At 39.6% G+C, this 72,089-nt stretch overlaps 5 protein-coding genes across 5 annotated transcripts; 3 read left to right on the top strand and 2 right to left on the bottom strand.

Annotated features, from left to right (window-relative positions):
- Positions 1-13,473: 13,473 nt before the first annotated feature.
- LOC132907894 (H/ACA ribonucleoprotein complex subunit 1-like) lies at positions 13,474-16,234 on the bottom strand. Its single transcript, XM_060961353.1, has 2 exons — positions 14,874-16,234; positions 13,474-14,369 (listed from the first exon to the last, which is right to left on the bottom strand). The coding sequence occupies exons 1-2, from the start codon at positions 14,886-14,888 to the stop codon at positions 13,584-13,586; spliced, it is 801 nt and encodes a 266-aa protein (XP_060817336.1). The 5' UTR covers positions 14,889-16,234; the 3' UTR covers positions 13,474-13,583.
- A 3,696-nt stretch (positions 16,235-19,930) lies between these two features.
- LOC132907890 (uncharacterized) lies at positions 19,931-21,600 on the top strand. Its single transcript, XM_060961349.1, has 2 exons — positions 19,931-20,276; positions 20,591-21,600. The coding sequence occupies exons 1-2, from the start codon at positions 20,253-20,255 to the stop codon at positions 21,308-21,310; spliced, it is 744 nt and encodes a 247-aa protein (XP_060817332.1). The 5' UTR covers positions 19,931-20,252; the 3' UTR covers positions 21,311-21,600.
- Positions 21,601-27,159: 5,559 nt separating this feature from the next.
- Positions 27,160-62,137, bottom strand: LOC132908320 (uncharacterized protein PF3D7_1120600). The gene is made up of 5 exons (XM_060962239.1): positions 62,128-62,137; positions 29,856-29,990; positions 29,557-29,730; positions 29,320-29,452; positions 27,160-29,247 (listed from the first exon to the last, which is right to left on the bottom strand). Exons 2-5 carry the CDS (start codon positions 29,889-29,891, stop codon positions 27,518-27,520), a joined length of 2,073 nt encoding a protein of 690 aa, XP_060818222.1. The 5' UTR covers positions 29,892-29,990; positions 62,128-62,137; the 3' UTR covers positions 27,160-27,517.
- LOC132908321 (protein phosphatase 1H) lies at positions 30,282-33,233 on the top strand. The gene is made up of 6 exons (XM_060962240.1): positions 30,282-30,925; positions 31,008-31,265; positions 31,335-31,552; positions 31,626-31,896; positions 31,967-32,226; positions 32,331-33,233. The coding sequence occupies exons 1-6, from the start codon at positions 30,740-30,742 to the stop codon at positions 32,584-32,586; spliced, it is 1,449 nt and encodes a 482-aa protein (XP_060818223.1). The 5' UTR covers positions 30,282-30,739; the 3' UTR covers positions 32,587-33,233.
- Positions 42,070-42,735, top strand: LOC132908459 (probable salivary secreted peptide). The gene has a single exon (XM_060962501.1). The coding sequence runs from the start codon at positions 42,156-42,158 to the stop codon at positions 42,558-42,560; it is 405 nt and encodes a 134-aa protein (XP_060818484.1). The 5' UTR covers positions 42,070-42,155; the 3' UTR covers positions 42,561-42,735.
- Positions 62,138-72,089: the final 9,952 nt, after the last annotated feature.

Genomic DNA, 72,089 nt, shown 5'->3' with positions numbered 1-72,089 from the left:
GACGTCAAGCGCTCTGATTCTAACATCCTTATTCTTTTTCGTAACAATACATATTATCTCTCGAATAACCTTATTCTTGATTTTATCGTAATTTACGTGGCGTCGTGGAATTCCGAGAGCTCGTTCTTCGCAAAACTATTACGTGAAAAACCGCTTAACGACAATGTACACGTTGGCTTCTATCTGAATCTTGATAAATTGGATAGAACCCGATGTCAAATGCACTGAATAAGTAATGTATCTTTAATGAAACCACATCGAGTTATTTCGCGCTCGGTGAAATCCACGACGAATCGCGATGCTTCGTATTGGCGTTACGTATTCCTAGACTACACGGTCTGTATCATAGAAGAACTAGAGGAAATGTGCACGCACCGGTCCAACCAATACACGTGAAAAGATTCACATGTCGCATGAGATTAAAAAGCCGTACGAACTACTTGAGCATAGCGGAGTACATGCTCCAGTAAGGCAGAATATTGCGTTTGTGCTGGCACGATATCGAAGCCCGGTAACTCCCAAAACTTCCTGAACGCAAATATAATCCGAACGTGAAAACAAGCGACCAAACGTGTGGCTCACAGAGCATTGTAGTATAGTTAATATTCGCGTGGGAGCACGGTTCTAGCCGCGAATAAGATTTCTCGGGAGATTCGACAGGGATGATTTTAATTAAATGGCCCGCGTGTCCCTGTCATTCTCTAGTGACCATGGAAATAGCGTTTAGGAGAAGTAAGAGGAACGATTCGTTTCTATTGCATCTGAAACATTCGCGACTCGTTACAGTAAGAGGTAATTTCTTGAAAACAGTGGTGAGATGAGCGAACGCGAAGGTAAAGATGGAAGGAAAGTAGAGGGGAGAAAAGAAGGAAACGTCGAGGATATCCACAAAGGGGCAGATTCGACTCACGAAAGAAACGGTATGGGCGATACAACGCATGGAAAAGGTATTGCGGAAACGAAAGAAACGGCACTGAAGTGGTGAATGTGTGTTCGAGGTATTCCGCGGTAATACGTTCGCCTGCAGCGGCCTTGCACTCTGTTTACCCCCGACAAATCCCACTAGACACGATATTATCCCTCTTATATACCCTCTCGTGCCATCCAGCGGGATTGTACGAGTAGAAGGCTGTGCAGCTTCCCGAATACCCAGGAAACGATTCGTAAAACGACCCGCATAAAGCTTGACATCATGGTTTGCGACCTTGTTGAGATCTATGCGATTTGAATCGTACGAAAGCGGAAAGCAAAGCAAAGAGGGTCTAAGAAGAGACCAAAACCTCTCTGTTTTCCAAGGGGGACATAAGAAAGAAAAATCGACTCTCTTATACGGTCCTAGAATTACCCGATAAGATAGTTTGTTTCTACCATCACCGGTGAAACAAAAACAAAAAAGGATAAAAATAGAACGTATCTATGATGACGCGTAACCTGCGATATTCGAGATAACCAGAGAAAAAAGTAACACAGCCATTTGTGATAAAAAAAACGCACGCTTATCTCGTCGAAATTGTGAAAATTGCTAGTATGGAGCGTGTGTCTCTGCTTGCTGGCTGCGCTATCATTGCTCTATCGTTAAAAAAGAGAGCAATGGAGGGGAAAAGGGGTGGGCGAGGACAGATGGAAAGAGGAGAAACGAACGATAACAACATGCGCAAAACAAACTGATAGCTGGTTACAACGGTCAGAAACTTAAGCACGGTCGAGCAATACCGGCCTGGGGAATACATTAAAACGCGCGGCGCGGTACGGAGCGCGATGAAACGGGACTCATTTGCGCGAGAGCGTGTAACGGCCCTTCCGGCAGACGCAGCGAGCGTCCAGTTAAGTTGGCGTGTTGGCCGCGCAGAGGCGAGCACTTTACAGGTGGTTTACATTGCGTTTAAAATGCCGGTGTACCCGGTCAGATTTATCGACGTGAAGTGGCGAGAGAAAAAGAGAGAGAGCGTGGTCCCTGGCAACGTGCCTCGGCCACAGTTTTACCGCCTTTGCCTTGTATATCGTGCGGAGATACGCGCCGGGTAAAACAATATGCAACAACTAGTTAAACTGGACGATTCACGGCTACCCTTAAACATGCGGCTAACGATTATGGCGACACGACTAAGAAAAAATTTGTAATTTCTTCTGCGGTTACGGACTTGGTTAAAATGACAAATCGGGCTATATTTAAAAGTACATAATTGGAAAGATAAAATATTACAGCTGTAGGAAGTGATATCATACTTTGAATAACAATTGTAAAACATTTGAACAGATACATCTAATTATTCGTGGGAGAATTGTAGATATATTACAGAGAGGTTGTCGAAGACGAAGGATAGTAGTATGCTTTACTGATGAAACCATCTCAATTAACTGATTGATTAATGACAAGGTACTTGACCTGGAATGCCTTTTCATTAGTAGGTTCCAAGTGTACGTTTAACATGCACACATTAGAAAGACATTATTACGCTCGAATTACGCAATAGTTGCTAGATTAATCTGCTCGTTATCGCGATAACGATCGATATAATTGATTTACATTCGTTGTAACGGCGTGTCTTAAGCATATTGATATTTTATAAAAGTAGTGTTCTAGATAGATATATCGTAAAATACAATATCAAAATGACGAACGAACGTTAAACATCAACATCGAAGTTTCTTAATGCACAAACGAGTGCATTCGTCAAGTCGGACGCTTCGTTCTGAATTACAACTAACAGAGAAAAACTTGTGAATACACCCTAAAGGGTCGTGTCGCCCGTAATTTCCGAAGGCCGGCCACCACCCTTTCAAAAGTTTTCACGCCCGTGGCGTACAGACGTGCTCGAGTTATCGCTAACGAACCTCCCAGCAGAGAGTTTAAAAAGTTGATTCACGAACTGGTCCCCGAGGAAATTTGTCTTCGGCTCAGATACCGACGTGGTTCAACTTCCGTTGACCAATTGTGACACACACACACACACACATACACGCGTTTGTGTGTTCTGTTCTGACAGAAATTGTACACAACACAGAATTACGTATATAGCGAGACACTAAATTAACATTTATGGTCATTGCACTCTTCGATTTTTATGAAAAATATATGAAGAAGAATAACCACGTTAATTCCGAATGTTATTTGGACAAGTAATTTATTGATCGCAGTAGTAATTTTACAGCCGTCTTTGTATCTCAGTCGACTTTGTCAACCAACTATCGACTTAAATCGATCGAACCATACTCTCTGGGCTTCTCATGATTGAATTTTATGAGCAGAGCTCGTTATCGTACCGATATTATTTAATAGGCTTTTGTAGAACGGACGACATCTAAAAGTATCAACACGTAATATTTCTGGGCCATTTGCGAAGGTTTTATCTTGTCACTTCGTGTTAAGACTTTTAATAGAATAACCGTTGATTGACCACTTTCGGATGCTACGCTATGAATTGCCTCAACGCAAGGGGTTGAAAAATTAATTCCGATCGATAAAAGCACAGAGTATTAGCTTTTAACGGATTTAATAAATCTAACCTTATAAAAATTGTAAGCGTTATATTCACCAGAAATATCGACTAAAAAATTCAAACAGTTTTATAAACAGAAATTTCTATTTTATGAAATAATACCTTCCTATTCTTCTCTGCACGATCAAATAAACATAGCGGGTCGTTTAATATAAACAGTATCAGAGAAAACGTTATTGCTTTTATGTATGCATGAGGTATAACGAAAAAGTATCAATAAAGTCGAGTACGGTAATACAATATTTTTTTAATTAACTTTCATTAATTTATCAAATTAAACGGGGCTGCTGCTTTAATAAACGCCCTATATGTCAAGTTCTTTTAGAAGGATTCAAACATTCAAATCGGAATTCTACAGAAGCGAAATCAGATCCGTAGAATACTAAGCAAGTTTCACTGCGTACACAAAATCTGATATTGGATTCAATGGTCCAAGATTCAGGATGCAGAAATTTAGATGTTTATAATATAGTTTTTGTATATTTATTATAGTGTTTATATGTTCTAATAATATTCGCACGGTCGATATCATATTCTACCGATTCAGAGTTGCATGTATAGATTTCAGATAATTCAATGCTGTCTGTATCAGTTTCTGCAGATCTAATGCTTTGTATCAACTTCTAACTAATCTACTATATAACGTTATCCAAGAGCTTGAAATAGTCTATAGCAGACTCCACCCAATCCAGTAGTTTCTGTATCGAATCGTTCGCATCTGTAGTTGTTTGTACCGCACCACACAAATACCAAACAACCGCAACACAGATATTGTTTTACCTCGATTGAACTTTCGCTAATCCATAAATGCTATGAATTTCAATTAATTTCCATTGTCATTACCTATGCTACACGTGTGTATAATACAAATATTTTTATATTTGAAGAGTGACAGAATTATAAAGTATAGCGTCTCATACAATTTTCAATTCCTTGTTCTACGATCAACTGAAAATTCTTGTTGAACTTCTAGCAGTGTTTGCGGAGCAAACCAAATTACTTTTCTCTGTCGACGATGTTCCACACACCATCGACTGCACCAACTTGTCAAATGTGACCGTGTGTGTTATATGTGACTTATAGCTGGAACCTTCCGAGCAAGTGAACAACCAAGAATCAAACTCCGCAGTACGACATTCGTAAAGAATGTTAAGCCGAGGAATTTGTTCGTAAAGGAAGTCTGGTCGTAAGAAAGTCGAGCCACGATCCAATAACTGTACCGTACCTTATAACCTCCTCTTTTGTTCGTTTACGAGTATCACGATAAGATTTCGATGCTTTTAAAGGAACCGTATGGAATCTCAAAGATCGTCGACAATGATAATACTTTTTTAAATGTTCAGCGATTACGGGCTTTAATCAGAATTTTTCATTTCTATCGTAAAACTGACACGGTTTCCCGAATATTGATTTCACTGCTCGCAAATACCGTGTTCTTTTCATTTAATATTAGGAAATTATTTATTAAGGAAATATGAAAACGGTTTCTCTCATCGATTTTGTTTTAAAAAGTGCGATTAAGTTACGAACATTGCGCGCTCTTAATTAACGTATTATTATAGTTGGAACTTCCGCCTCGCTAAAGATGCATCGTTATCTCGAACGCAATTAACTAATTATAACTTGGCCACCACCGAATCCGCGATTTCCAGCTCGTGTGCACAGCCCTATTTACGCTTTTGTAGATGACGTGCTTTTGCCAATAGGATTTTCCGTAATAATCCGACACTTTCGAATCGTGCAGATGGCGAAAATTAGGTTTGCATAATTGAAGCGACCCAATTGTTCCTGGGGTCGAACGATCGATTCACTGTCCCCCAGGCTGCCGCAGAATTCGAAACGTTTCCGATGAGACTTGAAACTAAGAGAAGGTGCCAGTGTACTCAAAACCATACGAAACACTTTCTTAACGATATGAGAAATGTCTGTATAAAAGATCATACTTGAAAGGATATATACGCGAACAAAAAGATAAAATAATTTCCAATACTCTCTCGTCGTTTTTATTAGCGTCTCACACATTCCACGCAAAAATTGAACGCTTCGCTGAATCGTACTGTTAATCAATTAAACCATATAAAAGTAATATTTCGTGCATATCGACGAAGATGTACGATCGATCGATCTAATGTAGAAGATGTATGTAATAATAAACAAACAAAAAAATGAAATATTCCTAATCGTAACGTGATTGTTGAAGCAAAAGATCAGATCGAAACGAAATAGTTCTCTTCGATATCGAATTCACGATTTACGTGGCATCTCGATATAAACGCATTTCTATCTATGGTGCGGCTATGGTACCCGTAGGGACTTGGAGGATAGAGGAATGCTCGCATATCTCTCGATATTCACCCATCCTAGCGTTACGATCGAGAGTCTAGGAGCTTCGGGAATTCGTCTAGACAAGGGCATGTGTATCATCGTGGTACAACCAGCTTCGATTCCCTATTGCTATAACATTTTCCTTCCTGTTATTGTTCATTTTCCAAGAAAAATATTCAACATATCGTAAATGAAAAATGATTCGGTATATTTTTAACGCGCTAAACTGAAATAATTTAATAGACAGAAAAATGCTATTTCGTAATACGAATCTAATTGGCACAACGAACGGCTGAAATTCATGAAATCGAATACAGAACAAGAATCAGATATGAAAAAGAAACATTACAGCAGAGGAACATTAGCCCGATTTGATTCGGTTCGTGAATAATACAACAAAGACTTTCGTTTGCCATAGTGACGGAACAATGGTAAATGTGTTAATAGAAGCAAAGTGATTTAAATTAAACGCAGGAATCAAAGTTCATGGATGGATATTCATCACAAAAGCATACATATTTCACTGTTTCATTTGATCAGTAAAAGTTATCAAGCGTATTGAAATCAATTAGACGGAATAAACCGTTATTACAGTGTGACGGTATCTAAAATTACGAGTAGAAAAATATCTATGGCGATATGGCAAATAATTATAGTAGAAGTGGGTTTGAACGCTATTGCGGAATTTAGATTTAGGTTAATCGATACGTTTGACGTATAATTACCGACACGTATTCATCGCGTCGGCTCGTGAAATTTAATTTAAAACTAAGAACACGAATACGAATGAGATGACTCTGAAAATGAAAAATATGTGAGCGATAAAGCGAGGTTAAAAATTGTTGAAGTGATCGCCACTTCTAAGAAAACTCATCTGGTCTTCGGTTTTCTCAAGCGCTAAGGTCATCGATAGCGCATAGACAAAAAAATGCGTCGATGACAGACCATAAGCGGTACACGTGCGACGTTGGCTTCAGGGTACTTTTAGTCTCAGGGTAACATTGCTAGCGTGAGGATCTGGACCAGCTTACATTGTAACCCACACTTTGTACTTTAATATTCACAGTATATATACTTACAATACCTTACAATTTACCCACGCGTTTCTTTAATTCCACATACACCGAATAACCTTAACAAAAATAAGTAAGCGACGAAGATAATGATCGTTTGATCAAATAGGAACTTTGTTTCAATCAGTCACCGGTTAAGGACATCAACTGCTTGCTACGGATGTTAACTCAGTCTTTGCACATGTATTATTCCATCTCACCTGAAAGCTTTTCGTTGTACAAAAGTGTGCAAAAATCTCGAAAGCTTTCGTACAAATCGTAAGTCACTGGCCCGACCACAAGCTCATCGATCGCTTTACCAAACGCGGGACATTTACTCAGTTTCGCTCTTGCGCAAAATTAAAGAACCAAAAAAATCCCATTATCGGTCTTCTAAAGAATTACAAAACGTTTGAAACGCAGGGTCGTAAGGGGCCATTGGAATTTCCGTGGAAATTCATAATTACACTTGGTCGATTCGTTTCGGTAGAATTTGAACAAAAGTTCCGTCGTTTTTCCTTCTTACGAAACGTAAAAGGAGACATTCTCGAAAGAAACGAAGCGACTCACGTGTATCCTTTCACGGTTGTAATTGAATATAAATGGTACCGTTACGGCGAGTACTGATTAATTCCCTTTTATTCTGCGAAGCAACCGAGCTAGAAAAGAAAGAGAGAATTCGAGGCAGGAAATGGAGCACTGAAAGGAAAAAATTAAGAAAATCACAAAGTTTTTCTGAAAATCAGGGGAAAGGCAAGGACTTTAATTGGGAATGAGAAAGAGGGAACAAAAGAATGAACGCAATGAAAGTGAGAAGGAGGAACGAAAGAATGAACGCAATGAAAATGAGAAAAAAAGTGAAAAGGAAAGAGAAGAAGGACAAAAAGAAAGGACGGAACTACCTGTTAAATTGAAAGAAAATTGAATTCTCCAACATACTTTCCATCGTGAATGAATAAAACATTCCATCGTAGAAAAAAAATGTCCTTGTTCACCCGAGAAGAATGGAATTTCACCTAAAAATGTTTCAACCTATTTTCTTTTTTTTTTTTTTCATCCACAGAGACTATTACCTTCTAACAATTCCCGACTCACGTCTCAAGTATCGAATATAGATATCTGCATGCTCCGGACGCCAAGTTTAACGAATCAGATAAAATCGGTGTAATAGTCGGAAGTAGTAGCTCTACCGGATAGGGTATGTGGAAGTCTGTAATCACGTGACGTCAACGTAAGTTCAATCTACGGAAGTAATTAATAGAAAGTCGATCCCATTCACCGTGCAACCGTGCTCCGTAAGAACGTGTACCGATATACAATGACAGACTTCCATTGATGCTAAGATCGTTCAAGATCTCAGACAAAGCGTTAAAGAAAATTGCTATATCATACAGACCACGTAGACTACCTTGAAACCTAATAAGAATCTACAGATGACGAAATCTTTCGAGATACGATAATTTCAGCAGTTACAATGAAATACGCTATTTTAATTGAATCTCGAAACAAAAGAATAAACATGATATTTACTGTTGGAACGACGAGTATGAAAATGATAAAAAACATTCGATTATAATGGCGTTCCGCGGAGTCTTTAAAGTGTCTGCCGTTGTTTTATCAAGATTTGCTTCCCTTTTGTGTGAAATAATGACTCGCGCCTTTGTCCGCGACTCGCGTTAACTTGGTATAATAAGCGAATCACATTTGGAAAACTATTTCGCATGCTGGCTCTTAACCGACCGCTGCATTATCACGTAAATCTTTTAATTAGCAACTCGGAATCACACATGTTATTAACGTTCCTAACGGCGTTAATTCCATTCACGGACAAATTATCTGTGCTCCAAACCTCTCGTTCTACCATTACAAGCGCTAAAAGCAAAGTGGTCTCTCACAAATTGTGGGCTTTATTTCGAACTCCTGAAACAATATCGTCGGAATACAAATGTTCTCGTGCCACCGTGGGATCCTGTTAGCCGCTAATATTACGCCACATATACGTATACATGATCCTGTAGTTTGGTTTAAGTGTAACGACTGTGGATACTCTTTGCAAAATTTCCAACTACGCGAAACTTTTTCTATCTTCCTTGTGAAAAAACACTTTCCACAGAACAATGGTATTCGAATAGAATATAATGTCGTAACCATGAAACCTTTCTTCGCCAACATTATTTTACTAAATACGAATCGATCGTACATACAATTATGTCGATATTTAACAGATACTATTAATATTGAAATCCATTTCGAAGATCCAAAATTCCCAGCAAATTATCGATCTGCGAGGACATCGTCTCGAGATATCAGCAACCGGTGCAGCAGCTGTACTCGAGCCACCTGAAATCGGGGCGATCGGACATTAGGCGTCCGTTAACACGGACTTCAGTATGAAGCGAGCTTAATATATGATTTACGTTTACACTATACCTGAAGCTCGTAGATCCTAGATACACAGATCCCAAACGGAACACCGTCTAACTACAAGCGACGTAGGAGAACCGGTGATCGCTCGTCGTCGTTATGAAAACTATTTCCGGAGAAATTGCATGGATTCCGGCCTAAACTAATCTTTTATTGCTCCTCGTGTAAAAGTTACGAGCTGGTCAGACAGAGAAAGGATAGAGATCGAAACATCATTCCCTGAACTCTTAATACGAGGCCACTTTAGAATCGCAAGAAGAAGAGGAAAAAGTAAAAGGAATATCCATTCGGAAGGGCAAAGGAATAGAAAGAAGCAAAAAAAGAGGATCAAACAGCATGACGTAGAAATATCGATTTTGCGATAATTGCTCTATTACGTTACATAAACAGACTCGTTTATGGTATCCCGGGCTTAAAGCAAGTTTTCGCCTTACTCACAAGGAAGAAGGAAGAATAGAAAGGGGGAAAAGGTGTGCGATCGAATGCGTGAGTTTCATTCCAAAACGATCGGTTCCCTTAACGTTCCTTTCGCCACTGTTCCTTTGTCTCTTCCACGCTTTTGCTCCTTTTTCCTGCCTTTCTCTTTCGCTGTGATTGCGAAACGAGAAAGGATGGAAATCGTTCGACATTCTTCCTCGAAATTTAGCGGCAAATGGTCGCGTGCCCGGAGAAAAGAGAAGAAGAACAAGTGCACGGTGACTTTCAGACGTACGTAGCCCAGCTGTGTAAACGTCTTCACTGACGAGGCGTTCGCGTTTGAACGAACTTTTGCTAATTCGAGAAGGTATCTCGTCGAAGAAAATCCTGATAGACGCGGACGAGGTCACGGTACTTTGAGAAAGTCCAGATTTTTATGTATCGTTAAGAGAATCCGCGTGAGAAACGGGGACGAATCGAATCTCGCGCGTACGACGTAAGATATTACGTGTATAATATAATCTCTGCGTTACATCTCTGCATAGCTGGTTGAGTTTCTCGCGTGCTATCCGTTTATGCACCGATGATTACCTGACTGTCCGGGAGTCGGGTAATTTTTCAGATTGCGGATAAAGGGGGGCTGTTACCGCGATGAAACACCGTCGTAAAAATAAAATTATTATGACGATAAGCAGCAACGCAACAGCAATTTCGCGTTAGTGTCGCGTAACGTTTCGAACGATCGTTACGATTTATTCGACTGACAATTTCTGCCCACCTATCGTAATTATTCCCGAGTTGGCCAATAAAAAAACGATATTCAAGCTTTCTTACGTCTCGCCGTGGATTACACGGCGAAACGTACATATGTACGTAGTTTCCACGATGTTTGCTGATATAAGAAGAGATACCGCTTCCGAGAACGCAAGAGCTACGAAATATAGAAAGTCAGAAGAAGCAGATACGGTATGAAACTTGATGGAGTTTTCAAGGATTCCGCCCCTTGATTTACGACTATGTTATATATAAGATACTAAGTGAAACGCGGAATTCGATCGAAAAAATTTCGATACGCGAGCGAACCTGTTATGGATAAAATTAAGATTGAACGAAACAAAGAATGTAATCCAGAGATACGATCTGACATTTCATAAATAAATGATTCGTTAATGTCGTGTAAAGTCACGATTATATAGGCAATTAAACCGCCATACCTATTTCGCATCATCGTGTCGATTAATTACCTTGTTCTTCGTTGAGACTTCAGAATAGAGAAATCAGGTCTGTGCTCGTGACCTCCAAAAGGCATTTCAGAGAAATTACACAACATAAAATAAGACGAGTATCAAAAGCAACCGTAGAACCACTTTAGCGAGCGTTCACGTTACCATCGAATACACTGCATTTCCTTTGCAGAAAAATGTCTTACTTAGACGTTCGTAAAAGAATAAAGTATCACGGACGCCATGCTAAATATACTCAATCGCTATTCCATTTTTAATGTAAGTTCACGATCGGCTACGGGATAAGGTAATCTCGTTTCGTGAGAGTCGCATTAAAATGGCTGTTATAACGAAACGTCATTGCAAGATCAAAAGGATTTCGAGTTTTATGGGATTAGACGAAGGACAGAGGACGAGCCAGCGTACTTTGACACAAAACACATCTCGGCCAGGGATCTCGTACAGCTTTGCCAAAGCGAGATTACAGCATCTGTTTCTTCGTTTATTTGTGCCACGACGCGACGCGGTGGCATGGAAAATTGTCGGGAGGTTGCACAAGCTTCAACGGAACGGTTAGTTTCGCGACAGAAAGAGAGACCTTACGATTTCTCTCCGCTCGAAACGATCGTAATTAGGCGCGAAACATCGATGATCGTCCCCCCGCGTCTCCAGCGCGAACAAATTTCTGTTAAACCATTACGAACGTACGCAAATCCTCGGGACAGGAGGGAAAAAGAAACGATGAAAGCCGATGCTAATGGCGCGTCCGAGTGACTCGATTTGCAGAAACATTTGCACGATGGATCGATTCAAATAAATGGGACTTTCACTTTGCGAAACATTCGACGCGGACAACGTAAATTACAAAACGATAACAATGTTTTTGCACCAATAGCAACCACATCGGAGTATTTGTATGTCTGAGAAACTGTTTCCACGAATATTGACCGATACATAAAAAAGAAGGTGGAAGAAAGAGAAAGAGGAGAAAGATGTACGAATGTGTGTACACACGACGTAGTTATATAGATTGCTCCGCAAATGTTAGAAATGAAATTACTCGCAAACATCGTTAAGGCGCCATCTAAACAACGGGATGTAGGAACTCGGATGCAGAAGAAAAATTGTCTGACCTTTACCTTGCTTCCGGTGCGCGTGGCTCAGGCTCGTTCATGTCGGACCACAGTTTCTCTGTTCATGTAAGACAGATTCTGGTTAACCGTGTATCGAGAAATCGGTGTTTCGCGCGGCAGAGAGAGCACAGCTTTAACGAACCGTAAGAGCAAATCGCGCCGTTTAAAGTGCCGGATGTTCATGGCGGCGACGATGTCTCTAAAGGGAAGAGACGTCGCGACGTTTATATGCCGCGATTGCGTGTTTCGTCTACAGCAAAAATGTTTCCCGAACTTTCCCTTTATCTCGTTTTAAAATATGACGCTTTAGATGTTCCGCGAAAAGTAAAAGCAACGTCATCGATGGGACGGAAATATGAAAAGGGCGAAAGAAACTCGAGTTCGGCGCGATGGAATATTTCCTACGTGATTTTCTATCCTGTTTGATTTAGTCATACATTGTCGCATTTTTCATTGTTCAATTTTAATGGATATCGTAATATGTTCGTAATTAATAAAACATTTTTCATGTACTTGCCATAACTAGCAGCCGACGTTGTTACAACAACCAGCGCGATGTAAACGCTCGTTCCCTGTAATATAATAGATTTTGTTAATAAATGTTATTTCGTGACGCAACTTGCTGTGTTTAAATGTAAACAACATGAAACCAGTGAAAATGAAATATGTGCGATAACAAATACTTCTTAGAAATTATAATAGTACACGTGGAATTAATTAAGAGATCGTTGTATCGTGGAATGGCTGTAACGAGATTTTCTAAAATTGGCAGCTCGCTGAAAAAGCCAAAAATTAATTAAATACTCCACGGAACAAGCCTTCAAAAAGCAGTTGGAGAGCTTTCAGAAGGTGTAACATAAGAGCTCGTGCGAAAATAGAGCGGCATTCGAATGAAATTTCAATCATTCTACCTCATGAAACGACGGAACCAAACAAGTACAAACGACGCAAAGGAGTCAAAAGGGAGATAAGCATAATAATTTAATTCATAATGCGCATTTCATCTCGGTCTTCCATGGAAACGTGCATTAAATTAAGAATAGCAAACGAGAACTGCTCGGTGCTCGTACGGTAACATCACAGGGATATAGTATTTAAACATCTTGATCGAACTATAATTCTAGAAAGATACATCGGCGTCTAAACGTGAAATTGGAAGGTAGGTAGAAGTTCGGGAAGATATGACCAAGCTCTTGACGGAGAGCGGAATAAACATAAATATACTTTCCGTTTTATACCTTCGTGGAAGATATCACCTAACCACGTTCATTTACTCGGCGCTATTAAAGAGGAAAGAAGGAAAGCCTATCGTCAAACCTCGAGATACATTTTCAATAGTCTAATCGCTTAATAGTTAAGAGATTTCAAGGTAATCGTTGTAACTAATCAAAACGATAGATACAAACACCGTTTAATAATTTAATATTTATTTTGCATAAAAAAATATAATCATTATATACAAATATATGAGTGTGAATGAAGATCCACGTCGATGAAGTTCATCCTTATCTAATGATGTAAGCCGAGGGACAGTTCGTGTCCTCCAAAACCACCTCCTCCGAATCCACCTCCGTGTCCACCTCCGTATCCACCTCCGTATCCACCTCCAAATCCACCTCCAAAACCGCCGCCGCCGCCACCGCCACCGCTAACCAAAACAGGGTAGGACTCCTTAACGACGACAGGAACCTTGACTGGATAAGGAACCTCCTTTTCGATCGCGACCGGAACCTTTACTGGCACGCTAACCGGGTAAGGCACCTTGACGGGCACTTTGACGGGCACGGAATACGGCACTGGGACCGGTTTCTCCACTGGCACCGGTACTGCTTTCTCTACTGGAACTGGGTAAGGTTTCGGTACGTGCACAGGGATTGGGTTATCCACGGGAATTTTAACTGGGACCGGGTACGGTACAGCTACGTTCCTTTCGACTGCGTACGGTTGTGGTACACGAACTTGATTCTCTCGGTGAATCGTGATACCAGTTATACGACCTCCGTCACCGCCTCCTCCTCCTCCTCCGCCTCCTCCCAATCCTCCACCTAGACCTCCGCCGAGACCTCCACCAAGGCCTCCACCGAGACTCAAACCTCCGTGGCCTCCCAGGCCTCCGCCGAGACTCAAACCTCCATGACCTCCCAGGCCTCCGTAGCTGCCTAGGCCACCACCGCCTCCAAGACTCAGTTCTAGTCCTCGCTTGCTCTTTTCTTTCGTCTCAATGGCGGGTTTAGTGCTCGACTCCTTAGCATCCCCGGCCAGGGCTGTCGCCACCAAGGCGAGTAATATAAGCTTCTGAAGGTATAAACATGGTTAAGTGAACGAACGATGTATTTCGACAGACGTGATGTATCGTGTGCGGTGTCTGTACGTTTCCTTACGTCGAATGTGATTTACGTTGTTGAAAATAGCTAACTTATATAATATCCTAACGGGAGAAAGTGTGTGGCGAAAGCAATATACGAAGCTCTAGCGATAAATGTAAGTTATCATGAACATGTTATCATAATATTGATAAGAACACGGCTCTTCTGACTTATGGCTACAAGTTTAACACTCTAGACGCGGTTAGATCGAGAAACGGTGTCGAGGGAATGCGCAATAAAGAACAATAGAAAATAGAAGCTTTCTTCAGTTTAGCTCCCTGTTTGAAAAATGTTCCGCAACAATGCAACCGCGTATCGCTGGCGAACTTTCTCCGTTTCTCACCTTACATAATCCCTATCCCTTTGTCCGTTTCGTGTACGAAAATCTATGATATGTATCGTGTATGAATATAGTGGGGAACCGCGAGCTCACCTGTGGAGTGCTCATGGTATCGTTCGAAGGTGCACACTGAAGTTACATCGCGCCAATCACTGGCATATATACCGGCACTTTCGCCGTGGCTACTGGCCCACTCCCCGGAAAATCCTACTCGTCCGCCAACATTAAAGTGGACCGATTGTGCTACCACACCGTGCAAAGGCGTTCGTTCGGCGTTAAGCCGTTTTCCCACGGGCTACCAACCAGCTGGTTGATTACTACCGGATCCCCGGATCTGCCGCACGCGTAACATACCCCCTGTACATTCGAACTGTTTCGAATCGCTCTCTTGTCCGTTCACTCGCCGAGGAGGAGCCAGCAATTTAGCGTGCAATGATCGCAGCGACCAGTCTTCTTCGGCGTTTCTTTTTCTTTCACTTCGGAAGGAGCGGCGCGATCGTTACTCGCCTCAGATTCCGTCGTTCTCGCTCGTGCCTCGTAAAAACGATTCCGGACGTAATTCCGATCGAACCTCCTCGGTCTCTTACGCAATGCCTCTCCGTTCTCGATACACGGTAATATTTTTCAGATCTCTCCGATCGAACAGAAGAACCGTAAGATCGCTAATTCTCCTTAAAGGGAATTTCTTTCCTTTTCCTCTTTTTTGGCCCTTGCATTGTCTGTATTTTAGCCACGTATTTGATATCGTTATTACGAAAGAGTTACGTCACGCGGTACTGTCTCTTGTGGCTCGATAAAGCGAATTTAATTGCAATAAATTGCAGCAATGAATTCTTCGATTACGTCGATCAACTAATAGATGTGATTAAACGTCTAACGAAATTTCGTGGCGTGTTAAAGCATTTGCTTATAGCAATTGTACAACGCATAAAGTAACGTTTATGTAATCAAATCGAGAGAAAATAAATGTAACGACAGAACCTGGAACAAGGTTTAATCGATGTGAAGTTATAAAAGGGGTATAATTAAGGGTTTAATATCGAGGATAAAATCGACCGATAACCATTTGTGAAGCCTTGAGTACTTTGTTTCTTTCACCGGGGCTGCTGAGTACGTAAATCTTTACTCGTATAATGTAGTTCAGAACCTCCAAGCCTCTCATTACGCGATCAAAAATACCTCGCACAAGAAAGTTTTTGGTAATATACGTAACACCGGTGAAAATCGCTAGATCGTTGTCCTCACAAAGGTAATGACACTTGCGTGCCATTGCACACGTTTCCAGATATCGAGCTAAACCGTAATTAATCACGGCACGCCGGTTTTTCGTCGATTTCCATCGGTAATGTAGTTGTAATTAAATAAGGAAAAAAATTGTAAATGCGCCACAACGAAACTCGCAAAGGGACGCGACTCGCTGCGAAACTTTCTCCTCTTGTCTCGGACACGCGCATGTTATGTACTTAATTGACTGATTCCCGGCATTATGCTCGATGCTTGGTTAATTAAAAAAGATAGATACACGATATGCGAAGGAAGTTGTTAGGCGTCACGGTGAACGACACCATTGTCGCTAACGTCAATGCTACTCCGGCTCCGATCTTTCGTGTTGCGCGTTTCTAGCGGCAGTCGTTTTCTTTTACCCGACACTTTCCTCGAATTCATGAGACAAAACAGGAAAATAAGTCAGTGTGTCGGATAGGTTTAAGCTTCCTTCGAGCAACAGGTGACTTAATTTTGCGAAAGAAAACAAATTACAATATTCTTATGCGTTACGGTAGCCGTGTGAAACGAATCGTTCGTTGGTTCGCCTTTGGCTGATTCATCGGATAGCAAATTGCAACGTTGCGCCGCATTTAAACACGCTAATAATTGGTTTCTATCGTACACATATCGTAGCAATTAACGAGCTGTGGACGTATTGTAATCTGATCGATAAACTGGCCGAAGAGAGGAGAAAACGTCTTGCGTTGATGTGAAACCTAATGATGGCAATTAATAACACAGATAGTAGGAGTGTGTCGATATTTCGTTTAGATGACAGGAACTTTTCACCAGGACCAGTTTTCTAACCATTTTACAGATACTTTGACATTATACGTGACTCTCACTCCTGACATGCTAGCCAATATTTTAACCAGGTTTACGAAATTAATGCAAAGTGATTTGACCAGAGACCACTTTCATTACAAGTATCACACTGTGCTAGAAAGGAGTCTTCCATCGTGAGCAGAAAAAGTTTCTACTTGGCTACAACTCCAATGTACCTTTAACATTAACTGGTCGGGCAAAGGGCAAAAAAATATATCTCGAGATATTCGTCATCATTTCCTAACGGGAAAGCGAGAAATCGTTAAATTAGATTCGATAGTATCTCTACCACAAATGTACTATGCTGAATATTTAAATGCTTAAAATCTTGTTCATTAATATTCACACAATATAATACTATTGATAAATATACCGGATAGAGACCGTAGACAAGTGGAATAAAGGAAGAAGACAAGACGAAGGTGAAAAGGTAAGAGAACGGGTAAAGGTAGACGACGAAACACCTTTTAGCATCCCTTTAGCGAAGGCATGCTAGAACGCGAATTATGTTTGCTTCTAGAGGAAGAGAGGAAGTCGCGAAAAGGGCGAAAAGGGGAGAGGGCGTAACTGGAAAACGGCTTGATAAACACCTTGAGCGAGAACATCCATCCATATATTCATGAGAGCTACGGTCTGGCCGACTCGAAAGCCTTTCCGATTATTGCATAAGGTTACGTTTGCGGTCGGTGAAGCAGAAATGCAGACTTCGCGAAAATTCCGCTCCTACCGTCTGCTTGTACGCTCGTCGACCACAGGGATTTACTTCGTACTCTTTAGGCTGCATTTCTGTAACCGTAGTGCACGAATGCAAAGTTCGAGGGCTTCGATTCCTTCGAATGTGATCTAAAATCACGTCTGACGATGATTCGAAGGTTCACGATACGATTGAATTAAAACGAGAAAGAAAAGAAAGATGGAAAAGAAACATGAGATCGGTCTGGGAAAATGAGAACCAAAGGCACCGATAAAAAATTCATGACGTATCGATAACAGGAAGTACAATATGCAGACGTTTATGTAATTGGTGTGTTACAAATAGCCGTGAATTACTAGAAAGCAAGAACTGTCGGCAGAAATATCGTAGACAAAAATCATACACGAGTATAATAGAATCCCCACGTAATACGATCTCGAGTACTTAACAAAGTTCCGTGTACGTAATATTACGTTGCAGAGTTGCACGGAATAAATTAAACGATTTTGGTCAAGCAGATCATAATTAAAAACAATTTCTTAACATGTGTCTTTTTATATAAATATTTATGAGGATATTCAAATCACCGATAGATAATCCGTCTGAAATACTTCAAATTGCTTAACAAATACCGATTCAGTAAAAAGAAAAAAAATTGGAGAAACTACATAATTGCGTATTCATCGACGTAAAACGAACGTACGAGCGTTCGCAAAAACCGAAGAAGTGGAAGGTATCGCAGATCGTATTTTATGGATCTTAACACCTTTCACGCGTTTTAATTCTTGTAGGGTAAATGCGACGTAATAGCAGCACGAAACATATCAGTGTCGGTATGGAAATTACAATTAATCGCAGGAAAATTGACCAGGTCGTAGCATCGATCCGTGTTATTAGCTTTAAATTCAATGAATGAAACTGCAACGTCGAACAAGCACATTCGCGTCACAGTGGCTTGCGCAATTACCAGGTTACCGGCGCGACGTTTCGTCTAATTAAAGTGCGTCGTTATGTCATTCAACGTACGTCTTAACATTTTCTCTTCGACATTTGAGACGATATCAAATCGATATGCCATAGCATAAATTTCCAAACTTCATATTCACCGATCGCTTTCACGTCACGATGACGCACAGACGGCTATCGAACTTCTATCGATAAACTTCGTTCTCATATGGAAATCACTTTCTAGTTCGAGGAGATTGCAACCGCAGCAAATCACTATAAATTCATCGAAAACAATTTAATCCAGGTTGAAGGTGAGACAGAAACTATCGACAAACATCTTCCTCTCACTTTTCATTCAGCCCGATCGGACTAACCCAATCGAACCGACGTCGCGATGGCTCGGCCCGTCGAAACGCATCATGCTAGCCCGGCTACGAGTCAAATCAATATTTTCAGATTCAAATATGGAGATTCAAATTCAGATATATGGAAATTTATTCCCGCCGATAAGCCTGATAAACCATGGATACGCAGGGATATTCTAATGCTTTCCAATAGGCGAGATCGAGGTACAAAGTCATTCTGAAATTAACCGTGCCCGTGGGATCTCCGAGTGATAACCAAAAATCGTTGCAGGCGGTAACTCTGAATCATACGCGAATGAACCGCAAATAACGTTCGATCGAGTAATCGATATATCTGTTACGACGACGATTCCGTTGGTTTTACTTTCAAGAATAGAGATCGTTTTATTATTACGATCCTTCGTCGTTTAAAACTTGATCTCCTACTTCGTTTTCAAATAGTTCTTTCCTCGTATCGTACCAATAATACCGTTACCTTGTATCGAAGAAATCATTAAAGTACGCTAACTGAATTTAATAGGAGCGTATAACCAAGAAGGAACGTTTTATTCCAAACCAAAAAGTTTCCAACGGAATGTAGATTAAACTTACACACACAAGTGTATAGAGAGTTTCGTAGTAAAAGAAGCTCCTTCGTTCTCAGAAGCAATGAGAAAAAGGTGCAAAGATACGGGAGGATGTAACTCGAATGCCTGCGAGAACTTCTAATAATTCGCTTCTCGCTTTAATTAAGCTCTTAATATTAATGAAGCTCTCGGGAATGTGAGTGCAGAGATGTAGGAACGTATTGTGAGAAGTAATCGGATTAAAAAGAGACACCGTCAGAGTCGAATCCGTATTAGTTGCACCGGTTCGTTCTGATGGTTCATCCTGTAATTGAAAACTCGCTGGCTCGGGAAACGTACGTAAGTAACGAGAAAGTTTGAAGCGATCGCTCTACAATCCGGACGAGCATAATCTGAATCGAAACTCGATCGATATTTTTCTTTCTATCATCCTCCAAAGATTCGACAAATTTCGACTCGTTCTAGATAGAAGTTGGAGGTGCGTCGTTGCACAGAGGTGAAATTAAGAATCGAACGAGACGAAAATGTCTCAAAGGATTTGCCGAATTGTTAAAGAAGCTTTGAAAGCTTAGGCAGCATTCAGGAAGAAATTGAACGGAACGCAAAGCGACTTGCTAAATGTTGGCTGACAAAAGCTAACGGAGGAAAGCGTCGTCCACGGCGTCGTTCTCTTCCTTTCCTTCTCTTAACTTCCTACTCCGCAACAATTTCATCGGCACGCTCGAGTTGCCTGCCGGACTGGCGGTTGCGTCCCCTATAAAAGCGAGGGTAGACCATCGAGGAACCAGTGTGCTCACTGTCGACCAACATGAACAGCACAGAGAAGCTGAAAGTGAGTAGCTCCAGTAAGGCAGCCACTTGAATTCCCGTCTCTCGAACCACGCAAACGAAACTGACGTTACCGGTGAAAATTTCAGCGTGTTGTCCTTCTTCACGCAATTGGTTAAATCAATCGAAGCATATTCGTCGAATCGGTGTATTTTTCTCCTAAGAAGATCAAATAATACTTATGTTGCACGAGTGTTTTCTCGATATTTATCGCTCGTAATAGCGAAAAAAAATTTTATCGCCATCAAAATCCCCTCTAAAACCAATAGAAAATATCATTCAAAACAATGTTAATAATCTACGATTTATTTCCCCCAGATCTTACTTTTCTGCGGCCTGGTACTATCGGCCGTGGCCGAGGAAGCAAAAAAGACCGCGGAGTCCAGCGCCCAACCAAAAGAGGAGAAGACGAAACGTGGCTTGGAGCTTAGCTTGGGTGATCATGGCTTCGGAGGAGGTTATGGAGGTGGAGGCGGAGGAGGATTTGGCCTTGGAGGAGGTTTCGGAGGCGGCTTTGGTAGCAGCGAACATGTATCCGCGGAACACGTCCCGGCAGTCACGGTCACAAAGACCGTCCACGTGCCAGAACCTTACCCAGTAGAGGTCACAAAACATGTCCCCGTACCCGTCAGTGTACCAGTCAAAGTACCAATCGACAAGCCATACCCTGTCCACGTGCCTCAGCCCTACCCTGTTACAGTCGAAAAGCCCGTGCCTTACCCGGTCGAGAAGCCAATACCTTACCCTGTGAAGGTGCCCGTCAAGGTGCCAATAAAGGTGCCTCTGCCGGTCAAGGTACCTGTCAAGGTACCGGTCACTGTACCAAAACCAGTGCCCTACCCTGTTAAGGTGCCCGTGGTCGTGAAAGAGGCTGTACCTATTGTGGTGAAGGAACACGGAGGTGGATTCGGAGGTGGTTTCGGAGGTGGATTCGGTGGAGGATACGGAGGTGGACACGGAGGTGGATTCGGTGGTGGACTGTCTTTAGGAGGTGGACACGATCTTGGCGGAGGTTATGGAGGTTACGAGCATTTGTGAAGCAAAGGCTTGTACTCGCTAGAGTATCAAAGTCTTTGACCTTCTACGTACGTCTTGTCCATCAATTGCAACAAGACGCAATTGCTGATTTCGTGAATTCGGTCATCCGAGATCACGAGACGCTTGCTGGTCGAAACGTGAACACCAATCGACGAACAAGCGTGCCCTTCGTAGTAGACGTCAGTCGAATATACCAATATTGTATTCACCGTGATCCCGAACCTTAAATTCTATTGTATAATATGTTTTTTTATAAATGAATAAAGCGATATTTTTTTATACATAACAAAGCGATTACGTAACCTTCGCAGACATAAGATTGCTCGATAAGGGAAAAAGCTGTGTTGGCGGTTACGCGATCGGGACGAATCGCGACAGAACTTTCACCGATTAATGTTACGTTATGAGGTACACTTGCTTTACCGTAAGCGAAATGTCAGCGAGAAAAAGACTCGTATGAATTGTACGGTCGTTAACGCGAATAGAATCGCCACGCAAATTAATAGTGTAGAAAGGGAAAACGAAATGAACGTTCAACTGCGCAAGAACTTGTACCGCAGAGTTTGACGACGTTTACGCCCGCCGTTCTCTTCGAGCAATCTCGATGTTTCCATCGTCCCAACCCTTGTCTTCTTTCTCTGTTTCATGAAAATCTTACACAACGACGCTGCTTCTCGAGCTAATAAATTTTCTATAGAATTTTTCCCAATTGAAATGTCGTCTCCGAACTTAACGACATTTTCTTGATAAGCATAACATTATCTGAAGAAATCATAATTCCTAGTAATTACCAAACGAAGAACCCTTTCTCCTCTTAGCCTGATTTCATTTCCGCGTGCAACGTTCGTTTCCCCTTTACGCTCTCGCTAATCTGATAACAAATAGAAACTGAAAGTGACTCCGGTGTCCGTATGATCGAATTTTAAAATCTGGGAAAAGCGTGTTCGACGGGCGTCGAGAGCGCAACGTTGGAGTATGTTACGTGTACACACGGTACGAAATTACAGAAGCGTGTCGCGTACGTACGCGACTGTGGTTTGCTTGGCTCAGCGAATTCGCCAGAAACGAGGAGACGTGCTTACGACAATTTCAGCTCATTGACGAATGCCCTCTGCGAATATCCGTTCTATCGACCTTGTCCAACGATCAAGGGAAACTATGTCGAAGCAGCACAATCGTGTTTCGAACGTTCGTCTATCGATTGCAAAATTATATTGGAGCATCCTGCTCGCTATTTCGAACCGCATGCCAAAGAAATTATCGCTGATTTAGAGAAACAAGCAAGCTACCACGAATTGCATAATTGTACTTAATTGACGAGGTGAATAGTAGATTGTACACGGTTCGACTTGCTTCGCATCGAGCGAAATATCAGGAAATGATCGAATCGAATCGTAACAAAAACTAAACGGTATCTGATTCGTTTAATTAATGAACGCTTTCGATAGTGAAATTGAATTTTCGACGATACGGGACGTTAAGAGGGGGTGGCTACCGCGGATAGTGCATCTGTTTTTAATAATAAGCAATTTATAAACCACGGTAAAACGAGGCTTCGTTACTGTATAATATTTACCAGGTCTTTAAGATACAACAACCATTAGCCAGGTTTATCTCCTAGCGACCAGGCGAGTTTTAAAACGTGCTAACCGATGCTTTCGTATATAGCAAGACACGCAGACTGTTGGTTAGCAAATCCCGTTATTTAACGTGCCGCAAGCCAGGTAATCATATTTAATGGTCTAGGAAGTTCGCGTAAGAGAGAAAGAGAAAGAGAGATTTCTTCGATCAGCCGGAGAATGCATATGGATGACGTTCGCGTGCAAAGAGGAACGATGCAGATATGATGTTGCCTCAACCATACACATTGGTACCTCTGGTATGTCGATTGCATACGGCGAGTTACGTTTCCGTCAATTGTGATGTAAACGTCTTTTTTTTTTTTTGCTCGAACGCATTATTTTTTCTCGTGTATCATTTTCATTTATTTCGTACTTAAATCGAGCAAAACGATTTTTCACGTGTACGCAATGTAAAATATTATCACGAACTGTAACGTATGATAGAAGGATACTCGTAATTAGCTTTAAGGAAACACCATTGACTGTGACTAATACTTTCCATATCTATATTATGCAATCTCTCAATCATTTCGTACCTTGCACGATCGTAAGATTATATGCAAATACTTGAAACCACGTTAAATTTAAAGCACACTTAGATCGACCGATAAATCCTCGAATTTTCCATTGTTTTGTTCTCTGTGTTTGTACAACGGAAGATAAATATAAATCCTTCAAAAGTTCTATGCTTTCGTTTACTGCGTTTCGAGTTTCGTGCCGAGTCGCTCTCTAATAACTACGTAAGAAAATTTCCAATTATTTATTCGCATGGCACAGGCAAGCAACTTCTGTGCTTCCTCGTTCCCCAGAAATTGGCGCGAAATCGTTGAACACCAGGTGTTTCCGAGAAATCAGAACGTGCTGCAGCTCGACGTAGACGCGTCTACCCATGTTACGCAACATGCTTTGGAACGATGTGTCTTATTTTTCTTTCGTCTTTTCCTTTTCATTTTACAACGTACAAAATCGTGACTTGGCGTTTGCATCAATCTCTATTGTGCTTCTTCTATAGAGATACTTGGAAGAAACGAATAAGGAGGTACCTTTACATTCGCACTACTTTTTATTCCGATATACGTGGAAATCCGCGCGTTGCGTCAGGAGCTTCCCACTATACATACGCACCGATTGCGACGTTATGTTATCGTACAATCTCCGCACGTTATTATTTCCGCTATTTGCCCGATTTTACACGCTAGCCTCGCGTGCTTCGTTTTACACCGTGATCCGATTCATACAATATAAAGTTTCGTTAATGATCTACACTGGGAGAACAATTTTTTGTACTCATATCACAAAAAATCAACAATAAAAACTGTTGCGTTTATAAAGAGTACATTAACGTAACAGCTTTTAGTTTTGTATTAACTTCTTTGCCCGCGTAACTTTACTAGTAACCGTTAAAGGTATCTTTTATTTCTTTAGATTTTCTATTTAGCATTCATTTAGATTCGTTAAAGAAATCTTTGTGAACTAAGTAACGAGAATACTATATGAATAGATTCGAAAGTGACGTTTGAAAGCAAACGTATCAACGTTAAAATAATAAAGCTATACTTTCTTGTTTTAATTAGAAAGATACGGGGGCTATTATTATTGTTTTTATTGCAAAACGTTCATATGGTTGCCTGATATAATAATGTAACAAGAATGCGAACGAGTTTGCTACACGTATGATGAAACATTTGAACCTTTGATTTCGTACTGACTTAGTTTCCTTCTTTTTTTTTTTTCTTTTGCAAATGACGAAACATCTCTTATTTGCTGTACAGCGCATACATTTCTGATATTCCCCTTCACTTTCTACGTAAACGTATAAACTTGCTATACGTGTCAACAAAATCGAGCAAATGGAATATCTTCATGGAAAATGTAAATTTATAATACATCCGTAATATAGGAAGTAGGAATACTCTCGAGAAAAGTTTCGTTTCAAGCTCGCAAAACAACCGGAACAGGAATCTTCCAATTTTTTAGCACGACACAAATATGTGGATAGAAACTGTCGCATGCCTGTCTAATGGCGTATTTTATATTTCCGCTGTCTGTCCCTTTCTTATAGATTTGCAAAATCTCTAGCATTCCATACCAGTATACAACGCGTTGCAACGTGAAGGGAATATGCAATCCTTCATTCTATACGATCAGTCACGTTCGACGATAGACTCTACCTTGTTTGCACTAGAAATGATCGTCAACATTGCGTTAATATTGGTTCTGTCAACACGCACGCATCTCGAGTTTGCGTTTTACTTGCTCGCACCCTCTTGCTCTTATTGCATCGTGAAAAGAATGGAACATAAATTAATCAAAAAATGAAACGATACTGAGATGAAACGAAGTGGAAAATTCGTAAGATCGTAATATCGTGAAATTGACAGCCTTAAAGAAGATATTTAACTAGTTACGTTAACGAAGAACTTTTCCTGCAATTTACAGCACAATTCTAATGAGAAACAGAGTTGTAACTAAAATAAGACCGTAACTTCATCGTAATTACTAGACCGTAATTTCACAGGGGTGCGACAAATTACTTCCACCACCTAAGCCATGTTCCTCCCTGATAAAACTTTATCGAATTCCTGAAGGAAAAGAGGAGCCACGTAGAAAATAATACCCGTTTAATCAACATTATTGAAAATAAGGAAACTGGGACTACGTTTCTTACGAATATTCGACAAATTTTCTTCTATCTTCCGCTATTCCCATGCAGCGTTTGAATTTTCTACTTAAACGTTAAATCAACGGTATTCTATCGCATTTCATTTTTCCATTGTTATTAACGCCAAATTAGTCAAAGTCATTAGTTACAAACAGAAGCAGGTAAATGGCATTCCTCTGTAGAGAATATGTTACATTCCTCTGTAGAGAATAATTATACATATGTATAATTATATAGCCTTGCTATTTCCATATTCCATATGCATATTCGATCAGAGAAATCACCATGAAGAGCTGTAGTAACGGTGACATCTAAATTTATCGCCGTATTAACCGGTACATCATGTTGTGGAATTGTAAATGTAACTTTCATCGGAAGTGGACTACATAGAAATGCCTTATGTTGCGCAACGCGTCACAAGATTATATGTACTCATTTAAATTCCACTCGAATCTTTGTCAATAATCTGTCCCGGATGATGCAGAGTGTCTACTATCGGCTTTTCTGTTACCGTACAAAGTTACCGGTCTCCCTCCCTTTTGTATCTTTTATTTGCATCGTCGCGGAGAAACTTTCCAAGTTCCACGGCACCGGAACCATCCATCGCGATCGAAAGTTCCTTGTACCAAGACCGTCGTCGTTCTGAAAAATCTTTCCGGTGTGTGTGCATGGTGTCGTAATGCCTACGCTACAGCATTCGTAGACGCGGTCACAAAGTCAATGAGATTACGCAGACCAATCCATGCATTTCCTAGGTCGCACGAGATCGCTTGTGCGTTACAAGTGCACAAGCGTCGATCGAACGTTCGATCTTTACTTCCGCACCGTTCCCATCTCTTTGAATCGTAATAGATATTATACAAGCGTAAATGCTATGCATGTTATTCTCTCTTTTTTATTTCTTTTCTTTCCATTTCCTTCTTCGTTCTTTTTTTTTCTTTTTAGGAAAAGTCGTTCTGCGTTGGGTATATGATATCGCGAAATTTAAGAACGATTGAGGAATATATTATACAGGTTTCATTGAGTGTACGAATTAGCGAAATTGTGAAGAATCGAAAACTCTTCCGCATGTCAACGAACGATAAAAATCGAAAACGAAAGTAGAGAAGTCAGTGATTTAGAATGTAGAATGCTCGTAAAGTAAAACACATAAGACAGGTACGTAAGTACGTATTTGAGTAATGTATCATTTCTAAGTAATATATGATTCTCTTACAAAAAACAGATACCTCAATCGTATGGTTTTATTCTCTGTTGTAATTTATGAAGCTAAATCATACACGATATACTTGAAGTATTAAATCTAAATAGTGAAAATAATATACATGGAAAATATAGGATAGTACTATATCTACAATTTTATTTTAAGATCATTATTTACAAAGCAACATAGTGGGTTAAAGCTATTTGATATAACAGACAGTATTCATGTGTAAAAATTGCTTTTAACATTGTCACTATCAATAAATTACTACATATCTTTCCAACTTAGTTCCTGGTAACTTAGTTTTCAACAGGACTGTAAAGAATATAATTTTTCATTCGTATAATGAAATTCCATTTACAGGCACTTATTAGATAAAGACTTTTAAAATCGTATAAATACTTTCATAGAAACTGATGTTCATATACTTCTATATTTTTATCTAATCCAATATCAATCTATAATAGCTATACATAATTTTAATAGCAGATGAGAATCAGTAACCAATATTTTTCAAGTTTATAATTACATATTTTTCGTTTCTTTACATCCTATAATTACAGAGAAAAATACGACTTATTTCAACTCTATAGTATAGAAATGTTGTACAAAAAGTATTTTATGTCCAACTGTTGGAAGACAGTGCTTGTGAAATATATTTACAATTACCTAATTATATATATAATTATTATAATTATATATATTACTTAAAAATTATATTAACCAGGATTCATAACGTTAATCACGTTAACTATAGTCTCATTTTTCGTAGCAGGTATATCATTATCATTTGTGTTATCATTTACATTAGGTTCTTTGTCAATTATTTGATTTTTAGAATATACAGAATTAGATACATTAGACATGTGATCGTTTTCAATTAATCTATTTGCACCTACATGTGTATTTATAGATACTATGCTATCTTTTAATACGTTAGAACTATTGTTACTATTAACAGTATTAAGGCTTGTAGCGGCAGTGTGTTTTAAAGCCAAATATTCATCGACGGAACCCATCGGATGTTTTTCGATAACCTTATTATTAGTTGCCTGTACTAGAGGCAGTGACGAAGGAAAATTTTTATTCGGAGACGTACTAAGCTTAGAAAGTCTTTGACGTTCCCTTAATCGTTTACGAATTTCTGACTGGATCTTCGATTCTTTTATTACATTTTGTACATCGTCCGTTTGATAATAACGACTTGCCCAAGTTTCGGTTCCATTCGATTTCTGTGGGGAATTTGTTTCCATTTGCGATTTGCATTCCTTCTTTTCCACAACTTTACTATTTTTATCATTCTCACTATTTTCTATATCATCTATATCATCGCAATAGTCATCTAAATCAATTATTTCATCTAAGTCAATGGACTTTTCTTCATCTAAACCTACTTTGCTTGAAATACTTGTTTCGGTAGAATCGTGTGTATGTGAAGGATTATTATGCGTTATTTTTGATTTAATATTATTTTCGTGTACTTTATCATCTAAGTTTATATCTTGTGACGAACAATCGTCATCTTCTGTAGCTTTCACATTTTGACTAGCATTGCTTGATTTTACATTATCTGTATCAATTTTGGAAGTTATATTTTTTGATTGCTCTTTTATATGCGACTTTTTCTTTGTTTTTCGCCTTTTACTACTAGATTTTGATTGACTATCCTTACGAAGTATATTATTGCTATAATTACATTTAAATTCAGTTTCATGTGTATTATCTATTTCTTTATCTGTTTCTGTTGAACTTTTAGTTACTTTATTTTCCTTTGAATTTTCTATACTATTAATATTACAAATATTATTTAAATCTCCATTCTCAGTATGATTAATATTGTCTTTGGTCTCTATAACTCGTTCGTTTTGTAATTTTTTATTTACACGCACACCACTATGTGGTTCTCCTTCACTATCACTAGACAATAACTCAATAGTCGGAGTTGGTTGAACAACTAATACAACGTCTTCGTCTTCAGCAATTGTATTCTGCTGAGCACTAATAATTCTCTCTAATTGCCTTCTACAATTTTCTTTTTCTTTTATCTCATCTTGCTCAGTCTTAGCCGCAACATTTTCATTTGACTTATCTTTATTTGCCACAGATTTAGAAGTATCTGGTATTACATCTTCCTCTTTCCTTATTAAAGCTCTTATTGCCCTTGCACGCATTTCTAACTCTAACAAATCCAATAAGCTATCGCCATCCTTTTCTTTACTTTTATCTATAACATTCTCCTTCTTTACTTGTATATCTTTATGAGTGCAATCAGGAATTTTCTTACAAGTAGATCTACTATCACTTTTTTTACTAAGTTGAGATTTTCCTTTTTGTTTGATTCTCTCTTTCTTTATTTTTCCCTTAGGTAATTTTGAACCATCTTCCTTTTTACATATTTCATCATCGGTAAACCATTCCTCTGTATCTGAGATAATTTCCAACGAGGGTCCTATAATTATTTGTATACCATATATACATTACCACAAGTAAGTGTAATAAAAACGCATAATAGTAAACGTACCTGAATCATCCGATTCATTTGTATCTGATGATTCTAACATAGGTTTCCCATTTAAGATACACAATATACGGCTTTTTGACATGCCACTTAATTCATTAGCACACCATTTTTCTAACTGTCCAAAATCCATTTTCTAAAAGGAATAATTCTGTGAACTATATTGTATAAAATTACTTGATTCTAATAAATAGAAGAAAAACAACAGCCTACAACACATGATGTCAAGAATTGGAATACCTTTAATGTTTGAGGTAACATCATTTGTATTTTTTCAGCCTTAACTGATTTAAAAAGTTGACGAGCCAATTCCCTGCGATCTGACAAATATTCCTTAATTGGTTTTAAATCTCTAGCATCTACTTCTTCGTCAGATGATAGCGAAGAAGAAGTACCAGATGAACTACTAGCTTCCTAAAATTTAATATTACGTTTCTCTTAATTAAACTTAATATGAATATTTATTCAGAAAAAGTATTTATAAGAGGTATACAAATGTTGATAAACCACACTGAAATAATATGAAAGAAAGTGATTACCTCACTACTATATACATTCTTCTTTCCTTTTGACATATTTGATTTACGAAATATTCAATATGTATTAAATGCCTACAAACAATTCGTATAAATGACACTCAACTTTTACAACTTCTTACGATGTACAAATGTTGTCTGCTTTCTGCATATATGTATTTTAAAACCCTAAATATGCAGCAATACAAACGTGAACTAAAAAAAAACATAGACGTATCATCTTATAGAGCTTTGTGACTCATGTTCTGAAATACCGATCATACAAAAAGTCAAATTTCTACCAAGCGAACATTGTCTCATTCTGTCTTAATCCATACCACGTCGGTAACATCATCTGGTAACGCTAAAATCTCAAATAAGGATCTCAGAATCCTTAAGAACGTGGAATATGAAAATATAATCGATGTAAAATCTATGTTGCGAGTTGTTTGCGGTAAAACAGCTACCTGCTACTGCTACTCGTGTTAGGGAATAACCTATCTTATTGTTGACAATCATTTGTCAACAAGATGATACCAATTAAAGGAAACACAGACTTATGAATTGTTCGAAACATAATCATATAGAAATATTTTATTTTTAAAGATAGTATTATTGGTATTATAAGAATATTATTTCTTGTGCGGAATTATTTTTGTGATTAATAATTGACACATGACAGATAACCAAGTTAGCAATTAAAATTTGTACTTCCTGCTTTCTAATGTTGTACATAGACGCGAATTCGTGTTTTTTGATAAAAAGTGAAACAGACTCAGTTGTTATCACTAGAAGTGATATCTCCCTTTCAAGATATGTTTCATGATAAAGTCTATTAAATTCATTGTATATGTGCTATATTTCTGATTTCTGTATTCATAAATAATAATAAAAAATAATAATCAAAAATGCTAAGCAGAGTTAAATCAGTATTGATGAATGTTGTGGGTGGAAGTGAACTTGGTCTGCAATATCCTACTGACTCAGATAACGAAACAGTAACAGATTATCTTAATTTAAACATTGTTGCAGAAGTAGAAAATAAACCATATAGTAGACCCAGTTTTCTAGGATTAACAACAGAAGAAACTCAAGTAAGTATTTAGGAGTATCATCATTGTCAGGATATGTAATAATAAGTAATAAAAACACCTTTAATATTTATATAATCAATAGGTAAGTGCTGATCATAGGGTAAGACCAATTATAGTTCCAAGGGATTTGAGTCGGTTACCATGGTGTGCTGGCTATGCAGAATGCATAAATGCTGGAAAAAGCACGTGGAATGAAGATCAAACTTCTGCAACCAGAGGAGACCTCAAATTATCAGATGTTAATGTTACGTTACCTTATGTCATATTCTCTATGTTTGATGGGCATGCTGGCTATCAAGTGGCTTTAACGGCAAGACTACACTTACATAGGATAATCCTTGTAAGAACAGATAAAAATTTTACTGATATATTTCAACGTCAAATTTTTAAACCTAAATTGTTTTTCCAGGGAAGATTAATGGCAATACCTGGCAATATGCTGCTAAATGAAGATGAAGATGAACTGATCAAGGGAAGAGATTTAGTAATTGGTGCTATTGAATTAGCATATAGACAAATGGATCAAATGGTAGAAGCACAAGCTCAAGGAGGAGGTGGAGGTTGCACAGCAATTACCATTCTATTTCTTAATGGTAGATTATATGCTGCAGGTGCTGGTGATTCAAGGTAATAATGCCAACAGTTAGATTTCTAATATGGATGATAAAAATCAAAATATTACCAAATGTACACTTGACAGAGCTGTATTAGTTTTGGGAGACAGTCAGCGTGCATTAACAAGAGATCATACCCCTGATTCAGAATCGAATCGTGTCAGAGCATTAGGTTTTCTAAGAAGTACCGAATTATTGAAAGGTCATTTCACACCACTAGAATTTAGAAAACGACCTTTGCAAAAAGAATTAGGATCTATGGTTTTGTATAGAGAACCTTTTATGACTGGTTGGGCGTATAAAGTCTTATCGCTCTCTGATTTGAAACTACCTCTTATCTCTGGACATGGCAAAAGGGTAAACATTCTCAATATCAGAAAATATTGTGAGTTAGTTAAAAAAGATCTAATATATTTTTACTATATAGAGTCGTGTAATGGGTACTATAGGAGTAACGCGTGGTTTTGGAGACCATGGCTTAAAAGCAGCAAGTACAGGAGTTAATATAAAACCATTCCTATCATCACAACCCGAAGTGCAGTCTATAAATTTAGATAGTTGTAATCTCACAGAACGTGATTGCATTATTGTAGCTACAGATGGACTTTGGGATGTTGTATCAGATAAAACAGCAGCAAATATACTTAGAAAGACACTTACTCCAGATAATCCATCATTAGAATACAGGTATTCTTTCTTTTCTTTCTTTTGTTTTTAGAAATTAGAGAATTCGTATGAATTAAAGTTCACAGTAATTAAAAATAAAGGTTATAAAATTATCCGTTTTACAGACTCACAATGGGTGCTCAAGAATTGGTACAAGCAGCACGTGGTAGATTAGTGGGACGAGCTTGGGTTGGTAAATCAGAAAATCTTGAAGAAACTGATGAAAAGTTTTCTCCTATGGCATCGGTTGATGATATCAGTGTCTTAGTGGTACCGTTATATCCTTACTTATGCGAACATAAACAATGGTTGAAAACAACGCAACAAGAAAGAAGATATTCTATGGATTCATTGCACATATCAGTTAATAATTCTGTATAATAGATGATCAAAGCTGTAGATATTGATTACATTATGTCTAAGTAGGAATGTTACAGTTGCGATCAAGTGTATATTCACGAATTAACACCATGATTAATCACCAAAATACTGTTGCTTTTACATTGCTTTTAACAAATAATATTTATATATATTGAATTTTTAAGCTATCTAGCAGTTATTTTAAAAGCGATAATTTATTATATACTGCCACTATATAAAAGTGTAATTAAGAAATGCCATGATTATTTAACAAAACATTCCAATTGTAGAGTGTTGAATATAATATAATTTAATTTTAAATAGAACACAGCACCCAAAGTAGAGATAAAGTCTGTATAATTTTTAAATTGTACACATTTATCATGAGAATTGTAAGGAAAGTGTCGTAAACAAAATTTGTATGAAGATAATCTTACTATAAACATATTTTGTTCTGAGTGATTTTACCTATCTATCTTATATTTATTTTCACTTTAAAATGATCAAACTGAGATAAATATAAATTGTAGTTAAACAGTTGATTCATGTAAGATATTAAAAGAGATAAGAAAAAGATTTAAATATATTTTATCTCACCTTCGTATAATCTGTTTTGATTTTGATGTAATCAGTGTAATTAAAACATTAAATAAACGTTATACTGCATTGATTTAAATGAGTTTAAAATTATTCTAAACTCTTAATTCTCTTTAACTTAATAAACATACTTTATTTCTACTTTAAACTATACATATTTGAAATATATGTAATTGATATATTCAACAATACGATTTGTTATTCAATAAAACGAAGAAAATTGCAAATAAAATTTATCTACGACTTACATTGCGATTTCCATTCCAGGCTAAGTGATCCATCGATGTTCATTTCAACATCCTACACTTATTTCACTTCACATTTAGTGTATTATACATCTCAATTTTTGTACATTACGCTGTCTGTCAGACATTCGATCGCGTAAATTAAACAAATTTTTAATATAAATTTATATCATTAAAATCTCAACATCTTTCCACACCGACGCGACGCGTTTAAGTTGAGTCACGTGACGTAAACTTTTCAAATTTTTCAACGAATATTATACTGCGCATGCGTTGCGTCTAATTTAAATTTGAAACATAATGTAGTATATTCTTTACATTGGTCTATATTAATAGTTTGACAGTTTATATAATTCACAATATATTATTTATGAAATATTTTTATATTTAAAGATATATAGGATATGTAGATTACATATAAAGAAGAACATAAAAGTGAAGTAAAATAAAAATATACATCAAATATATGTACTCCAAAAAACATTCCACAATTATGAATACTTTACTTCACTTTGATACATTTAAAAAGTTTAAAAAATAATTTTTGAATTTTCAAATATTTAAAACTACAATTTATAATTTAAAACATTCGAAAATATGTTTCAAATTTAAAAGTTCCAATTTTTCTAAATTTCCGTAAGTGCTCATACATGCTTCGTACTTTAATATATACATATAGGTATATTCCTGTTAATGATTAAGGTCAGTTCCAAATGTAGAACGATTATATTCTTAGTTCTGAAGTAAACATTAAATTTCTTCCACAGAGTTGCAATAACAGTTAAAAATATGGACTTCCGTATACGAGGAAAAGCATGCACGTAAACCCTTTAGGTATTTAAAGGGGCAAGTGCATTTTCGCGTCGTTGGGATGGCACGATGTTCCAAACTGTCAACTTTCATAAATTTAATTATGACGCATAATCAAAATAGAAAGCAGCATTCTGGTTTCGTCGACCAAAATTATGAGTTTGTTAAGGCTACTATAAACGCTATATCCAAAGAACTTCTTCTATAGTTTATGTGAAAGATTATTAATCCCATTTTCTGGTCTTCCAGCCACGATTTCAAACATTATTAAGTACTTTTTTATCGAATCTAATCGCGTAAATTGCTTCTTCGAAACGTGGCGGATGCCACGAAAAGATAACGTCCGGAAAATTTTTATGAAACGACCGGCAATAAAGGTGCAAATGAATTTTAATGTATCATCAATGTCGTTCCAGAGTAAGAGCGACAGCATAAAAGGGCAGAAAGATAAAAAGCGTCGCGAATCACCGTAAAAGAGTGGTCTCCTCCATGCAGAAATACGCGGCGCTGTTTCGGGACACTAAAGCTACTCTGACAGTTCCTCGTTGACCCCTCTAGCATCGTTCTGTTTTAAAAAGTCATCGCAGCTTGATTTGACAGTTTTCCGAACTCTTCTTTGCCATAAGCTATTAAAATCTGCATTCCTTCATTACTTTGGAAATACCATTTCGACGCGGCTTAGCCAATGGTCTATATAACTGAGAACTGTGTTATATTTCACACAGAAAGTATACGTTAAATAAATTAGAAGTATTTAAAAATATATTGAAAACAAGGAAATGAAGAAGCCTCAGGTTTCTATAAAGTATAAAGTATTTCTTCAAGTATTTTTATAATGTAAACTCAACTCTTAGTTTATTAAGGAAAAATTGATGACGCTGCATAATTTGACCGACATAATTCTTGCCCATTTTTGGATCAAAAAACCGGCATGCGTTACTTTTTTAGCAAACGTCAGACCACAGATATGTTTTTCGTATTGGCGAGTTATGACAGGCTATCTGTCACGGTCATCATCGATGGTAACTTCAAGGATACCAAGGGACGTAATGCTTCTCTCGGTAAGGGTGGCGAAGGAAAGGATAGAAGAAAGAAAGAACGAAAGAAACGGTAACTTACGGTGTATCGGAATGGTCGCAAGTTAGGGGTCTCGTACAGCCTCGATACATCATCGTTAGAGAACTTTGGACGGCTTCCTGGTTACGCTATTGATGGCTTCCTTCGATAGGACATGATGTATCAGCCTTTCATTGCTGCAACGTGGAACGTTGCAGCTGGTTGTAATTTAAAAGTAAAAGCACGAATTAAACGATGGCATAAAACATTTGTCAACGATCGTATTCGTATATCAATCATACGAGTCATATCGTTCTATGACAACCTGTTTCTAAACCTAACTGATGCATAAATTTTTATTTGATGGGTCATATGATAAAGATAATACACTTCGATAAAAGAAGTGGTAATGCTCCCCTTGATCGAGGAATTAATTGAATTCACGTACTGGTCTTTTGCATACGGAGTTTCGTTTAAGCATCTGTATAGGTCGAAAAGTACAGTAGCGACGATAGGGCTTGTCCAGTAATTTGTCTCGCATATTTCTCAGAACTCAAAGTCAACTTCGCCTCGTTAGTTTCACAAGTGACTCGTGCCTGTTGTCAACTCTCTTAGCATCTCCGAACCTAATGTCCCTTGGCTGGAAACTAACGCCTAGTTGCCGAACGTGATGCAACGGGTAATGCGACAAGTTTGCCGTCAAGGGATTATGTGACCAGTTCTCTGTTTGAGTCTGTTAGTACCTTCACGGTATCCATATTTCAGCGACGTCGCACGTTATCCGTCTTTTACGTTTAGTTCAGGTTTATACAGCAACTAACCATATAGTCTATTTAAAAAAATACGAACATTACATGCAACGATAAGAGTAATACGTTTTTTAAAAATAAGCTTCGATATTATTTTGTAATCAAGTAAAGCGGGTCTTACACGTGCTTGATTATCTGTAAACGATTACTCAGAAAAATATGATAATAATCTTTCGATTACGAGAAACGATCGACGTTTTAAGATAATGACATGAGCAAAATAAGAACTCCATAGAGTTCGATCGACTAGTGTAAAGCAGTGTAAAAGACGAATGGGAAAGAAGGAAAGTAAAAAGCAAGTATCCCTTTCCCCATCATTCCTTTCTTCCTTCGTGTCTCGTTTGGTTCATGAATTTTTTGCAACCATTAACTATTTTTTTTCTTTAGAGATAATGGTGGTCCGTTATAACGTCTGTAGATTACAGAACGAGTCCGGCGACCAGCGAGGATTTTCTAAAAAATTTGTATCCGCAGGGATTGGAAACGTAGAACGATTACCCGCATGTCGACCCACGTACATAAACCTACATCTATCGGAAACGGACAGATTGAACTAAATTAGTGTTTTTTCGCGAGGTATTCGCCTTGTACACAACGCCACGGAAATAAGCTTTCTAGGTTTTCCTAAGATCTCTTTGAAGATTATTCTCATTTTCTGTCATAGATACGAGCGGAGAGGAATTTCGCAACAAGTAGATAAACTAGTGCAACGACAGATATGAAATTCTTATGAAATATTAAAAGAACTTGATACGATTTCATTATATCCAAAGACCTGTTAGTTCATACGACTTGAAGGATCATTTTTTAAGGAAAAAATAATTGAAACGTTTGAAATTTTGTTCCTAAATCGAGTCTCTTTGCCCTTTTTCTTTATTATGTCTTATTATTGTATTATAAATTATTTAAAGAATCGCGAAGGTGGTAGAAATATTACGTTACTTTGCAATTATCAAACGGTTACAAAATTATGATTTATTCTCTGTTAAAATTCGTTGTCAACAATATACGTTAAAAAATTTGCATGAACGACATTTGCCATTTTCTATACGGTAATGCATTTTTCGCGAAAGAGGAAATATCCATTATGTAGCGCCTTCGGAATCGCGTTGCGCGTCGGTTCGCGCCGACGACGGAAACGGTTATCCAATATCAAATTAATGTACGTCAGGGCAAGTTCTTCCATGGCATATGCTCCGTGCTTGGTGCGCCAATAACTCCATTTTCGCTGACATAACTCGTAATCGTATAATCTGCCGGGCAGTCCGCCTGAAACCAGCGATTCCGTTCTTTACCGATTACAAAGAATGAAAAATATCCGTTTTATACCGATGCTGATCGTTTAGCTGCAAGTGATCCAAATCGAATTTCTGCTAACATTGAAGATCTCAAGTTCGTTAATTCGTTGAATTGCACGTTTCTCGCGAGATCTTTATTTGATTAATTCCAATTCTCGTTAACACTCATAGGTAGATAAAAGTTTCTTAGATTATGGAACGATTCTAGATAAGGATAAGCGATTGACTCATGGCTAAGCCTTTCGCAGTAAAAAGAAATTTCGTCGAAGGCGGCAGACAACAGACTACGTTGTATAACGTGCTTGAAGATGGATAACATCAAGAGCGAAAGTATCCGTTCGAGTCATAATCGATTTTCTGACGAATCCGTCGTTTCACAACACGCAATGACATCTCTGTAGATTGTCCGCATGACCAAACCGAAGCTTCGTTGCCGAGTAGCAAATGGATAGGTGTTACCTTAGCTAGTTACGGATCCTTCGATAAACACAGACGGACAAACGTTTCCTAATTGTGCTGGCAATTGTTTACGCTACCTCGCAGCACCTTCCGGTCTTCCTGCGTTCATGGCTATTCCGTGTTTGTCTCTCCGCTTCTTGCTCGTCTCTGTCATGTCTTCCGGAAGAACGGACGACGAAAATTTCGTAGGAGGATCAACGACGAGAGATCTTAATTAAGTTGCTGGCGTCTAGCTTCCTCGTAGGAGGAATCTTTTCCTTTATTACATAATTTTCTTCAAACGAACGAAAAGTTCCGTTTGCCGTATTAATTTCTGTCATCGTGACGACGTTCGAACGGATCTTTCACTACACGTGAAACGCGTCTGCAAAGATACATCTTTCCAATTCCTAGAACAATTTTCAGAAGATTCGATATATTCGTGTTGTATCATTCATTTATTTTAAGGCAGTTTAGCACTCGGATAGCAGAGGTTCGGTCTGTTTCTCGTTTTTCTCATTTTTCTGCTTCCCATTCAACCCTTGCCGCGTTTAAGCGTCGTCGTCACAACGATACATCGATTTACTGCGGTTTTACTACTGGCGCGGTGCGACTGCCTGTTTTAACGATGCATAAAAGTGGCGGCATATAAAGAGAATGTTCGGAGCGACTGGCACGATGAACGCAGGATAGGATGCACGACAGGTAAGGCATGTAACAAATCGAGGCCGGCGCTTCTCGAGGAAAAAATATCGGTCGTTGAACACCCCTCCCGGTCGTGCCCCCATGAGGCCGATATCAGACGAATTATTGCACCGCGCCAATCTACGAGGATTACCCGCACAGGGAAAGGGCCGTCGGGACGTCGTTCGATGACTTTACGGCCGCACACGTCGTTTTCCTGAAAGCGCATCGACGTCGTTGCAGCCTGAGCTTCCTGAGGATTAGCCGGGAACTTGCGGCCATCCACGTTACGAATCTATCGAGAATTTCGATTCGATGAGCTTCTCACAGTGCACCATAATTCCTTTTTTTTATCGTAATCGTCATGCCATACTGGATAGGTTATCTTGATCGAAAATGAAGAGATAATTGTAGGCTAACGAAACCTTGTTGCGCCGTGAACTCGATCAATTTGACCTCTTGTCGGATTTTTAGATTTACATCGTGTCTGTTTATCGATCTCGTAATTAGAAGTATATTTATTATGCAGCGAGAAGGATTGCAACGACGATAACGATGGACAAGAACACGATAGATTGTTACGGTCAATCGTAATAATACAAGCGAATCGATTGAATGTTTAGAACGTTGGGATTGCGGTTGTCGGGAGTAACTATTTAACCTTATCGTATTGCGACGAATGCAAATTACGTGTACAAATGCAGGCCGCTGCCGCATGCAACTCTATAGGGATGATCGGAACACCATAAACCAAAACTATCACGGCTCAATGCAGCTGAGTTTCTCTTCATAATGTATGATCAACGAATAACGGATTCACGATACACCATTTCGATTCGAAACAAACATACAGCCGATCGATTACGTTTGTGTAATTACCGATGTAACAATGACTTTCGAGAAACGTCAAATTCTGTTTGCAGCGAACTATGTCGACGAAATATCACGAAATCCTCGCGGTCGATCAATCGATTAATGTCACGATGTTTTAAAGGAAAGAATTGCGTTGAGAATTAAGAAAGATTTACTTTCGATCATCTTGCTGATCAAACACTTTACGTATGGACGTATTAACAGATGTTACTGTTTGAATAATCGATAAGGATAAACGTTTCGTTAGTTACTCGTGCAGACACATCCGTCTGATGCGCTGTGTGAGTCCAATATAGTATGTTAATTCCTGGAAAGATGCGAACGGCTTTGAGTAATGGAGAAAACTAGTAGCTGCCATTCTGACTCTTATAGGAGCGGTCAGGAGGCTACAAAACTGCGATGGAACTTTTCTGTTCGCCTAATTGTCCCAACGGGTAACCTCAACGCTTATTATCCCTTTATCCCTGCCCTTTAGCCTCATACTCCCACGATTCTTCCATTCTCCTCTTCGCAAAGCGATTTATAATTAACGTTGCTCCAACGAAAATCCCCGCTGTTTCGCATTATCGATCCGATGAACCGTGTTCCAATTCATCCTTCTTATCATAATCCAATTAAATTTCATCGTAACGTATTAATTATTATTCGACAATACGCGATCCGTTATGCCGTAGATATTTGAACGCGGCGATAGATGCGAACGTCTAACGTTCGCAAATGACCAATAGAAAATTTGTCGTGACTCAACCCGTTTGCGTTCACAGGCAGACGTTTCGAGTGACTAGGAAAGCGGATTCACCCCTTGGATCAGCATTACCGGAGAGCTCGTTAAGACGGTTGAAATCGACCCTCGTCTCGGATTTTCGAACACAAGCAGATAATTAATGGTAAAAGCATATTGTCGTCGATATATCGTCTTCCGCCCAGCGTATTAGATTCAAGTAGCTCCGGAATCGACCGAATGTTCGTTCACCGAATGAAGAATGCAAGTGCACTCGTATCGTGCGTCATCGTTTCTGAGTATGAAAGTAGAGACCAAGCTCTTACCTGTGTATTTATGTTCGTAAGCGTATGAAAGCAAGGTTTCTATGTTGGTTGTCTTGTGAAATATGCACGTCTATACTGTACGCTTACTACGCTTACATATATGTACTTTGAGCTTAGTTAGACATGCGAGAAAGATCCAATTGTAAGTATAAACATATGTAATCTCATGGAAATGAAAGTGACAAAACTCGTTTATTATTGGGTTGTTTCTCGCTGTCACTTTATTAAACAGTTCCAGGAAACGCATGTTGTAACAGGTTAATAATAGAAATTATTCTAGCGTTCTGTCACTCGAATTTTATTTCTGCAGCAAAAGTTTAGGCAACATCCTGTTAGCGATATAATTTCCATCTGCGAATGCATGTCGTAGCTGTTACCACCGATATTCTGTCATCGTGTATCCAGCAATTGACTTAATGATCCGAGTGAATCTACTCTCGATGCAGAACCTAAGTGCATACACGAGGTAACATATTGGATGCTCACACGGTTAACAAGCATCTGAGCAAACAACCTACAACGGCCTTGACAAAGCGGCACCAGCTCTAGCAGTCGGGAGAGCTGTTAATGTAAGGCGCCAACTGCGAATTTCCGCGATCTGCCGTGGCGTATAACGAAAGCGCCAAAAACCATGCGGTAAAATGATAAAAATCATATCAGCTGAGCATACAAGGTATCAATGGCGATGTTAACATTTATTCGTGGACAGATCTGATTCCCTATATTATAGGAGCAAAATACATGGAAATAATAATATCATAAACGAACCTTGAATGGTAGAGTATATTCTCCGTATTCAAAATTACGCTGCGCCGATGTAATTAGTTATTCAGACTATTTTTGCTATAACTTAGACAAGCATGAGTTAAATCATTCCATAATACGTTATATGGATGCTTTCAAAGGCCTCATGCCGTGAGTTTGTGAACGCAACCTATCGAAGGTGCATAGAATCCGAGGGCGTATGCGTGCATACGAACAGAGTACACACAGCAGGATACAGCATTAGATAGAGTTGGATGCTCATGAATTATAGAGATCGCCGTCTATTACGAGATTGAGGTCAAACATCTTACACATGGTGGTCTATCGTTGATAATGATGATTATCGCTTGTATTTGAAAATATATCGTTATATGAATCTTTCTCATAAATTATTATTTTACATCGAATTTCCAAGAAAGAAACAATCGTAATAGAAATGTGTTTTACGCTTCATAAATGGTGGAGAGATAAAAATGTTTGCGTATGATACGCGGAACGATTTTGTTGTGTTTTCGAGGATGAGTCAGAAATGACGGCAACATTCGCAGATGAACTGATAGTTGAAATATAAAATTAATTAGAAAAATTTATCTTTCTATAATCGTGGAACAAATAAGATTCGATGTTTATGTTTTATAATGGAAAACAATTAAACCAGACGATTTATTTATTTTTAACAAGTGATATTTAATTCTGGAAAAGTAGCTTATTTATCGCAAGCGATAACTGATCGATGTTATCATACATGACATGAAAACAATATCATCGTCTACAAGTGCGCTTTCCTAGAACAAAGTTTTCCAGAATGAACAAGTATACTCTTACAAACATGTCGCGATAAGTCAGGTAACTGATAAGCCGATTGGTGTAGATATTTAAGCAGCCAGCAGATATTAAAACTCAGTCTGTACAAAGTAACATAATTGAAACCACAGAATTTGTACGAATCTTTCGCAAACGTGTCGAACATGGGAGCGGAAAAAGCAATCGTTTACTTGGCAATAGTTGCCATAGCTGTAATCTTTGCGCAAGTAAATACGGCTCCGCAAGTCGGTTATTATGCCGCCAACAACACAAACAAGTCACACAACTTGGTCGTTGGATACAGAATGCCTGGTGACAGGCTTGTACTCAGGCAGAATGTCATTAAGAGTTCTTCCTGGGGAAGGATCGTCGTTGAGGAAAGAACATTCAACGTCTCAAAGTGGGAAAGGATCACCATGGTCCAGGCACTTGATCAGAAAACCAATGGTAACGGTGCCTACGCCAGCATCACCAACGGTGGTCCAGGAAACCAGAACGTTACCATTCGACTAAAGAGCCAGAGGGGTCATGGAATCAACTTCATCATCGAGTTATACTCACGATACTGAGCTGGTATGACTGACACGAACATAGCTGTTTGGATATATTTATGGAATGCAACGTGCAAATCAAGGTTTACTTGTTTCTTTCTTGTAAAACCTTTTACACCTTGAAGAATTTGCCTAATTTTGAAGTAAACATGTCAATTATTTAATATAATAAAATTTACCGATCAAAAATTAATCGTTATAGAAATATATAAATACTAGTTTTTAAGTAAACGCAAGTCAAGAATGCGGGGCATGCAAGAAAGATCGAGAACGTAAGAAAAAGAAAAGTTATTTAGTCCTGGTGTCGATAATAATGCAATTAACGCTGAGGCGGAACGACTGGACGTTCGTCGAAAAACAGATTGCGAGGAATTCACTGATGGAATGTCTTTCTTGTATGCCTTAATCAAGCAGACCCCGTTCCCGACGGTGGCTCCCGATAATTCTTCCTTTCGTTCCTTTCCGCTTCTTCGGCGTAGCATTCGCAATCCCGGCGTAACTCGCAGACGTTTCTAAGAGGCAGTGATCTTCCGTTTCCGAGGCTTACGTGCAAAGTACATTTTGTGCATGCATGCGTGGTAGCACGAAGGAGGAACAACCGACTGGAAAATTGTTGTCGCTTCGTGGCGCGTTTTACCATGGGGATCGTACCGGCTAGAAGAAACTTCGAATCGAGTTGAGGGCCACTGAAATTGGTGGCGGTATCTCAAGCTTGCGAACGACCATTTCGTTAACCTACTTATTCTATCTCTGTTTCACCCACGCAACGAGTTAGAAAGTGCCTAGTTTGTCTGCAGTTGCAACCTTCTCAAAAGGTGCCCTCGCTCCAGGGGGAAATACGGTTTTCTTTCTTACGGATTGTTCTTTAATGACGACAGACGCTGAGAAGTCAGTAGATATCTGTTTCGTAAATAGAAACGAGCTCGTGAATCACTTTAAATATCAGCGAAATGGAATTCCATTTTAAAGTTGTCCGAGTAATAGGGTGGAACGTGCACCGTTGCCAAGCATGAGACGCGAGTATAGACTGACTGTTGTTTGCATAACCCGCTGTAAGTAATTCGTTAGTTCTTCTCAGGGTCATTGTTCGTATTTTCGATGTAGCAGTAGAACGTCCTCTTTATAATTCTATTTCGGATACGCGGTATGAATGTTCTGACAAACAACTCGAGATATAGCTATCTTGCAATATTTATTCCGTTACTGTGACTAAACACATAGGAAATAAGTAGATAATTTGCAAACTGTCGCACTATATTTTCTCAAAATATAGACAGAGTGGTCAACAATTTACTACATATTTACTTATAGCAATCAGAAATCATTGGTGCTACAGGGAAACGCCATACCGGGGATATAGAAAAGAATCACAGCATATGTTCCGGAGGATAAAAACGTCGCCCATTACTTTCATGATGATTGACTAAAAATAGCTCTGTATATAAAGAAATCTAGAGTTCCTTTCTTTGACACCTGGTTGTGTGTTCATATATATATATACGTATATATATATATGTATGTACGTATGTGCACCATGAACTATAGAGTTCTATTCTAGATTCTCCGGATGTTTTTTTTATACGAATATCGATCTTCGCTTAATTGATAGGCCGGGAAACTCGTTGTTCCACACAAGTACGATATCGCATATCTCATATTGGATACAGGTCATTATATTTTCTTTGCTATCTTGATGGATTTAAACCATAATTTGATGATGGAAATTCTGATAAAACCGAAGGTCGGTTCTTTGAATATAAAGTAGTTTTCCTCCTATGCAATCAGCTCTGATAAGAAGACCTATGGCTCGTAAAGCGTGCACGCATCACGAACATCCGACCGCAGCTGTCAGTCGAGCGTAATGCGAAAGCGTAAGGACCACCGCGCCTAGTCATAAACCTGTCCCGCACGCTTTTGGTTATTGCTTGTAAAGTTGCGAAACTGACGAACAAACGTGCATGCGAAGCGACGTCGGACAGACAATTCGATGACAGGATTGGGCGAAAACGAACGAACGAATGAAAGCGTGTTTGCACGACCGTACACCCTGGTGCACCTACAAAAGAACCGACCATCGATCCGAAACCGCAACGGCCATTATCGAGCAATTTTAAACGGAAAGCCGTAGTTACAGTTTCAACATTTCAGACTCTAAGCTAAATAACAGGACGCGTTTCTTCTGTTTCTCGAAATTTAGATCCGAAGCGCAAAAGAGTTAACTTAAAATAGTAATATAAATTTCCCCTACATTCGGACGAGCTAAGACAAAAAGGTGGAGATGATTCGCTTTAAGATATATTACCTTTTTTATTTTCCATATGTAGATACTAAAATAACGTGAAAGAGAAGCAAGTTATGAGCGTTCGGCATATGCTACCTGAAATATCACCGACGTAATGCAAGTCAGTCGAGTTATAGACATTACGCAGCAAGTCTCCAATGAAATGGTTTTAATGGATTGGCCAACTGACTTGCATTTTCCGTTTGATGCTCGAGACGCGACTCAAGCAAACCTACTGTAAAAGCTGATGAAGTTAAAGATTCATCCGTGCGAGAGCTGAGTACATGCTTCTGACGAGTTGTATACATCGATTTCAAAAGTATCGCACGATAAAAGTGATTAAATAGATACACGGTGTTCTATAAATTTGTTCCGGCACTAACCAACATGTGGAAATGATTAATGAAAACGGACAACTTTCTACATCACGTAGATGAAATTACACCTTAATGTAATACTTCATTACGGTATTAAATTAATATTTGTATTGGTTTATATAATTTCTTAATTATGATTTACAGGAAAGATGATTAAGAGGATTTGAACCGAAAAACTTGGAATATCATTTCGATACTACTAAGACGTACCTACATGTAACTATCTGTATCGTTGGTGTATCAACTAAAGGAACATTTTGGAGTATGTATTCGATACCAGCTGTAAGTCCTTTGAAACCAATTTCAGTTGCTGATTAGCCGTAAATGCAAGATCACAGTACGGTCACGACGTAAGTCAACTGTATTGTCCCATGCGGTCAGCTCGTTAACTGGTATGAACTCTAGATATTCCGACCAACTAATTTACGTTTATGTACATAAGTAACAAATCTGACTGATACCCTTTGATCGGTTTCTTTGTAAGGAAAATCACATTACGATAAGATCTATAGTGATTAAAAGGGATGTCTTAAGAACATATCAAATGTAGTGATAACTGTGAACGCATATCCAACTTAAATTACGATAGATAAGCGATTATAAAGTGTGGTAGAGTCTTCTTGAAAATAATTTAAATATACGTCATTTCAAATGATTCTATATCGTCATTCTACAATCTATGACAGTAAGGACAAAGTATATATATCATAATCACATATTTCTAAACTTCCTGATTATAAAAGCTTAACTACGTTTGAATTCAACTTGTTACCACTATTGGGGATTTATTTAAATCGCCTTAATCGTGTTAAGCTAATTACCTTTTAACTTCTATTTTAGGTGCGCGGTCAATGTACTAGCGTCAGTTAATTCATTCAACAAAGAGAGAAAATAACTGCAATAAAAATATGAACGGGTAGAAAAAGTAAGTAGTGGAATATTTTAGAATTAAAATTCAGAAAGAACTGGGATAACCAGTTTAAAAGCTTTATGTACCGCAGAACAAAAGTACTTCTAAATACTTGTCCATATGAAACAAACGTAATACACGTTCGAAACGAAAAAATTAAGCACACTTTCGTAAAAAAATGTCACTTTTTAATACATTGCCTGATACTTTTTATTTCAATTACATCGTGCCTCATTCATATTTCTGTAAAGTTCGTATTTTTAAGCTTTTTAAAACGTTTTACGTAATAAATCACGGTTATAAACATCCCTTTCTTACATTTCCAGCGCGACGTTACTGCCGAAGATAAATTATAACACGCCCCAAGAAAATGGCATGACATATCGTGCGAGAGTTAGAAAAGGTAAAAGGACGTAAAGTGGTGGGTGTTAGGACAGGTAGGTGAACTACAGCAAAGGCAATCATTGTCAAGGGATACAGGGGTTCACGTCAATAAATATTGACATTTACGCGCCTTTCGTATATCGATCTGAGGGAGAACTGTCTAGAAAGGGGGAAACATCGTTTATATATTTATATGATAAATTTTAAAATATTCTACAATGTAATTTATACGATTATGGATCTTACTAATAATACGTTACACTTATTATGTTATTATCTAAAGATGAATACAAATAATTTTTAGGAACGGATTAATATCGAAAAATGACGAAGTTGCTAAATGGAGGCTACTATGTACAATTGGTTACGAAACACTTACATCATTTTGCGATAATAAATAATAACGGTAGATTTTGTAAGTATTAAAATTTTTCCTTTACTTATTCCCTTGCCTTAAGGTGCAGGTAACGTAGGTAATTTCGTTCATGAAACTTTATAAAGAATACTATAAATCACTTTATGAACGATCTACATATTTATGTTTGGGTTATGATAAGTGAATTTTTGAGAGGACCTCTTTCAAGGGTGTCTCGGATATTTTTGCAAGGGTGCCGCCACTTCGACTGTCTCATACAAGAAAATGTTTTTAGTCGCTTGAAAAGGGAGGATGAAGTAGATTGAGAGTGACGTACACGAATGTGTTTGCGTACGAGGAAAGCAAAGGGTCGGTTAGTAATTTCTCCGACTGGTCAGTAGAAGAGTTTCGTATAGAACAGCCAGATAGCTCGTGTCGCAGACCGTGGATGTACGGAACTGTATCGATCGAGGCGTTAAATATTTAATCGCAGGAAGAAAGTTCAATACACGGACGAGGACGGTTGTCTTTCGAAGACAGGCCGAAACGAACAAAAATGAACACGACAGGAACAAGGCAACACGCAACAATTCCTCGTCTGGCTGGTATTTGCCAAGACTGGGTTGACTTTCATTATTTAGAGCGGCGGAGAAAAATGAGTATCGTCGACACGTCGTTTCTACCACATATCGATCGTAATTTACCAGACAACTTACTCATATGCATATATACTAAAACTGCAATCTTTTTGTACAGTTTGGTTTAACTTCATTTAACTACTTACTGTTTTCCCAAAATCCGCAGCGATTTTTATTTACATGTGAGATAAAAAAACAGTGCGTTACATAAATGTAATTTATTCTAACGCAATATGGCGTTTGAATAATTTCAGAAAATTATAATGATCACGATGTTGCAGAAAGAAAGTGTTGAAATATGAATACCAATGAATTTGGGTTAACTATTCATGCATAAAATATACCCCATTCATAAATAGAAACGAGTTAATGGAACATTTCTACACGGTCTGATCCCAAACTTCACTCGAATGACTTCCGGTAGTTGAATCTTTGAATGAGGGAAACATTGGCGAAACACGATTACGTTTCAATGATTTATTTTCTCAAGAAATTGATAATTATGGGAGCCATTATCGGAAATTATTCTTTTAAAATATTTTTAGTGCTACATTACTGTATAATAGGAGAAGAAGGCAGCTTCATTAATATTTAAAACTTTATATGTATTTGCTTGAAAATTTCACTATGCTAATCATTGCATTCAAACATATTGTGCTACGAGAAATTAATTGAAAATTTTATTAGTACTCAAATTTCAGTGTATAAAATATTAATATGACATATTAATTGGAAAGTTTTCATTAAGACATGAACATTTTAAATGAATTGTAAATGTATTATATCGAATAAATTCCGTAAGCAAAGTTCTATGTGTATTAAGCAACTCTAATAGCAACGGAGTATCGATTGCTTCGAAAGATTCTATACCTAGCAATAAAAATGTCGCAATTTACCTTTCAAAAAATAAAACAGGCCAATTTTCTACCCTATATTGACAGGTTGCTTGTTACTGAAAAATTGCATTGAAAGCACGCGTAACTACCGAGTGAAGTCGATAAACAGTAGAGAGATACGATCTTTCCCAAGTCACCAAGGCAAGCTAGCTTCTTGTGGACTGTGGTGCCGTCTTTTTTGGTAGTACACTTTTAAAGGAGTTTTTAGATAAGAGGACTTTAATAGCTAACACCGAACAAGTTAGCCGTTGCAAGTTTTAGTACATCTTAGACTCTCACGTTGGTTTCAAAGTTTAAATCACGCGTTATTAAAATTTCTACTTATCTATCACGTTTTACATTTCTTTCTACGAACTTTATCATGATATAGATAAAAACCTTTATTATTTTCAATCTTCACTTACGAATAATGAATTAATTTGGACATCAATGGATATCGTAATTAATTTTAAATAATCAACAATAAAATTTGATCGAAAATAGAAACTATGAATTGTTGTAAATACTAACAATAGTTGACACAAAGGAAGAGTTGACAAAGAAATCATAATTAAATCAGTGACGTTCCACCTGTAAGTTTCACATTGTACGAATAAATATCCATTCACATACATAATAATTCAGGTTTTATTATTATAAATATTTCTAGAAGTGATTAAAACATTGTTTCCATAAGTCACAGTAGATATTATTTTTTATAACTTTTACGTAATGATTTTTATACAATACAAAAAAAAAAAGAATGTTTTGTCCATATATTCACTGAAAAGTAGAATGAAGATAAAAAATGAAAAATGGTTTGTTCAATCCAATATATCACAAAACTACTATATTTGATTAATATTAGAGAAGAGATTTTGTTTACACGAAGTTAAACGAAAATATCGAAAATCAACGTTTAACCAATATGGAGAATTTGCATGTTTTCATTTATTCAATTAAGGAACAGGCAATGCGTGCATGCAATAATAAATTGCTACAGAGGTTAAACATAAACAAACTAAATGAACAAAAAAAAAAAAAAAAGAAAGGGAATAAATTGGTAGAAAATGTATTTTAAAAATGAATCATGAAATGCTACAGCTATTCCCAGAAACTGTTTAAAATTCTTCAAAATACGAGTAAAACTTTCGAGATACGCTGTAAGTTCTGTCAAAGGCGAGGAGGTATTTTAAACGGTTTACTTAAAGCTTCGCGTCTCATGAGTTTTTCGTACTTCGTACAACAACTTTAAATGACGACGAAAGTGCGACTTTTAATTGCGTGCTTGGCGAAACGTATCGTGCGAGTGCAACATACCCCTTGCACCGTGGCACACCCTTAATGAGATGGCCGGCTGAGCCGCCTCATCGGTGTTAAAAATGTTTCTCTCGCGCGCAACCGAGGAGATAGGTTCGTATAGCGGCGGATCTTGTGTGCACGTATTCGGCGCGCTAGGTAGTCGCGCACCCCCTGTATCTTACAGCAGGGTGCTGCGGGGACTCCCGCTTCTTCCTCCTCTGAACGGAAGTTGCGCTCGGGGTGCTTTTACCGCCTAGCAGATAGCACCAGTAAGTATGTACGTTCTTGGCGCTTGCGCACGTTATTCTTCGTCTTTGTCGTACACACGCTACTAGGCATACGCTCGAACGTGTCCTTTCCTCGTTGCTCTCCTTTGGCTGCATCGTCAGGAGAGAAAGAGAAAGAGGAAGAGAGTGTGCGCCAGCCAGCGAAAGCCTCACGTGCAGAAGAGAGAAAGATAGCAAGTGATAGAACGAGACGGAACGTTTACGAACGTGACAGAGAGAGTATGCGCAAGGTACGAGTGAGAACGAGTGAGAGAGCCGGAGCGTTGCGTGGGGAGCGATCGCAGCTCGTCATTCGAAGCCCGCCAACGGACGAGCGAGCAGCCACGGAACCGGACTGCGATTGAAAGAATCCACGCGATCTTCGTGAAAATAAAGAGTACAGATACACGCTTGTACCTAAGATCAAAGCAGACGAAGGGATTGCATCGTGACAGAACATCCATTTAAGCAGTATTCACCGACTGTTTTGCGGTAGCAAATCAGTTGCCGGTGTAACACACTGGTTCGTTCGGTCCACTCGAACCGAGCGCTCGTATCTCGTTCGGTTCGCTTCGGTCACGATCGTGTCGGCCGCAGTGCTTACCGGTGTCTGTCTCGCGTGTTTTCAATTCGTATAACGGAGAGGGAGAGTGACAGCGAAAAGAGTAGTGGAAAGGAAACAAAACTGTTGACAGTGATTAAACGTGACTCGTGTAAAGCACCCTTACGGGATATCTGTGCCGTGTGACATTTTATTCGTTTACATCAGAGAGGTTAACAGGACGAGAATATCGAATCGCTCACAAGGACAAACTGCAGGGAAGGAGCAAGCTGTGGTTTATACACCAGAAGTATTAGATCGCGTGTATCTTATTTATGGTGGAAATCACTACCGGTACGAAAGCATTACGCGAGATTTACCAATAATCGAGTTTGTGCTTCTATCAGTGTCCGTTGTAGCGGCTAAATAATTCGTCGCGACTACTTTTACCCGCGGTCGGTTTGTGTTATAGTGTCGTTGCGTGCGCCGATTTAACACCGTTACGTTTACTCTGAGTGCATCGACGAACTATCGAAGTTTCTAACTGAAGGTGGCTAACGGTGAATCGAAGTTTGTTCGATCTACGAGCTCGAATCGAAAAAAAAGTATCTCATAGGACGACAACGGCCGAGTATCTGTCCCAGAGAAAGTCATAAAGACAAAATATGCAGATGTATAAGAGGGGATAAAAAATCGAAGCAACGGAGTGCCCTTGATCTGAAATATAGAGTACGTTGTAACTATAATCTTGTGGATATATGACGCATTCGAAAAATTGAGATCTTGTTTCGCGCGCAAACGGAGTATCGTATTGGTTGCGACGTTCGAGGACGGTTGGATTCTTTCGATAGTTTTTCGGTCGACTACGAAGAAGATATCAGAGTTGGAATATTTGTTCCGATATCGGAAAAAGAAATAATATAAAATTTCTGGCATACGAGAGGAGGTACGTTTCGAAGCTTGTATTCGATCGAGCGTATCACGACTTGTACGTGACCGACCCTTGAGGAAAACAATCCGAGAGAGGCGACTAACGACCGGTTTGTGATTGAACTAACCTTCCCTTCACGGTTTTTACGAAAGACCATAGAGAGAACTATCGTCTTAAGGTATTCAAGACGCCGTGTTTTGCCATAAAGTTATAATCTAAACGTTGAATCCTGTACAGTGGCGTAGGAAACCTGCATTTAACAACTGAAATTCAACTGTAACGTTCTGCGTGTACCGGTTACTAATTCGGCGTGGTTGTTCGTGACATTTCGGTACGCGTGTGTGCTACGAAGATTGGTGCTCGTGGACGAATCGTATCATCACGTGAAAAAAGGTACCCGTGTGTGTAAAGAAAGCTCCTTTCCCAGTTGGATTACAAGGAAGTCATCGACATCTCGTGTTTACTCTGTACGAGTGGAAGGATTGCCGCGACCTCGTGAATTCCAAATTCGACGTGTCGATCGAGACAACAGACAGCGCGTGGCCAATTACTCGTGCATCGTTACAGCATTAATTAATTGATTAATTAACATCTTAATTAATTCGTCCGATCGCTTTTAACTATCCGACATATCGTGCTACTCCCGTATCTGCACCTTGCTGATCGTATGTTTTCGTGAATTTCTCAAGGTTGCATTACTGATCGCTAGTAACCGGAAATTCCCTCGTTCTATACCCTAACGCCGGAAATTCGATTACGCGCGAATCGACATCGTTACGGTTAATTCCGGTTTCAATTATCACCGGGAGTAACGATTCCTCGAGCTCGATTTTCGTGGTGCACACACCGCAGCCTCTTCGTAGATCCTTTGTCCGATTTAGCCGGGATTACGCGTTGCTCCGTGGAGGCAATCGGTCTGTAATTGTGCCACGCGCACGGTTAAACGCTTGTCTACGCGAAGAACAATAAACGGTGGTGTTTACGTGACGAAAGTGCAGACGCAGCCCACTCGGTCACTTGTAAAAAGTAAGTACCCTGTCACGTTTTACCATTACCTATTCACAGTTCATGTATATGAATGCGATGCGTGGATGTGTATCGGTCGATTCACTTACACTGTTCCTTTGTGCATGTGTCTGCGTGCACCTGCATATAGATATGCGTGCGCGTGCACGCGCGATGCCTCCGGTATTCATTCAAAACAAAACAACCGCGCTCATCCATTACGGATATGCTGGTATACACGTACGTATACACGCACACGCATGAATCTATATGCATACATTTTGCAAGTTAACCGGCTCTGTGACAATATTGTTTTTGTCGGTTTTAATTAACATTTCGAGGCGCTGGTTACGGAAGGGACACTAATGAGGATCTAAATTTTGCTACATGGTTTGGTTTTATTTTCTTTTTTCTTTTTTTTTTTTTTTTCGTTGAAGTGTCGTGTACATGACTGTGTTCCACGTTAGCGAATCTATTTTTGCCACGATTTATTTTACCGCGAGAGTTTCGGAGTAACATAGATCGATGTTTGTTATACGTTATTTTTTAGAACGTTGCTGGGGATTGTTTTTGTTAACTGGGCTGCTTAATTATCAAGCTGTATCCGTACGTAGATAATTAGACATAATTGAGAATTTGATTTGTGTTGTTTACCGTTGTGTACACATAATTAATTATGAAAGATGTCTTTATGTTGTAATGAGAAGTCTCCAACGTACTTCCCTCTCTTATCATTATTAGTACATAAATTCTAGAGATGAAGTTTATGACTGACGTCTCGCAATGAAACTTAATTAATAGCTAGAACGATTACCTCTAGATAGAGTTTTTTAGCAAGAGAAACGTTCAACATAAAGGATTCACAGCTAAAAGCAATCAGAAAATAATTAAGCAAGAAATTACGGTTGCTTTGTGGAATGCGTTGTTTTCTAAATGTATTGATTGAGATTCCATCAATTCACGTTACTTCCTTGAATAACAGGGGAAATCTAAACGGTGTATCGCGTATCGTGATATTAAAACTTCTCGAGAAAATCAGATGTTGACATGGTAAATCAGCGGAGAAAAGAGTCGCAGTGAAAGCAAGGTGAACGCAAGGAATGATGAAACAAAGAATAAAAGACGGAAACGGAGAACGAAAGAAAAATCCTGTAGCTAAGGCTGAGCCTACCCCGCGAACAGAACAGCAAGCTATCCGACAGCTCGGTAGATCTTTAATGGTCTTCTTCCCTACTGGATGTACAGTGTTTCATGCTTTATTCCAGCTTCTTCTGCTTCTCTCTTTCTCCTTGATCGGACCATGCCACACGTTTCACTCTCGTTCTCTTCCGACTCACGTCGTAAACGTGTCTTTCGTGCAAGAACGCAATAAAGTTCCGCCTTTCCTTCGAGATCATCCGGAGCTACGGCTCTGAAAGCAGGTGACTCTGTTCCAAACAAGATTCACTCGATGGGGGGTCTTTTGCAATGAAGAACGAACGTTGAACTGGTATCTCGCTGAGGAGATCATGCCTGACAGTAGACACGAGCGTGCAAATTAAATTCGGAAATTTATGCGAATGTATTGCTATTTGTCGTTTGACATGTAACAAAATTACAAATAAATACTTTATGTGGATTCTTCGAATATTAAATTAAAAAGTATTACATTCAAAATGCATATTTTTGCGGTATTCAAATGTATACATTTATACTGAATTGGAAGTTGAAGGACAGGTAGATGGGGGATAAATTGAGCGAAGTTAACGTGAAAAAGAAACAGGAGGCAGTTGGTTGCTTTACCCGCAAGCTTTCGTGGTTGAACTAGACGTGACTGCAATAGCTGCGTCCGGACACTTGGCAGCCTCTGTCTGCTTGCTTTTTATCGTTTCTTATTGTACAGTTTTCTTGTTTTATTTTTATCCGACACTATATGATACTTTGCTTGCAGTATCGAGCAGCATTGAAAAATGCATTATCATCATCAGCGCTTTTGATTTGTTGTTCCTTTTGTATCTTTCGGCTGCTCTTAGGTAGTTGATCTCGCTTCTCCATCGTTCTACCATTCAGTTGGTCAAACTTTTAATTTGTCTCGCGATCCACCCATTTCCCTCATTGCACCTTGTTTTTATATTCTTTGCACATAAATGTGTAACCTCTAACGTGGTATCGAAGAATCGAAATGAGTTTATTTAGCGGATGTATCGTAATATTAATAAACATTTTACGATATTTATACGGCCCTAATAGAATCGTCACACGATAAAAACGATCGAGAAGTGAAACCGAAGTTTTTGTTCACGCATAGGCTGCAAAATACGTTGTTACGATTTTACGAGAATACAAGACCGTACCGTGGTACAAATTAAATCCAGGTTTCTTCGTTACGATTGTACGAGTCGGCGGGCTTTTAGTTTCCTTTTATTGTCTACAGTAGAATCTTCTACGCTCTCGCGGATATCTAAGGTATAGGAGTCTCCCTTGAATCGTTAATTAGCTTGAATTCTTGGATTCTAATTATACAGTGCAGTTTACGGCTTTATTTAAGCACAGTAGTTCTCTCGGTCTCGGTAATACCGAGGGACGCTAAATACTTGTACCTAGCAACGCTTTGAGTTATCGTTCGTGTTTCGTGTATAAGCTGATTATCCAACCAAACTCGACTATATTATTAATTATGCACTCCGATGACGTAGGTGACCGATACGACACAAAGCTTTTTCCTGGAAGTGGTATACAAACGGCCTCAAGATTCAGCTGGACATCATGCCCTGGTTCATCCTATTTCTTCTTCTGTTAGCTGTGATGGAGGCCTTCCCTCGGGAGGCCACCTGTTCCCGCCTGCCGGACATCTACTGGAACTCCACCAATCCAATGTAAGTTACAACAGAATCTTCTTCTTATCTTGTACACTGTATCTTTTCGATGTAATTACCTTCTAGAGGCGCGCGTTGTATCGCCTTGATTTATGCATTCTATACGGATAAGTCCGAGATACCGCGAAACTAGCTATGTAGTTCGTTCCGTTAGACATTTATTCGGCAACGGTCGCGTGTACTTCGTACTACTCTCTGTTTGACGATTACACAAAGAAATAAGTATTTTCAGATACGTATACAAGTACTTTAGATTAACATTATTTGCGGTGTAAAACAAAGATAGGTTTTAAGTGAAATTAGCAAAATTCGTGCTGCGAAATAATTAATGCAGAAATTCAAAGCACTTAACACTTCTAGAAAAGGTGTGTTATCGTTTAAAAAAAACATTTAATTTAATACACAAAATGTAACAATGTAGCACAATGTTAGATGTTTTTCATAGATTTTGAATGTAAAAGTAGTTTTTCTGGTTTCCCCATACGCACAATTGTGTTTCTCGTATCTCTGGTGTAGTCGCCGAAAACATCGTATTTATCGAGAACATTACCCTACGCCCTATACGAAGAATGCAAGCTCCGTTTAATCTCATCCGAGATATTACCGTGAATGTCCTTGTTCCGGATAGGAGACGACCGCATTTCCACGTTGAAGCATTCCACGAATGGTAACGCCTTCTCGTGTGTGGGAAAAGCGAGCTTTCCTGTGTAGTGGGGCCGTTTCGATATAGAGAACGTGAGATCTTTATCGCCATTTATGCGACCATTCTACCATTTCTTGTTGGGAAATCATATTTTTCAACTTAATATTTTTGCATCTTTATCCGTACACTTTATTTTTCCTCTACATTTCGTTACTTTTATACACTCCTATTTAGGTTTCTCTAGATTTCTACCCAATGATATCTTTCTCTATGGCAATTTTGTTATCCTTTTTTTCATATTCCATTTGTAGAAATTCGTTTCGTATCTCCCCCAAAAAGTGCAATGGTGTTGGATTAAGAGAAGAGGAAATAAAGCAAGGAATATCTTTAAACTACATATACCGCCATAAGGCAAATCCTTTAAACGTAACCACAGATAGAGCAAGAGTTTCAGAGACCGATTTCTTGACCTTCCTCTCGCTTTTTACTTCTCGAAACTCGAAACCGTTTCGCCGGGTACACGAGCGCGGCGCGCTTCTCGATTGGAGTCGTGACGTATCACCGCGATATTTCTTCCCGTGAAACCACCGATACACGCGTGACGAGGGCGGTGTACATGTGGATGGTTCCGTTCGATCGGTTTCCTTTTCCCTCTTGGCGCGCCGTAGCACGCCGAGGGAAAAAAGGGCGGAATTGAAAGCCGAACGAAAAAGGTCCGGCGTGTTCACGCCCCTACCGGCTTCAGGATGTACGTGCGTTGCCGTGAGCGGCTCTCGGAGGTCGGGCATTATAAATGTACCGGGTGAGTCGAGTCGAAGCGTCGAAATCGATTTACTGGACCGCGTTTCGCGCGAGGGTCAAGTGCACTGCAAGCCGAACCGTTACGTGCACGAGGCGTACACGTGTGCATCGATGCGCATACGTGTGCAGCATCCATGCGAGCGTTAAAGAACCACCAGCCAGGATAGAGAATTTTACAAGTATCGAAGTTGAGTGGAGCAGAGAGTCGAGAAGCGAAGATCGATCTGTCCTCGAGTTTCGTCGGGTGGTTGACTAATGCGGTAGAAAGGGATGGGAGTGAGCAGAGTGGTGGGCGAGCTCGGTTAACGGGCAAAAACCAATTCGTTGTCGAAGCGGGATTGAATGTCGAGCGTTGTCGTCCGCGTTTTATCGTCTAAATCGATGGGTCTTGCTGGTCGGATGTGCGTATCTGCGTACACGTCTACAATGAAAGACATTAACGTCACTTTTTTTCGGAGTTCAATTTCCTGTTCATTAATGGAAGGAAAAAAAGATAGGGGTTGTACGTCGTTGGTGGGTCGAGGATAAAACAAATAAGGTCGAAAACAGGCTACATGGCGTAGATTTAATTGAAGTGTATCGAATGACATGTATTTCGTGTAGATCGGTATCCAAGTATCGTACGATTCTATTTCAGACAATCTACACCTATTTTAAAGTTTTCCAGAGCTTATTTGGACCAGCTTTAATACAGTATGTACTTTCCAAGTCCCATTTCCATGTATGTTCCGCCATTGGTAAGAATGCTCGTGCACAATCTCGATACCGATACTAAACGTAACCGTAGATTCCAGAATGGATCGTGGCACCGTGTATTCATTTTCCCTCGACAAATTCAAATCCTACCGTAGTTGGTACCGAGTTGGTAAGATATGTCTGAAAAAGGAAAAAAGAGAAGAAAGTTAAGAGGATTACGTTAAAAGTGGAAGAGTAGGTACAGCACACGCCTTGATAATTCAGCTAGTGAGGATTTTTCATAAAAATTTCTCGTAACAACTTTTGCCCCCGTTACTATCGCGATCTCGAAGATAATTGAAGAACATAAGATAAGAGATGCTTCGCTAAAAACCTGATCTCCCTTTGTAATGGTTTCGTTCGAGAAAATTGACTCTCGACAAGTGAATGTTGCACTATCTTCACAATGTATCGAGTATAGTAGCAAACTATAAAGGAGCCAGTACTCGCAAACTGTCTCTCATGCATATGGTATACACTGGTGTCTGTATGTACATGGTGTGCATATATATCTTTATCGAAACGCATTGAGCAGAGTTTTATTCGTCGTAAAATGGGAGAAAATTGAGTTCCCGTTCTTCGTGGAGCGATCTAAACCGACCTTTGCGTTATTTCAAATTCGTATCCTTATTGTGTTTGCATATTAGAATCTTTGCCTCAAATTATTTCAAATTAAAAATTTTCACTACGTTCGATTTAAAAATAACAACTGCATTTTCATGCATGCGATCGAGATGCATCACGGGAAGCATTTACAATGCAGTGGTGTTTGTCGTATGCTTCCAACGCCGGTTATCGAGGTATTGCGCACCACTATTCGATTACCAGACTAATATATCATTTAGGTCTGTAATTATGTTGGAAAGGAAAAAAACGCCCACCCCTGGATCCTTATGATTTACTTTCCCACTCGCGCCGTAGCTCCACCGACACGCGAGTCAATTCGGCAGCCATTTATATTCTTCTCGGTACCACTCGAACCGCTTATAGCGATTTAACAAACGTCGAATGCCCGGCGTACCGCAAATAAAAGCCGAGCTTGCCCGGTATAAAACGAGGCACGTTCATACGTCGGCCGTTGAAAAAAGGAAAATTGGATATTTGCTTAATCGCCCTCGACGCTTCGTCTCACTTTCAACTTCTGTTGGTCCCCTCGCTTCTGGCTTCCCCGTTTCGTGCCTCCTTCTCCCGCTGCTGGTTCTCTGGCTTCTCCCGGGGCTGGGCCGGTGGCTTTCAACACGATTGATAATTTATTTAAGTACCACCACGTTAAAGTATAACTACCGACCGAATCTGCGAAATCAGAACGACCACGCGGTGGTGGTCATCGCGGCTGCCAAGCATTAGTCCATTGTTCGATTTTTAATTTACTCTCCCCTTTCTTTTTTTCTTTCTTTCTATTTCAATTTTTCTCTCTTTCTCTCTTTCTCCCTCTCTCTGCCTTTCGGTCTCTCTGACCGATTTTCTTCTCTCACTGTGTGTTTGTCGTGTGCCAGCGTTGTGTACCATTAACGGTGATTCAACGCTAGTAATTCTCAAATAGCTTTCTATTAAATGATTCTCGTACTGAACTGATCGGTCCACACACTCGAATGAAGGGAAATTACGTGAATATTTTTGTGTCTGTATATAGACTGTGCGTTACGTTAAAGCTGTCGATGTGGTAAAGTGTCTCTTTGATTCTCTGTTTACAAGAACCTCGCGTGTAATGTTTTGTATTAATTATCGTTAGTCCATCGGTTCATTAAACAAGTGTTCTATACGTATGCTAACATTTAAATTTTTAAATCAAGTGTTTTTCCTGCAGCATGTACACAGATTCATCGTGATTGATCGATAAAAACGCTCGTGTCTTTCTGATGCAGATCCTAAATTTGGTTAACGAGTAAATTACACATCGGGCGAATTTGTATCGAAAGTTCTTTTTATAGGCTTCGATCTTCCATTTTCCCTATTGATTGCATGTTACCTAGCAACCAGCCCTATATCGAATCACATTATCTCGATTCGAGAATGGCATAGTAGCACCTGATCACGGAGTAAAGCCTGCTGAAAACATGGTGCCTTTACTTTGCCATAACAGCCCGTGTTATTCCAGTTTTCTTCTTGTAGGCTGCTTGTCGCTTATTTACATGCACTAGACCTGTCTCCTTTACTTTTTTTTTTTACCTTGTTTCTTTCTGCAAATCCCTTCGTAAAGCTCTTCGTTCCATCCCAGGTCGATGCAACTTCCTTATTGTAATGCGAGGCAATCCTACCAGGTGATTGCATTGAAAAATACTAAAATTGACGGTATTAGCGCAAGCGTATTCGAGAGTAACTAGCTATGATTTTTACCCGAACGTGCATCAATCAATTCTATCGCAGATTGAATCGTGTACATACAAAATGAAGTGCAAAGTCTCATTTTCTGTGCAATCTTCAAACATATTGCAAGACGAACAATTACCGAAGCATTGCTCACGAATTATTCTACTCGCTCCAAGTCGTTTTACGTTGTTGCGTTATTCGAGTACATTATTGTGAGTTAGGCATGGTTTGAATTTCTACCAGGTGCCACGGAATTAGTATCCAAATTCTACTCTGTTCCAAATCTAACACGCTAGTTCGAATGGCTGTCACGCTTCACGTTGTCCAATCGAATATTCGCTTTGTCGAAAATTTCACGTTAATCTTTGTCGCTTTTTCTGGTACGTTGTCACATACGCGTGTTTTAAATACATATACGCACGTGTATATGTATAACATCAATTACACAACAAATTGATTGATACTTAAAGTTCCAACAATATGTAGGTACTCCAAAAGAACCAACATCGGATAGTTGTATTACGAGGCTCTGTTGTGTCTATACAATTAAAGGCCGATGAAAATGATTCGTTGAACATGATTTTCGCTCGCATCAATGCAATCTACCATGCGATCTTTGTCGATACATCGCGTCACAGCATTACACATAATATTGTATAGTAGGTAGGTACACGCGTACACGTCTATCGTTCGACAAATCTTCGATGCATTTATATTATGGAGGTTACATAATAATTCCCATTGGATTCTCAGGGATTGGTGTGTAGTCAGAATAACATGTCCTGCCGTTGGACTACGGAGATGATACATTCCGCTGATAGTTATGTACGTGGACCATGCATACATTGGTCGCCTTTATAAGCACCGCGTTTGCACGTACAAGCTACAGTACGTTTCACACTGCATCTTCGTCCTTTGCAGCGGTTCGGTCAGAATACGATGAGATTAAGGTACAAGCTTCCTGCCGGCAATGAATTATGTCCCAGCACGGCACGCGGAGATGTTTCTTCGCCGGTATCGCGCCAGGTCGGTCCGTACGTGGAGCCCTTACGTATGTTACTCGGCCGTAATGGTAGCCGGCGTGGTACCATCCCTTTCTGGACACTAATTCACGCTCTCCGCGCTCTCAGGAATAAAATTAACGCTGCGCCGTGAAGAATCGCGCGACGATTTTCAGGCAACCCCTCAACCGGACGACTAAATTATTAGGGGCCTGGAACCGAGACTCGGTTAAATTGTTTCTCCTTTTTCCCTGTCTCCTTTATTTTACTTTCGGTACCGCGAAGATTAATGGAATTTTTATTAATACAAAACATACCGAGGATGGTGATTTATTGCGCCGTTTGATTACGTCGTTGGATGGTATGAAAATGAGCGCGATACGTTGCGTAATCCGCGCGAAAATTTGTCGTTGTTCTTTTACCCTTCTTTTCTTTTCAATTCCTTTCTTTGCCCTGTCTCGTTTTCGTCGATCAATTATACAGCCAGTGAAAATGGAATCGCGCTGTTAAATTATATCGGAAAAAAATTAGTGATAGAATGGTGCTGTAATGGGATTTATGTTCGTATATTATAAAAAATTTCTGATAAAATTGATCGCCGTGTATTCGATTAACAGCTACATAGCGAAATGATGTTCTCGTGTAATGTATCATGGATAGATATTTTTCATATGCACCGTATACATCACTTGTCAATAGTATCGGAAAGCGATGCAAGTACTTCAGCAGTTTCTGCAATTGAACACGCTCTTGTGCCATGATATCGCCAAATACGTCCTGCATATTGAACATTATATTTGTTACAAAAGCGTTGTAGCTTATCTATTATTCAGACAATTTAATAACGATTTATATAAATTACGTGTCCTCTTGATGAAGATGATTTCATGTTTTCAAACACTCGATATGTAACGCGAGGTCAATTTTTAATTTAATTCGCGATAAATAAACGTCGGAAAATATGAATTGGGGATTAACGTTGATCGGTATAAGCAGTTAAATTTAGTTTTCTGTAAGGTGAAAGGCGTTCCCGACAAATAGATCGTTCTCCGAAGGCGAAGCTTAACAGTTCAGCATGAATGAAGAAGAAGAAGATAAATGTAACGTGATTCACAGCGGCTTCTAGGTTTATACACGGGATTCTCTTGTCTCTCGCTGTTTCATCGTGAAATCACTCTGCCTCATTACAGCTGTAACACGTCCCACTGACGACGTGCAGAGGTGCAGGTTCCCCGTGTAATTTTGCGAGCGCATTGTTACACGATATAGACTGACGTAATTTAATTCACAGTAGTGTGTGCGGACCGTGTGCACAGTAGAGAGGATATATAATCGTACACACGTGCCCTAATACGCGGCATGCTGCCGAGACTACAGCCTGCTTTACAAGCACATGCTTTACCGATCTATGAAATGGTCTTGAGTCGTATAATGGCACGTTCTTGGTGGTTGCATTCTGAAACAATGAGCGCGACTAATGTCGCGAGAATATGTCTTATTCGATTAGTAATAAACGTCTGATAACGTAATATCTGCAAGCTGTGATGTGTAAGAATGCAGCGAATTAGTGATACGGGATAATCGTGTAACTTCAAATTGAATTTTCGTCGTGAGGGAAATTTGGCAAACAAATTGACGTGATCTCGATTTTCCAAAGATTATAAGGGATTTTTTTAATAAACTTTATAGACATTTAGGATCGTGATAAGGTTGCTTTAATTAGAAAATTTACCAACAACGGAGCTGGTACGTCAACATGTCTGACTGTACTCGCTAGCTCAAGACAGAGTATGTACTCATCAACGTCCGTAATTACGAACGAGATTTTAGCCGTGTACGGTGGGTGTCTGGTGAGTTATCAACTTTCTACGGTGCGACGAGATCTAAACTTCCATTAGGGAGTTACTTAAATGTTCATAAGGGCTTAGCTTTCTTCAATGCAACGGCTCCTGTTTGATGCTTTACGCTTCAAATCTCCTCGCCTTTCGTCTATAGATGTATCTCGTCTTTGGGAATGCGGTAGCAAAACGCTATACAATATAAATGACTTCGTCTTAAGACCACTTTTCCGACTGTCTAGTGACTACGACCAACAAATATACGACATCTGCAGGGAAACGAGAATCGAGGCTGCGTGAGTGTGAAACTCGAGGCAGGAAATAAGATGATAACCCGCGTTTCCAACTGTGAGATGAGTTTTGTTCATCGATAAACCAAAAGTAGAAAAAATGGTGCTTGGAAATCGCCAGGTTTCTCAACTCATAAAACGTCGAACGAAACGAATTAAATGTTCATAAAGAACCAGTTCTTGCTGTCATAACGCATTCCATTTGGTCTTTTTAAATTGCGGTCGAGACGGTTTTTGCCAGTTCCATGACTGGCTAAAAGTATTGACACCTTGCTCACGTACGCACGGATAACTTCATCTCTTCTTGAGATGGTCGGTGTAGCTGTGTAGCTGCACGACTGTGTAATGATCAGAGGCGCAAAAACTACTGCTCTTGCGGTATAGCGAAGCAGAAGAGAAAGGGAAGAACGAGGGGAAGATAGTCGAAGGCGAACGGAGAAGGGAAGGAATGGCACCTCGAGGAAAAAAGGAGCGGAGCTGATCGCATGAGAGAACAGGGGTTGGCAGATGCACTATGTATCGCGATATAAACCCACACCGTGACGCTAGCCTGATGCTTGGGTTATAAAGCACAGCTGACGCTAGGTATAATATATTCTTCTCTACCTCTGTACTCCACACGCTCGCATCACTTTCGGTCTCTTACGCTCTTAGCGTCTCTCGAACACGCACGAGCTCTTGCACCCTCGCCACAGTCCGCGACCGCTGGAACAACCCTACTTCTCTGACTTCGTTCGTTCAGTCTAACTGTCCGTTTCACTCGGTCAGAGTGGCCGTAACCGATACGTTCGAACGAAGGTGGTGTCGTCACGGTTGGTCGAAGACGAATGAGATTGCGAAGTTCGATACCGCAATTAACGGAGCTTTCGTACTAAAGGAGGGTTTCAGAGTTCATTCGCCCCAACACGTGTAGACGTTAAATGGAATAATAAATCAGAGATCGTAGATCTTCCACGAAATGCCGGCACTAAGAAGCGGCGAGAAAGTTTTTAACGATAAGATTCGTAATTCACGATATACGTATCTTCGTAGAAAATAACGATAGCATTGTTCTTCGTAATTTTTGAAATTGATCCGCAGTAAGGATTGACTACCGGAGAAACGCGAGTTCACCTTGGAAACTTTCTCGAGAACGTGCACGATTTTTCCCTTCATTTTCGTTTTAGCTGGTTTTGCAAGAAGATCGAGGTACGCGTCGACCAATCCAAACGATTTTCTAGTAGGAGATAATATCCGGTAGGCGGTGCGGTAAATAATACATCTTCGGGCGTGAAATCGTGCTACGAAGCATCTGATCAAAAATATAGCTTTTATCGGGAAAGGGATAACAACTATTGGTTACTTTATCGGTACGGTTCTAAAACTTTCACGCTCGTACATAGAACTTATAGAACGAAACAAGGGGATGTACGAAAGTATCGAGGTGGAAATACGATAAGAGGAGTGCTTAGTGTCAAAATATTTTTCTACGTGGATATATCAGGGGATCATTTATAAGACAATTCATCTTCATTGAATGTTTCAAATACAGCGCTTGCCTAAGAGAATCTTGGGTCGACCAACCAACCCCAGTGTCCATTGTTAGCGGATTACACGAGGATTTCCCGGGGAAATTGATACTCTGTTTGTCCGCATGGCCGCTATGAGGTTCACGGAATCCTCAAACTCCTGCTAACTTGAATAACCATCCCGCAACGGTGGCTTACTTTTCCCATCCATTTGTACACTCCACTTTTCTTATTACTCATTATAATAATATTACTCAAGTGAAAACTATCATACTGATTCTGCGTCTTAGTATTATTCTATATTCCACAAAATATAATTCGTGATAAGAAAAGAAATTCAACGAAATGTTACAAAGTGGATACGGTAAATTAAGTGAATAAATCGAACAATGATATTTCTGTTTGTAAGAAAGATTTCTTTTGCCCATTAATTTCTTCAGCGAAACAGAAATACTCGGTGGTCCATCGGTGAGCGTTTATGCGCTGGACATACACGTTTTCTGTAGCCGTAAAGCTGTTCCTATTTATCGCGATTCACAAAAACCGTGTTCTCATTTCGAGCACCATTACGATGTCTGGACGATACAAGCTCCAGTGGGTTAAACGACGGTGTTATTTCGTAAAATGAAATAAAGGAGACATTCATACCAGTCTTGGCCCTTCCTCTGTACCGAATCCTGGGGTTGAGTAATGAGTCTAAAGTTCCTATCCTCTTCTTCCCACCCTTTTTCTGCTTTCTAACGCCTCTCTTTCGCCTTTGCACGCTCCTTTCTTTTCCCCTCGTCTTTGTCTCTTCTTTCGGTGTTCGCTTCATCTTGAGAAAATTTTCTCGACAGATGTCAATGTCGGCGAATCGCGTTTAATGAATGCAGGGAGTCCTCTCACAAAGAAACTTACGTTTTAAGCAACGCAAGGTGGCCCGCGATTAAATCGAAATACTCTTTTTTCACAAATTAATTGCGTGACGCATTACTCTCCTTTGGGCGGTATATCAATTCCTGATATTAAATCGTGCATCGTCTTCTGTTTCGAGCCATTAGTTATGAGCGAAATTGAAAGGGCGCGGACTGTCGGACTGGTGTATGCTTCCAAGTACATTATCGACATTTGGCGCACCTCTTCGATCGTTTCAACAGTTTAGAAGTGGCTATTAGACTTATTCGAGAGATTAACTATCGCCGCTTTAACGACCGTTTGGACCGACCTGGTGACTTTCCTCAGTTTATATGTCATTATTTATAACATATTACTTTGAAAGTAAAATTTATAGATTTTGTTTTTAGTCACATTTCCTTACAATATACTCAATTTATTCGAAAAGGATCCGATTAATTTACTAAAATATCACATCGACAACGTAAATTATCTTAACATAAATTTCGTTATTCTGAAGCAAATTTGTGAAACGATATAATTTATCTGCATAAATTTCAACGAGAAAATATTTACCCTTAAAGATCTTATATCGCAGATACGATCGGTCCTCAGTGATCATCAAGGCATGTACCATAATCAAATCTAAACAGATGGGAGTTACATTTAATCGAGTCATCCCTAACGTCTCAATGTGTTCTAACCTAATTTCGACTCCCTTGATGTTTTCATACACATGCACATACAAGGACCTCCACCGTGCACACACGAAGGTAGAAATGCCGGTTGGCTTGGACCAGTGCCGCTCGAAAGGTATGCATCGGTGCAAAAAGCAGCCACGTTTCGCGTAGCGTTAATTAAGCTCTTAAGTGTCGCTGGGATATCCCTTCATAAGTGTGTACTTCCTGCTAACCCTCCATCTAAAATTAGAATTTCATTACTCGTAGTCATAGAGAAACTTCGTGTTTCGTTTTTCCTTCGACTACGCACAGTCTACGATAATTTAAAAGGTAAAAGGAAATGGAAAATGGGAAAAGGGAAACACAACAAAAAATGGAATTTAATTTCGTTCATTTTTAGATCTGTACTGCGCGCGACATAGTTTTTAATTAGCCATCCAATCAGTTCCGTGTTCTCCAATGTACAAATACTTTTTCCGCGCGAAATGAAATAAAATGAAAGTTGCCCCTAGCTCTAAGCGTTATTAGTAATTTTTTTTTCAGGGCAGGACTGCGCGTAATGTACCCCCTATTTAAATATTCGGAATTAAGACAGAGAACGAAGGGGTGATATTTCACGAAGGGATACGAACAATTTCACGTTTCTAACTCACCCCGGTCTCGTCACGATCCCCTTTATGTTCGACATTCTCGGCATAGCCCAAGTTTCGCGGCGTTTAATTATGAAATATGTATTTAGTACGATGAAAGGTATGCTGTCCGATAATTCATCACGGAATAAATACATGGAGCAATATCTACGGAAATATCGTGTCCTGAGCACGTACTCGTTTCCCTGTGCACGAATCACTTTATCGATTTTAATTCGAGCGATGCGCTGATAAAACACAGTCTCGCGATTGAATCGTTCGAATATTTTCTCGGATAAAAAGCTGTACGATCTTAATTTTCCAGCTGCCGTTAACTTTTATTGCGAGCAACGATCGCTCGAGAATCGTTCGACAAAGCGTTCGAAAATTCGTTTTCCATTTTAAGTTGGCTATACACGGCCGATGTCGCATCGAGAAGCTTTGGTTGATTTGGACAGGTTGAAGTACGCGCGTTTCGTGCAAAATCCATCCTGTCAACTGGGTCAAGCTGCGCATTCCACGCGTATCTTTTTCCAGCGACCGTTTTTATTTCATCGTTTTTTACATCAACCTTTTTCGCCTGCATTTGACAGAAAATTGCGTTATTAAAAGTGAATTTTTATGCGTTGTGTGTTATCGCGATATGACGTAGCGTTCTGTATTTTTGTTTCACCGATTGAAATTTCAAGTTTGCTGGACAGGAAAATTTTCAAATCATTTTGTCGTCAGGATGCTATGAATGATATTTAAAACTACCAAAAAAGGAAACGTTTTATAGTGTTTTATTTTTTACACGCAACTCCAAATCATATTCATAAGATTTTATTTGTGTTAATCAATTACGTCGAATGAAGGTAAAAGATCGATAAACGTGGCCGTTTAGTTCGAATAAAATGTGTAGCCGGTTTAAGGTGAAATAGCAAAGGAAACTTTTTGATGTCACTTTTCTTAAAGAATGCAAATCCGAAGCAAGGGGTCTCGCCGGGCACTGGAGGTAAACGCGAGCTGGTCGCAAAGTTGGTAATCTTGTAAATCCACAAAGACCGAAACTGTGAATAGACGTCTTCTCTGGATAAGCTCTTTGGCAAGTTCCATCGAGAAATTTTCTCAGCCTCCCCGACTTCTCCTCTAGATTCTCTGATTCTATAGCTATACACGCTCGTTCGCACTTCTTCAGTAGTAGACTTTCTTAATTGTGTAAACATACCGAGCTATGGCCGTGGTAATTATACGATGAAGCGTGTCCAGAAGGTAAAATAGCGGAGCTTGACTGAGACGAGCGAGCATTAAAACGAAATTAGTCATGGATACACGGATGGGAGAAAAAGGGGGAAAAAAGAGCGGAAGAACCACGTTATTCTTTGAAACAAAGAGTCGAATGGATTCGTCCCGCAATCAACGCCGTTCATTTCGATTTCAACAATTTAAAGGTAGCGAGATGAACGAGTGTAGGACGAAGCGTAGCTTAAGTGGCCCTTGAGCCGCGACGACAATCGCGTGAACGCGCCTTAATTACGCATTAATTCCAGTTTGAGTGCCGTCAAGCTCGAACACGGTAGAACTACGTCGCCTGCCCGCTTTCTCGCGCTTCTTCCCGCCAAATTGTACCTCCGGGGGTTTTAACTTCGACGTTTCTCCGTCTCTTCTCCTTCCTCCTACCTCGAGACTCTCTTTTCGATTCAATTCGACGGTCTTGCTTTTCCACGAACACTGACGAGAACGAGAACGAAGGACGAGTTGGCTGGACTGCTCGTAAATGTGCTCGTAATCCAAGCTGGATGATCGTTTCTTTGTCACGAGTCACGCGAAAGAACGAGAGAGAAAAACAGTAAAGCGTTTAACGGCGAAGCAGACGGGACGAAATAAACGAGATCACTCGGCAGAGGACACCTTAGATTCGAATTTTCCTAGAGGAAAGTTCATGCGGTAGCGAGTTAGGTTCTTAAACCGTCTTTAAACGAAGTTAACCATCTCTGATTGGTCGTAGTTATAAAATTTTTAAGAAACGCCACTCTTGTCACTTGTTGGAACTCGCAAATTGCGTATTTATCTCGTTACGCGTTAATGTTTGCAAACCGCCTTGAATTATTCCATTCGTGGCTTGGATCGCGTTCCGTAATCCCTTTTTCGAGCAACCGACAAAGTCACACCTCCGATAATCCCCCTGATTGCTGTCTCATTACGTTACATGGACGAAAGTTGATGCGGCAGCGCGCCTCAAAAGACAACTTCATTTATATTCACCCGCCGTTTCGATCCTCGCGAATCGTTTAAGCGGCGCGTAAACGACGCTTGTTACCGTACGAGTCAGCTTTCCCGGCGTGTGATGCTCTTCTAGTAACCGACGCATCGTGCATCGTCCAGTAAAAGTTAATAAGGCTACGAGCATTTCTTTTAGGGCTACTAGATCCAGTTCCTTTAAAGGATTAATCACAGCGGCGCTGATCAACAAGGTATCAGTATGTTCCTCTTCTTATCGCGTTTCTCTTTGATGCGCTCTCCTCACGACTGACTCGTTCCCTTAGAAGGTAGCAAGAGGGAATCGAAACGGAAACGTCTTGTTAGTAAATTTGCTACGATCCTTCCTTCCTTCGTTGTAAATACGAAATACACGGAGACAAGCTGTGCGTCGGTTACAGGATAGTTTCGCGGAAGTTTAGCCGCGACGAATCAGATTTTAAAATTAGAAACTATAACGCAAACTTCTATGCTAACTCGAAACTAGGAAAGTGTAAAAGTTTCGCTATATAAGGCATAGCATTGGCGTTTGGGGAATTTGTAATAAAATTCTTAAACCAGTCTTCACGTAACCCAGTTTCGTGCCTATAAATGTGCCCGTAAGTCATGCAAGAACGATCGTACTTTACTGCGACATCGACTACGTACTATTTTCCTCCTTTTTCCACCTTCCTGGATCTTTATGGCTCCGTGTTTCGCACGAAACTTACGAAGTACTTTTCTCGCGGCATTATGGATATCGATAGCTAACACGATAGCAACTATATCAAGCATGTAACGATAACAACTGCCAAATGTTTCTTCGTCCCTTTTAATATCCACACAGTAGCGTAGTAAAGTAGGAGGGAAATTTCGATTTTCAAGAAATTCGATCGTTTAACCGAATGGCACCGATCGTGCAAGGCCAAGGTAGTAGCAACCGTTCAAACTGAATACACGTATTTAAATGTTGCGTTCGATCCATCTCATGCATTATTTAGTTTAAGCGGTGGGGCGTCCGTTTTGTGCCGCGATCGGGCTGTCGCATCGTGTCGACGCCGGAACTACGTACAGAGCGCCATTCGGAAATAAACGTAGCTTCGTATCTGTAGGAGGGCCGGTGTATGAGAGCATCCGTGTGCCAGCTACGGTGGTCGCATGAGAATGCATTATAGATACGGGTTCTCCACGGATCAGTTCGATTTCGCACTTGTGCGGTGCTCCAGCGAATATGCCTCGATATATCTATCGACATACGCGTGTTCTATCGTGAACGTGGTGACCTGCTGGGCTTTTAATTGAATGTAATTATGACGAACGGCAAACGCAACATACCGAGAAATTGGATTGCCACTTTGTCATTTAATTCCTTTTGATCGTAACGCTTTATCGACGTTGATATTCACCGTAAGACACGTAAGTGTCAAAGCGAATTCTTGTCGCGAAAGGCAAACGAAAGTAGCACGTATCTCCAAGCACGGGTAACGACGTATCCAGATAAAAATGTCGAACGTGAACAAAAAGGAACGAGCACGAACGACTTTTGATGTCCCTTCGTTTCGCGAGATCTTCCCAACGAGTTCAAAAATTCCGTCTCATCCACCGAAAATTGGATACGTCTCTAACGTATACCGATGACGAAAGAACGTACACGTATATACGAGAAAAAGAAATAAGGAAATCCACGAGAGTCCATAACCAAAGAAAGTCCAGTTCGGATTTCTTTTTCGGAACTCTAGCGTTGAATTCAATCTAAAGTTCGGCATAGTCCACCGCAACTCATTTCCCGCTCTTCGCATACCGCATCGACAGGGAGCCAGACAATGTCAAAATTGTTGCGTAAAGCTGACCCGGAGAAGGATTCCATCGACTGCTTTGTAAGGTGTCGTACAAGAACAACCAGGACGCTATCGGAACATCCGTATTCTTTGAACTTTTTATCGAGTTTAGCCGTGGCATATCGAATGGATTGAAAGAACAAGAAGAGATAAGAAGTAGAGGGAGGAACGAAATAAAAACTGGGAAGGAAAGTATCAGAGAAAAAAGGATCGGGTGTGGAGTTTTATCGACTTTCTACGACCGGCGCCGATGTAATTAGATTAATTTTTAAATCGGTCTTTCCGGTACTTTTATTATTTCATTCTACAAACGAAAAGAAATACGAGAATATGAGGCGGTATTTTACTTTCGAGCGTTTATAAAAAAATATCAGGCGAAATTCAAGGAGTTTGCTAAACACAGAACAGAATCGTGTCAAAGCGAATTTCGCGTATATAAGCTAGCGTCGATTCGTCATACAGTCTGTAAAACGGAGGAACACCTTCATTGTGAAGTGTTGTGCACAGAGCGAACTAACGTGGACTAGTTCACGCCGTGCTTTTTTCGGGTACACTTTCGAGGGAGGCACGGGGGTGAGAGTTGAAAACCCTCGCCTCCTCTTTCTCTCGACGGCGTGGCACGACGGTATATTCGAAACCCGGGTCTCTCTGGAGTGGCTATTAATTCGGCACACTCTCACCTCCTGTCGCACAATAAGCGTGAAACGCCAATTCATATTCCGTGCCTTATATACTCGTTGTCGAGGACAAAAGTGCTTCTGGCCCTGTAAAGGGAAACGTAGAGGGTATATCCTAACCCTTTGACCGTGCGAGCGACCAAAGTTCGTACATACATACATATAGAGGCACTGTACGTGTTCGTGCCCGTGTATGCAGTATATAGATGTACGCACGTGTATGTATATGGATGCACATATTGGACTTTAAAGAGTATAGTATGGCGGTGTGAAAGGTCCGCTATTTTCACCTTGGTGTTCTCCGATCGTTCCTGCCGCTTCTGCTCCCTACGCCTATTCATTCTAACCTTCTAACGAGAAAAAAGAATCTGGAAGAGAAGGAAATAAAAATTCCATCGCATAGCCGCACATACTTTTCTCGTATCTCTCAACCAACGCGGTCGAGTATCCACGCTTCTTTCCTAAATTCCAGCGCATACCTATGCATCGTTGCCTTTCGTTACTCCAAGTTCGTCGACCATAGGTTCGTCTGATTAGGATTGCTTTCCAAGATAATACTCGCCAAATGGCTATTATCGCTGGTCGATGGGAAGCTTTTCTTCGGTTCGTATCCCTCCCTATGGACCCGATACGGTGGTTGGCCACGATAAGAAGATCTTCTCCCTCGAGAGGGTATCCACAAACGCGAAAAGGAGCAGCATCGTGGATGATGAAAAGAACAAGAAAGAGAAAGAGGACGGAGAGGGTAGCTGTGAAAGAGAAAGAGAGAGGAGAGAGTGGTTGGTTA

Source organism: Bombus pascuorum, chromosome 6 (genome assembly GCF_905332965.1).
Source record: "Bombus pascuorum chromosome 6, iyBomPasc1.1, whole genome shotgun sequence".
Classification (NCBI taxonomy): Eukaryota; Metazoa; Arthropoda; class Insecta; order Hymenoptera; family Apidae; genus Bombus; species Bombus pascuorum.
Note: the sequence above shows the minus strand (reverse complement) of the source record. Positions and strands in the feature narration are given on the sequence as shown.

Coding starts and splice junctions, on each gene's coding strand:
- LOC132908320 (XM_060962239.1), bottom strand. CDS start 29,891: ATGTCAAAAGGAAAGAAGAATGTATATAGTAGTGAG. Junction 29,731..29,855: donor AGAATGTATATAGTAGTGAG/GTAATCACTTTC, acceptor ATTAAATTTTAG/GAAGCTAGTAGTTCATCTGG. Junction 29,453..29,556: donor TGTTACCTCAAACATTAAAG/GTATTCCAATTC, acceptor TATTCCTTTTAG/AAAATGGATTTTGGACAGTT.
- LOC132908459 (XM_060962501.1), top strand. CDS start 42,156: ATGGGAGCGGAAAAAGCAATCGTTTACTTGGCAATAGTTGCCATAGCT.
- LOC132907890 (XM_060961349.1), top strand. CDS start 20,253: ATGAACAGCACAGAGAAGCTGAAA. Junction 20,277..20,590: donor ACAGCACAGAGAAGCTGAAA/GTGAGTAGCTCC, acceptor TATTTCCCCCAG/ATCTTACTTTTCTGCGGCCT.
- LOC132908321 (XM_060962240.1), top strand. CDS start 30,740: ATGCTAAGCAGAGTTAAATCAGTATTGATGAATGTTGTGGGTGGAAGT. Junction 30,926..31,007: donor TAACAACAGAAGAAACTCAA/GTAAGTATTTAG, acceptor TATAATCAATAG/GTAAGTGCTGATCATAGGGT. Junction 31,897..31,966: donor TCTCTGGACATGGCAAAAGG/GTAAACATTCTC, acceptor TTTACTATATAG/AGTCGTGTAATGGGTACTAT.